Genomic DNA, 61,437 nt, shown 5'->3' on the forward strand with positions numbered 1-61,437 from the left:
ATCGAAGAGTGATGCACTCGCGATAAAGATACTGCTGGAAAAGCTCAGGCGAAGATGAAGACGAACAGAAGACCTTTTCGTCCACGAGACGTCCCTCCTGTCGGCCATTCGGAGCACGCCAATATCCACCGGCTTCCTAACCCACCAACTCCAGGATTGATGGGCCCTTCCGTGAGAACGCCTGGCGATTGCGGAACCTCCCCAGTTGCATCCAGTTCTTGCAATCAGGCTTCGGCTAGTGCAGCTGGAGATTGATGGCAGTCGCAGGCTCGAACCCCCCTACGGCTCCATCAGTGGACCGCCATGCGGCGATGATAGAAAAGCCTGGGATGAGGTGGGGAGATCATCGCCACATCAACGCTAGTTCACTTTGTGGAGCGCTTCAAGGGAGTGCTGACGGTGGGGGTCGGTCGGCGCGGTCTCGCGGGAGTTTTTCTTTTGATGACAATGGAGGACAAATTCCCCCTGATCTCTGAAGAAGTTCCACGGGACTCGACGGTGAAGCCTGGTGCCGCTGTACTCGTGGACGTTTCGAAGCCCGTGGTGCCTTCAATCGTCCAGAAGACCGGAGGCCCACCTTAAAGCATCACTCTCGACGCAAAACTATTTAGGTATGGATGGTATGCGACAGACTTTGAATAGATCAACGGAGATCTTTGATGACAACTGTAGAGTTTTAGTGGAGGTGGGGGATGAGGGGGAAGGAAAGGTAGCAAATTTTCAGTGGCAAGGTATCGCGTGAAGCTGGCGCAGCAGTCCTCAAACTTCCAGCGAAACCATAAGAGGTTCCTCCTGATGGAATTCGCCATTCATGGAAGCAAGGCTTGGACCCCGGGGGAGAGAGAGAGAGAGGTTTCGTGATCGTCTATCTATTGGTGGAAGGATGGAAGATCGAACGGGGCAAGGAGAGGGAGAGGCAAGCAAGGAATGGGTGATTGTGTGCGAGCAGCTCTGGCCTTGGCACTGGATTGTTGGCCTTTTAAAGGTAATCTGTTCTTGTCGCCTTGCGAAGAACGCAGGCTTCATGTGTTCTCCTTACGAAAGCAGATGGAGCGTGAACTTTAAAAAGAGTAACGCACGAATTATGGCCGGTACAAAAAAATAATTACTGATATTAGTTATACACGACAAAAGTTTGTTTATTTCGGATAGAGTTGAACATGCATTGGCAAATGGTTGTTAGAAGAGGCTCCACCCATCCATTTTACCTCCTTCAGCTGCAATGCTCATATAGCTGGGGCGAAAGAAATGTGATTTTGGGCATATCCAAAGATCGAACTTCCGTTTTTGCAGCGAATCGAAACAAAATCTGTTTATAAACGATCATGTTAATCCTCATGGAATTAATGTACGGTCATGTTAATCCTCAGGGAATTAATGTACGGTCATGTTAATCCATAGCCGTGCTATTATACAGGCCTCATCCGTTGCAGCACGTAATCAATAATAATGATTTTTTTTTTTTCTTTGAAAAACGGTAGGAAGAAGCAAAGTCTAAGATTAGATAAACGAAGCAGAAGGGAGGACGGTGAAAGATTATGATATATTTTATGAATTAACTGTGATCGTAAAAAAATTTTATTTTATGTTATTTAAATAATTTAATTTTTGATCAGTCACTTGATTTGAAGGCTAAAAATCTACAAATTCGATAATTTTTTTATTTAAATAATTTAGTAAATCATATTCAATGACTCAAATCATCGATGCAAAACTTCCACCATTTTACTTAGCCTAGACTACTAGACTAGATCTAATTAAATACACTATAGAGAGGGAGATAGAGTTAGCTACACTCCAGCAGATTCCTACTTTGATTTAGTATTATTCAAAAATATATAAATTTCATAATTTTTAATATTTAAATAATTTAAAAATAATAGATCACATCCAATGACTTGAATCATAAATATAAAATTTTTATCATTCAATTTAGATTAGATTGGATCTGAGTGGAGATCCATCTATCTAGGTGCAGCCAAATCTACTGAAGAGAAAGACTTAGCTGCACTCAAGTTGATCTTCACTTAGATCTAATTAGATCTTATTTATGATAGTTTTATATTGATAATCTAAATTATTAGATATAATTTATTATTTTTAAATTATTTATAAATAAAAAATTATATGATTTAGAGACGCTCGGTCTATATATCAAATAGTAAAAAAATCAAATAATTTAAATAATATTATATATATATTATTTGTTGTATAATTTAAAAATTTCGAAATCATATAATTTTTAATGTATAAAGACTTTAGAGATAATAAATTATGTCTAAAGACCTGAATCATTAATATAGGACTTTATTTTTTTAGTAAACATTGATATAGCATCTTTACCATTCAATATAGACTTTGTCGGATAAGGATGCAGCTGATGTAGAACCTATGTGATTTCTTCCTATCTTTTTTGAAGGAAAAAAAAAAAAAAAAAACAGTGATTATTGATTACACGCCGCAAGGCACGAGGGTTTTAAGATAGGACGATTATGCATTAACATGGTTGTACATAAATTCTATAAGAATTGCAATAACTGGTTTTGTCTTTTCCCACGGCCGTCCATAAACAAACTTTGTTTGGATTCGCTGCAGAAACGGAAGGTCAATTTTGGATACGCCAAAAACCAAATTTCTCTCGCCTCTTCCAAACAACCATTTGCCAATGCATCCCAAGTCTATCCGAACTTAGCAAAATTTTGTCGTTTATAACCAATATCAGTATTTTTTTTTTTTTTTTTTTTGTACCGGCAGTAATTCGTGCGTTACTCTTTTTAAAGTTCACGCGCCATCAGCGTTCGTGTGGAGAACACGTGAAGAGTGCGTTCTTCGCAAGGCGACAAGAACAGATTCCCTTTAAGAGGGCGACAATCCAGAGCCCAAAGTGCGCCATACCAACAACAAGAGCTTTTCGTACGCATTTACCCATTCCTTGCGTGCCTCTCCCTCTCCTTGCCCCGTTCAATCTTCCATCCTTCCACCGATAGATAGAAGATCACGAAACCTTTCTCTCTCTCCTGGGTCCAAGCCCCTGCTTCCATGAATTAATGGCGAACTCCATCATTAGGAACCTCTTATGGTCTCGCTGGAAGTTCGAGGACTGCTGCGCCAACTTCACGCGATACCTTGCCATTGAAAAGTTGCTACCTTTCCTTCCTCGTTCCCCACTTCCACTGAAACTCGATAGTTGCAATCAAAGATCTTCTTTCATGATATGTTCAAAGTCTGTCCCATACCATCCGTACCTAAATAGCCTGGTATCGAGAGTGATGCTTTACGGCTGGCTACTGACTTCTGGACGATTGAACGCATCTTGGCCTTCTAAATGTCCATGAATACAGTGATGCCAATCTCCACAGGCAACTCTCGCGGGACTCCTAAATGGATCCGGCGGAATGTTTCCTCCGTTTACATCACAAGGAAAACTCTCGCGTGAGTGCGTCGACCTATCCCCACTGCCAACACTCCCTTTAGAACTTCCACAATGTGAACTGGTGTTGTTGCGGCGATGAGCTCACCACTTCATCCACAACCGTTGTATCGTCGCCGCTCGGGTGGTCCGCTGATGGAGCCGTAGGGTGCTCGAGCCTGCAAATTGCCATGGATCTCCAAGTGCTCTAGCTGAAGCCTGATTGCAAGAGCTGGATGCAACCGGGGAGGTTCGGCAATCGCCTGGCGTTCTCGAGGAAGGGCCCATCAATCCTGGAGCTGTCGGATGAGGAAGCCGGAGGATTTAGGCGTGCTCCAGGTGGCCGACAGGAGGGATGTCTGGTGGACGAAGAGGTCTTCTGTTCATCTTCATGTTCTCCTGAGCTTTCCAGCAGTATCTCTATCGCGGGTGCATCACTCTTCGATGTCGGTTACCTAGCTAGAGGCAGTGCATTGGGTTCTATCATGTCATTGATAAATTTCTCGATGGGCGGTGCCGTGGGTTACTATGTCATTGATAAAATTTGTTGGTTGTAAATAGAGTTTTCACCCCAAATTTATGTACCATGTAACCTATTTTGGTTTAATATAATGATACGGGCTTGTTTTTCACATGATTACCCTTAGCTAGCTATATGGGTTGCGATAGCTTGTGTTCAACCAATTAACCGGATGGCATGATAGCAACCACGTTAAGGCCTGAGGTTATACTTGTGATATACTGCAGAGAGTCCATCATGCGAGTCCCTATGCTGTCAGGAAGGGCATGAAGCTGAGTTGTAATCTTGTTTGTTTCCCACCAATAGGAGTTCTAACCTTCAAACTGACCCGCAAATTCACAAATAATCCACTCTAAACAGCTTCAAATGTGGCATAAATGAATTTAGGTCATAAATAGATCTATTTATGTAGATTTTTTGTCAAATGGATCATATCTAAGTTAAATCATCGATCTGTCTAACCCATTTTGACCTATTTAATAATTCAATTGAGTTGTAACTTGATCCATTAAATCCACTTAAGATTTATTTAATCCATTTAAAATTTATCTAATCTGGCTTTATCTTATTTAATCTGTTTAATGAACAAATCAAGTTTAATCTGTTTAATATTCACTTGAGTTAATGTATGAATTTTTAATCTGTTAAATGAACAAGTCAAGTTTGGATCGGCAAATTTTTAATCCGGCTCATGTTCATTTGAACCTGCCCCAATTGTCACCCCTGATTTTTGTGCAGTTAACAATCAAGAGAAAAATCACATGACGGACCTTCTACTAAAGAAAGGATGTACTATCTTTTTTATTCCCCTTTCATGGTGCTGTGTCAAAATCTAGGACTCACTTGGCACTTCTTCAGTACTCTTTTAGCCAGAATATTTTGTTTGCTGTTAAAACTAATGCAGCATCCTTGGACCTCACCCAAATGATTTTGGGTTGTATCTCCTGCATTAAAGAATGATCGATCTTCTTTTGCAATTACAACCACCGGATCGTGCCAAGCAAAAATTGAAAAGCACAATCTAGACCTTTATTCCATCTTAAAATAGCTATTGCATGATCCAACAGTTGATGCCATAAAAAGAGATGAATCATTTTTTTGTGCAAAAGATACAGCACAAATCCCACCACTAGCTAGAGGTCTATTTGGAATTCTTAACCCCCCATGAGCACCTAAGATTTGCCTAATATGTAGCTGATGTGAAATTAAATACACACTTGCATGGCTCCTCAAAGGATGAAACTAGAAATGTGGGAGCATCACCGTCCTAGTCCTCCCGAGAAGACAGGAAATCATGAGGAATAGAGAAGATGGTGAATAGATATTAGTTGGACTTCATGAGGGTGGTCAAGATTATATTTTATATACATAGAGATGGATAATATGGTGCACGCATGAAAATCAAATGAGCAACGAGGAAGAGAAAGGAAAGCAAATTAGGCCAGTTAAAAGTAATCTACCTTAAGTAGTTGACTTTGGACCCACTTCTAGATAAGAAAGAGATGGAGGGGTATCGTAAAAGAAGAGATGGAGGGGTATCGTAAAAGAAGTTAAAAATATGATTCTAGTACCAACTCGGTCCGCCCTCATAGACCATGAAGTATTTAGAAGAAGTCTCTCAAGCGTCCAACTTAATTTGTTACTTGTCTTTCTTGATTGTTCTATTTCTGATCATTCAATTTCATAACATGTGTCTCTCGATTGTTCCACTCTTAAGAAATTCTATTTTATAATTTATATTTCTTCAGTATTTCTATAACATATTATAACTGAATTATAATAATGAGTATTGTAATTGAACTTATATATATTCTTTTCTGATTCGTATATTTTTCATTTATTCTATTAAAGAGTCAATCAATTTTATAACGTATATTTCTCAAATGTGCTTCCAACCCTATAAATTACTGAACATAAAATGAAATTACGTCAATTTAATTCAACTATCTCTTGATTGTTCCACTCTTAAGTCATTCAATTTTATAATTTATTTTTCTTGAGTATTTTATTTTGCTTTTTTAATATTTACAACTGAACTATACTAATGAGTATTATAATTGAACTTCTAAAATTTACATTTCTAGTTGTTCTATTAAAGAGTCAATTAATTTTATAACCTATATTTCTAAAGTGTGCCTATTATAATGTAATGTATTGTAAATGATGAAATTACATCAATTTAATTCGTCTCTATCTGGATTGTTCAACTCCTAAGTCATTCAATTTTATAATTTATATTTCTCAAATATTTTATTTTGATTCTTTAACTTATTATAACTGAACTATAATAACGAGTATTATGATTGAATTTATATTTTATATATTCTGGTTCTTATATTTCTTGATTATTCTATTGAAAAGTTAATCAATTTTATAACGTATATTTCTCAAGCAGGCTTCTAACCTTGTAACGTATTGCCAATAAAGCAAAATTATATCAATTTAATTCATCTATCTTTTGATTGTTCAATTCCTAAGTCAATCAATTTTGTAACTTACATTTCCTGGTTGTCCTCTTAAAGGGTCAATCACTTTTATAGCATATATTTCTCAAATATGCTTCTTACTCTATAACATATGGAAAATATAGTGAAATTACATCAATTTAATTTGCCTATCTCTTGATTGTTTGACTCCTAAGTCATTTAAATTTGTCACTTATATTTCTTGAGTATTCTATATTTTGATTATCTATGAACTATAATAATGAGTATCATAATTGAATTTATATTCTATTCTGATTCTTATATTTTCTGGTTATTCTATTAAAGACCAATCAATTTTATAACATACATTTATCAAGTGTGCTTCTAACCCTGCAATGTATTGTAAACAATTGGCTAATCCATTAGTTGCTTTCAGAGAATGAAGAAGAAGTGAAGAACCATAAGACAGGACTCATCTTCTTCCCCCGATCTTAAAAAATTATGCTAGTTTAATTCATTTATCTCCCGATTGTTCAAGTCAATTTTATAATTTATGCTTCTCAAGTATTCTATATATTCTGACTTTAACATATTATAATTGAAATATAATAATGAGTCATGTGACTAAACTAATATTTTATTTTGATTCTTACATTATAAGCGAACTTGTCTTTCTCAGTTGTTCTATTAAAGAATCAATCAATTTATTAACGTATATTTTTAAGTATACTTCTAATCCTATAATGCATTGTAGATGAAGTACTGAAAATTACATCAATTTAATTCATCTCTCTCTCAATTGTTCAATTCCTAAGTCATTCGATTTTATAACTTATATTTCTCAAGTATTCTATTGTAATTCTTTAACCTACTATAACTGAACTATAATAATGAATATTATGATTGAACATATATTCATTTTGATTTTTATATTTTTTGACATTTGGCATGTCTATCGGAAGGCGAATTCGGCGGCCGACTGGGTTGCGAGTTTTATCGCTGGTCAATATTCTAGAGGGTGCAGCTAGACTGATGTTTCTCTTTTGTCGATGTCATTTCGAGATATCCTTCTTTCTAACTCTTTGGATCATATTCATAATCATTATGTATGAATTTTCTATCTTATCAAAAAAAAATGAGTCAATTAATTTTATAACGCATATTTTTCAAGTATGCTACTAACCTATAATATATTGTAAAAAAATGAAATTACATCAATTTAATTCATCTATCTTTTATTTATTCAACTCCTAGGTCATTCAATTTTATAACTTATATTTCTTAAGTATTCTATTCTAATTCTTTAACATATTATTACTGAACAATAATAATGAGTATTAAAACTGAGCTTACATCCTATTCTGATTCTTACATTTCCTAATTGTACTATTAAAGAGTCAATCAATTTAATAACATATAATTTTAAATTGCACTTCTAATCATATAATGTATATTACATAAAATAAAATTACATCAATTTAACTCATCTATCTCTCAATTGTTCAACTCCTAAATCATTCAATTTTATAATTTATATTTCTTGAGTATTCTGTTCTAATTCTCTAACATATTATTGTTGAACTATGATAATGAGTATTATGATTGAAGTTATATTTTATTCCGATTCCAACATTTCTTGGTTGTTCTATTAAAGAGCCAACTAATTTTATAATGCATATACTTCAAGCATGCTTCTAACCCTATAATGTATTGTAAATAGAGTAAAATTACATCAGTTTATTTCATTTATCTCTTGATTGTTCGACTCCTAAGTTATTTAATTTTATAACTTATATTTCTTAAGTATTCAATTATGAGTTTTTAACATATTATCATTGAATTATAATAATAAGTATTATGATTGAATGATATTCTATTCTGATTCTTACATTTATCAGTTGTTCTATTAAAGAGTCAATCAATTTACAACATATACTTCTCGAGTGTGCTTCTAACCCTATAACATCTTGTAAATAAAATGAAATTATGTCAATTAAATTCATCTATCCACTGATTGTTGAACTCCTAAGTCATTCAATTTTACAATTTATATTTCTTAAGCATTATATTCTGATTTTTTTAATATATGATAACTGAACCATAATAATGAGTATTATAGCTGAACTTACATTTTTTTTTTATTCTTATATTTTTCATTTGATCAATTAAGAAATCAATCAATTTTATAATGTATATTTCTCAAGTACGCTTTTAACCCTATAACATATGGTAAATAAAGTGAAACTAACTTATAACCCTATGCCATGCACAGGATGAAAGTTTCTTTAAAAAAATATATTTTATTTTATTAATTTATTAATATCTATTCTATATATATTTTAAATATAATTAAAATAATAAAAAAATATATATTTTATGCATAGTGTGGATTATAAACTATTTATAAGCTATTTCATTTTTTTTTCTAAATTTAGGGTTCTCCATCCTTATTTTTTTTTCTAGACCTTCATTTTTTTGTAGATAACATGTGCTATTTTTAATTAAAATTTTTTAAAATATTTATATATATTATTATTGAAAAGTTAGAGAAATACTCAAACTGAACTAATTTGTGCTGGACTCATTCAGATTCACATCTATCTATTCTTACTTTTTTTTCGCTTATCTTTTTCTTTAAAAAAATATATCCATGATGGTCGATTTATTTACTTAGTCACTGCTTGTACATAATTTTTTTATATGAAATTTATCTAATTTTTTAAAAAAAGTTATTATTGATATTTCATGCAATATGATGTTCACCATATTAATGCATTAATCTTGTATTATTATTATTATAAAATATCATAATATATTTATCCATAGTTCTATCAAATTTGATAAGTTTAAAATCTTTTCTAGTTCAATGTTAACATTTTTAGCCTCCAATTTCTAACCTATTAATATTGGTTTTAAAAGAAAAAATAATAATATTTGATGTTAATAAGTAGTAACAAATGCTAAAAGCATATATATATATTCTCTTGAACTTTTCTCCATCCAAGAAAATTTCTATATACAATTAAATGCTATATGTATGATAGATGGAGAAACTTGGCCCACTTTCTTTCTAGAAAGTTTCAACAATGTCAGTGATTCATTGTAGCAAAAATAATATTTTTATAATTAAAAAATATATAATTTATAATTTCAAGCTTTTTAAGCTTTAGAAATAAAAATTAATTATGTATACATGTATATCAAGATTAAGTCTATATTAGAGTGCTAAATACTATCATTAAGAATGATGATCCTATAATTAAGCACAATAACTTTAAAAGGAAAGCAACAATTAATACTTTCAATTTATTAAAATTGACCAGATTAGAATCTTAATGGTCAATAATTACTAAAGAGTATGAGAATATGAGGATTAGGATAGATAGTTGGGCTAGCCAAACAAACAATGCATGAATGAAATAGGCATTAATAGAACAATATTTAAGCTATAATTAATCAAAATTATTTCTTGACATTCAAGATGGATCTATTTTTTAAATATGACATTAATGGAATAAGCATAATTAATATAATAATACTTAAGTTGATATTAATTAAAATTATTTTCATAATCAAAGCATAATAACTTTAAAAAGAAAGCAACAATTAATACTCTCAATTTATCAAGAATTAACTTGATTAGATTCTTAACAGTCAATAATTAATAACTGTTAGGAGTAATTTGGAATCGACCGATGATATATAAAGATTCAAACCCATTATGACTCATCGGCTCCATATTAGCACCTCTCAAGCGGCCTAATTGTTATAGTTTGCTCGATCTATGGTCGACAAATATCTGTTTCGATTTTTGATCGGAGGCTACTCTCTCCGACCCCTCGTCGGTATGTTCTTAATCTGACTTCTGATCTAAAAGAACTAGTCGGAGTGCACACCTTAAGCGATGTAGTTGCATGATTGATTATGACTCGTCCGACCTCTAGTTAGATGGTTCTTTATCCGAATCTTGGACGAAAAAGATTTGATCCGATCTTTGGTCAGAGAACTTGCTGGTTGATCTCCAGTCATATCTGATCCTTACTTGGTTTGCATATCAGAACAATCTCTAGTCAGCATAACAACTGCGAGTCGGCTAGTCTTCCGGATCAATCTATCTAACTGAGATTTGGTCAAAAAATTATCAGTCTCAACTCTTAGTCGGCACACCATACTCTTTGATCTCTCCTTGAAAGTAGATCGACCTGGCTCAGGTTCAAAAGGCAGGCATCAACTGACCACAACTGCTAATCCTATCTGGGTGTAACCATCTGATCCTGAGAATCTCACAGGTGTAACCTCTTGATCTTGAGAATCTTGTAGGTGCAACTGCTTGATCCTGAAAATTACAACCAAATAACAGCACCAAATTCGACCAGCTTATCTTCCAGGAATGGTTACACAGTCGTCTCTTCTATAAATTTACAAACCCCGAGGACTCAAATAAGTAGTCCATTTCATAGAGCTGAAAATTCTATTTCTCTATTTGCATGTTCTGACTTGAGTATCGGAGGATCTTAGTCGGAGCACAATCCTTCGGCTCGGACTTCTTTGCAAGTTGCTCCAGCACTGTGCCTCCTTGTCTTCTGGAGTCAACCAGAAACAAGCCACAATAGATAGAGGAAGGGACGAGTCTCAGATCCTATAAAAAGAAGCAGACAAGTTAGAAACTCTTGATGATGGCTCCATGCAGGACTTCCTCCTGGCAAACTAATGCCTCCGCCTCCCAGCAAGTGCGGAATGAAGTAAACCACCCTACTCCTGCACCTCCAGCGATGACAAAAGTTCCTGCGCTAGTACAGCAACCCACGACGGTGATCGTGGAGCAATTCAACCTGCTTTTTCAGCAGGTGTAACAACTCACGACTGTCGTTCAGGCAACGATCCAACCTCTGTCGGCACCACAGCTAGTGAATCATACCCAAATTCCTCCGGCCCAGCAACTGATGGTGGATCAGACTCAAGAACCAAGGAGACAATGGTCTCCGAGTCCACAGTCGGGGCATGATTCAACCTCCGACTGATGATCTCCTCCGTGCTTTGAAGCACATACCAACCAAGAAATGAAAGTCGAGCGAAGAATTTGAGAAAAAAATCGAAAGATCCAGCAGATTTGCAATAACTTGTCAGCACCATCCGAAGGATTCGATTCCGAACCACCTTTTGTCAGCACCAAGAACCTATCCTACCAAACTTCAAGGTTTCTCAGCTGGAAAGCTACGACGGGACCACAAACCCCGTCGATCATGTCAACAGCTTTTAAGCAATCTTGCTCCTTCAGAAAGTCTCTGATGCTATCCTGTGCCAAGCTTTTCCCTCCACTTTAAAGGGGACAATCCGATATTGGTATTTCAATCTGAAGCCAGCTTCTATTTATTCTTTTCGACAGCTAAGCCAAGCCTTTGCTATCCATTTCATCACCAGCTGACGACAACAGAAGCACTTGGACTACCTTCAGACCATCAAATAAAGGAGAGCGAGTCTATTCGATCTTATATAGCTTGATTAAATAGAGCTATGTTAGAAGTCCGTGACCTAGATCACTCAATCGCAATGTTTGCCCTGAAGGGCAGATTATTGATGGGCGACTTCAAAAAGTCACTGTTGAAGATCTTTTCCCAGAACTTTTTAGAAATACTGGCTCGGACAGAGAAATATGCCCGATTGAAAGATTCTCTGATGGAAGAAACCGTCTGAATAACCCCAACTGTGGAGAATCAAAAGCAGAGTGGGGCTCGCTCGCCCAAACAAAATGGTGAAAATCGCCATCGTTTAAGATTTTCGTCGAGGAGAAGGAATATTTCATCATGAAAGAATCGTTCACCTTCGAGACGATTCGGTGATCTCACTCTTTTGAATACTTTAAGGAGAGAGATTTTGATGGAGGTGCAAACAAAGCTGTCTCCACCTCCAAAGATATGGACAAACATGGGGCACCACGATCCAGATAAGTATTGCCTCTATCATCATGATCATAGTCGCGGTACCAAAGATTGTTACCAGCTCAAAGAAGAAATTGAGCATTTCATCCGAGAAGGGAGGCTGGATCGGTTCATCCGACGATAAAGTCCTCCATGCCGATATCCTCCAAGGATCGGACAGCAGCAATGGAGACATCCCGCACTTCAGTACCGTCAGTGCCAGTCCCCTTAGCCTCAACCTCAACTGGCTTTGGTGCAACCACAAGCGGAGAGGCAGGCAGTAGTAGAAGATCGATCCCTATGGAGTGAAATTCATATGATAATTGAGGGATTATCTGGATCGATGGAACCATATGCGGCAAAGAGGCCTCGACTTGAGGAGCTAATAATCTTCATCGAATAAGATGCTGAAGGTGCACAATCTTTGCATAATGATGTGGTGGTTATTACTGTTAATATTGCTGACTATAATATACATCATATTTTTATTGATAATAAAAATTCTGTCGATATTTTATACTTTGCTATTTTCACCGCAATGGAATTTGTTCCAAAATAGTTAAATGAATTCAGTATCCCGATCCAAAGTTTCTCCGAAGGTTCGATAATTTTAGAGGGAACCATCAGACTGTCCCTTACTGTGAGAACCAAACCCAGGCAGGTAACCATCCATGTTGATTTTCTTATGCTTAATCTACCATCAATCTATAATGCAATACTTGGCTGACCAAGTCGAGGGGTGCTGAAAGCAGTGGTGTCAAGCTACCACTTGATGATGAAGTTTCTGATGGAAGCTGAAGTGTGGTAAGTTCGAGGCAATCAAGCCATGGGCCGATAGTTTTTCGCTGCTAAGCTATGGGCGAAAGAGCAGTCGACGGCACTCCAATTTGAACTCCCAATAGGTTTGGATGTCTGCGATGATCTGACTGAGGAGCATGCTCGACCGTCTGAGTATCTAGTGGAGGTCCCTCTGAGGAAAAAAAATTCCCATCAAACTGTGAAAATCGGATCATCTATAGATTCAGTAACTAAAGCTCGGTTAACAGCTCTTTTGTAGGAAAATACGAACTTGTTCACTGGGACAGTGGTAGATATGTCTGGCATAAACCCAAAGATGATGACCCATCACTTGAGAGTAGATCCGACCTTCCACCCTATAAAGCAGAAGAAGAGAAATTTTGCCCCCAAATGCCAAAAAGCAATTGCTAAGGAATTGGACAAGCTAGTCAAGATCGGTTTCATCTGAGAAGCAATGTACCCTGACTGGCTCACCGACGTGGTGCTAGTCAAGAAAGCAAATAAAAAATGATGCATGTGCATCGACTTCACTGACTTGAATAAAGTCTGTCCCAAAGACAACTATCCTCTCCCTCGAATAGATCAATTGATGGATGCCACTTCTGGGCACGAGCTCCTCACTTTCATGGATGCATTCTTTGGTTATAACTAAATCCGGATAGTACCTGAGGATGAGAAGAAAATGATCTTTATTGCTGACTCTGGGCTTTACTATTTAAGGATGATGCCCTTTGGGCTAAAGAATACTGGAGCAACATACCAGCGACTAGTGAATAAGATATTCAAAGATCAAATTGATCGTAACATGGAGGTCTATGTGGATGATATGTTGGTAAAGAACCGAACTACCCTAGATCACATAGCTGATCTTTAAGAAATCTTCAGTACCCTGCATCGATTTCAGATGCGGTTGAATCTCACAAAATGTGCCTTCGGAGTTAGTTCTAAAAAATTTGTCAAATTTATGATCTTTCGATGAGAAATTGAGATAAATCCAGAGAAGATTAAGGCGATTCTAGAGATGTCCCCACCAAGAAATGTAAAAAAATTTCATTGCCTCACTGGAAGGATCGCCTCACTCAATCGTTTCATCTTCAGATCGACTGAGAGATGTTTGTCTTTCTTTCAAACCTTCAAGCAGTTGAGGGACTTTCAATGGATGATTGAGTGTCAAAAAGCATTTGAGGAGTTGAAGCGGTACTTTAGCTTGACACTCTTGCTTACAAAGTCCCAATTTGAAGAAGAATTGCTACTCTACCTTACCGTATCTCCGACAGTAATTAGTTCGATTCTTATTCAAGAAGAATGATGAATCTAAAAACCAATGTATTACTCAAGTAAGGTCCTTCAAGATGTAGAAACCAAATACACAAAGTTGAAAAAATTAATATTCACTTTGATCGTCACGACAAAGAAGCTCCGACCTTATTTTCAAGCTCATAGAATAGTATTGCTCATGGATTAGCCGATTAAAGCAGTCCTCCACCATCCAGATACATCGAGATGGGTTGCAAAATAGGCCTTACAGCTCTCCGAGTTCAACATTAAGTTCTATCCAAGGCCTTCAATTAAAGCTCAGGTTTTGGCGGACTTCATCCTTGAGTGCACCATCCCTGACGAGGAGAGCTTGGAGGTTGCTGAGGGTGGCTCAATGGTGCTAAAGGAGTAAATAAATATGAACCCTAATTTTGAAGACCAATGGATTCTTCATGTGGATGGATCTTTCAATTCATCGGGATCAAAAGCTGGGATCATCTTAACCGAGCTGGAAGGTAATGTGGTAGAGTACGCTCTGTAGTTTGAATTTTCAACCACCAACAAAAAAGTAGAGTATGAGGCTTTAATTGCAGGCTCAGACTTGTAAAGAATGTGAGAGCCAAATACTTGAAGGTCTTCAGTGACTCTCAACTGATGATAAGATAAGTCAAAGACGAATATGAAGTTCGAGAGGAAAACATGAAGAGGTACCTCGAAAAGGTGAAAGAACTGACTACATCTTTTCTAAGCTTTTATATCCAACAGGTACCTCGGATATAAAATATACAGACGGATGCGCTGTCAAAGCTAGCGACTTCTCTATCATCCGAATTTCAAAAAGAAACTTATATCGAGATATTAAGAACCTCAAGCCTGAAATAACCTTTTGCTGTCCAGTAGATTGATGAAGAGCCTTGCTGGATCGATCCCTTACTAAAGTACCTCATGTCAATATGAATTTCTAAAATAGACCATGCGTTAAGCCTTCATTAGTTCAAAACTGATCGACAGTCTCCATATTTAACGTGTCTTAGCAGAAAAAATAGCGTCTACACATATTTTAAAAATTTTATCATTAATTTGATAATTTTTTTCATCTAAAAAACTGCACCCAAATATTTAGTTTAAAAAGAGCTTTTTACATCTCCAATCATTCAGAATGCCAAAATAAATACTTCCATAGTCCGACCAGAGCTCGAACTAGAGAGTAGGAGGATATTTGTTAGGAGTAATTTGAAATGGACTGATGATGTATGAAGATTCAAGTCCATTATGATCCATTGGATCCATATTAACACCTCTCAAGTGGCCTAATTATTGTGGTTTGTCTGATCCATGGTCGGCAAAAATCTGTCTCGACTCTTGGTCGGAGGCTATTCTCTCTGACCCTTCATCGGCATGTTCTTAATCCAACTTCTGATCTAAAAAAGCTAGTCGGAGTGCACACATTAAGCGATGCAGTCGCATGATTGATTATAACTTGTCCAACCCTTAGTCGGATGGTTCTTTGTCTGAATCATGGACGAAAAAGATTTGGTCCGACTCTTGGTTGGAGAATTTGCTGGTCGATCTTCAGTCGTATTCGATCCCTACTCAGCTTGCATATCAAAATAATTTCTGGTTAGCATAACAACTACGAGTCGGCTAGTCTTCCAGATCAATCTATCTAACCGAGTCTTGATCGAAAAACTATCAATCCCAACTTTTAGTCGGCACACCACACTCTTTGATCTCTTCTCGAAAGCAGATCAACCAAGCTCAAGTTCAAAAGGCAGGCACCAACTGACCACAGCTGCCAATCCTATCTGGGTGTAACCACTTGATCCTGAGAATCTCGCAGGTGTAATCTCCTGATCTTGAGAATCTTGTAGGTGCAATTGCTTGATTCTGAGAATCACAATTAAATAATTGCACCAGATTCAGCCAGCCTGTCTTCCAGAAACGATTACATAGCTGTCTCCTTTATAAATACACAAACTCCGGGGATCCAAATAAGTAGTCCATTTCATAGAGCTGAAAACTCTGTTTCTCTGTTTGTGTATTTTGACTTGAGCGTCGAAGGATCCTTGTCGGAGCACAATCTTCTGACCCGGACTTCTTTGCAGGTTGCTCCAGTACTGTGCCTCCTTATCTTCCGGCGTCAACCAGAAACAAGTCGCAACAATTAATAAAGGGCCTGAGAATATGAGGATTAGGAGAGATGGTTAGGGGAGCTAAACATACAATGAATAGAATAAACATTAATAAAATAGTATTTAAGTTATCATTAGTCAAAATTATTTTTTAGCATTTAAGATGGATCTATTTTTGAAAGATGACATTAACAGAATATTGTAGTTGATATTAATTAAAATTATTTTTTATAATCCAAGCACAATAACTTTAAAAGAAAAGCGATAATTAATACTCTCAATTTATCAAGAATCGATTTGATTAGAATCTTAACAATCAATAATTAATAAAAGGCCTGAGAATATAAGGATTAGAGGAGATGATTGGGCTAGCCAAACAAATAATGCATGAATGGAATAGGTATTAATAGAATAATATTTAAACTATCATTAATCAAAATTATTTTTTATTATTTTGGATGGATCTATTTTTGAAAAATAACATTAATGAAATAAATATTAATGAAATAATATTTATGTTTATATTAACTAAAATTATTTTTTAGTATTTAAAATAATAATAAATAAATATAAAATTTTTAAAAATATTTTTAAAAACAAAAGGTCAAATGCAATCTTCGTTTCAATCAAAAAAAATAAAAAAATAAAAATCAGTTCTAAAATATTCCATGGGCGTACTCTCAGGCATTTCCATTCCGACATGATCCTTTTCAAAACTGATGCAATTATAAAAGTACTTTCGAGGGTCACAGCACCAGGCGTTCTCCCTCGAGTCAATGAGGGGCACTCCATCCAATCATGGGAAGAAGACCTGGAGCACCTTGAAGGTATACATTCAGAACTCGTCCGTGCCATTCGTTATTGATATCGAGAGGGCGATGTGCATAGGGTATTTCTTCTCACCAGATTTCATCATTTTTTTTTTTTTTTTCCTCCAGAGGAGCAATTATCAGCGGATGTGCTGTCGAAGCCCATGATCATATTTTTCTTGTTTTGGGACATGACAGACGGAGGCTCTACTAATAGATGCCTCTATTATACATACATACATAAATATGTATGTATTAGATTAGTCATTTTAATTGTATAAAATATATTTTAACAGAGTTTTAACCTTGGTTCCAATTCAAAATTTACTTATTTGTCAACTGAGTTGAGTATATGTTGGGCAATAGTTGAGAGAGCCCACGCGCTTGACTATGCCTCTTAATTAGGCACTCATTATTATAAGCTGTTATGACTGAGATAAGGATGAGATTGGTTAAATACCAACCTTAATGTGTGGTTTGATTAAAGTGGCCCAACTAGCCGGGGAGCTCCAGCTAGTCTGACTTTGTGGAACAAAAATCATATGGGGTGGGCACCGTAGAAAAATTATGGAGCAGACTTCATGATTTGCCATATTTCTATTAATATCAATATGGAAGAAGAAAACTTAAAAATCCACGGGTCCCGTGCCAACAAAATGGTTAGTTTTGTAATTAAAAACAAAAAAATAATATTTTTTTATTTATTTTTAAAATATATATTTTTAATCAATATATGATCAAATAATATATATTAAGCAATTAATCATGAAGCAAACCAATACTTGATTAAAAATAAATCAACTTAATTTTCAAAATATGAAGTCCTATAGCACCGGCCCCATATAATTTTTGTGGACTATTTTTGGATTGCTTACTCTCTCCCTTGGTTTAGATTTTGAGAAATTCTTTGTGCACCACCTACCGCGGGCGGTGTAGAACGCACACACCACCTACGGTGATTGGCTCACCCGTAGGGCTTGGGCACGGCATGCGATTTTTTTTTTTTTCTTTCAACCCTGCACGTGAGCCAATCACTGCGGGCGATGTTTGTGGTTTTGCATCGCCCGCAGTGCACAAAGAATTTCACTTAGATTTTTTTTCCTATTACTCTCTATTGGATTTTTGATCTAGTTGGGCCGCTTATGATAGATTAGCCTGATCAAAATCTAAATTCAAATATTAGAGGGATTAGTTAGGAGAGAAAAAAACTATCAAATAGTTTCTTCGTCTCCATCCCTTATCTGATTTCTTCTCTGAAAGTATTAGATAGTAAAAAAAAAAAATTTCAAAAAAGATGACTCTCTATTTGTTAGTATTTTCAGAGCCGTCCCAAACTGTACCGGTAGAGAACCAGGATGGTTTCGGCATGAAAAATGGTACATGCCGGTACCGAAAAAGAAAAGAGAAAAAGAGAGGAAGAGAAGGATAGAGGTAGAAAAAGAGGAAGGGGGCCTCTGTTTCACGCCGCGAAGCCGTCGGGCGGTGCAAACGATGGCCCGCTGGTGGCCCCTCCGGTGAACCTCCCTCTCTTTTTTTCTTTCTTCCTTCCTCTCTCTCTATTTCTCTCTCTTTCTCTCTTTTCTTCTCCGGTTCAGCTCCGTTTTTCTTCATCGATTCGTCTCGATTCGGAATGAAACGGAGGCGTGTCGAACCATATCACCGACCGGCCGATACGACCACCGGTATCGATTTTTTAAACTCTACTATTTGTTTTCATCTCATTCTTGCATTAAAATATTTGAACGATAGATTTGTATACGAGCTTTCCACTGTAATTGTACATACGGCCTGTAGAATTTTTTAGAAGCGAGAAACGTATGGTTCAACTTACAGATCCTAAATCTTTTAATTTCATGGATGTTAAAAAATAATTTTTCAAAATCCGGATTTACATTGAATTTAATTTAACACTCTCTATTTCCCTCCACTCTTTTTTTTTTTTTCTGTTCGCAGGCACGGGTAGGCGGTAGCACCACAATTTACAAAATTTTTGGTCAGTACAAATACCTTGATAGAAACCTAATAACAACAACCTAATAACAAGACACTGCTTAATCGGCCTTTAAGGATATAGAAGACTAGCAAAGGGCTGATCTGAATCCAAGTATCTCCGTGTTCATCTGAATAACACAGCCCAACGTACATAAGTAATCGCAAGTACATCTTCTTAACTCCCCGCTCTAATTGAAAATTTTAGCTGTAATATAGGTAAAAGATTGCATTAAGAAAAAGGTACATCTAAGATTGACAATCAAGAGATTCATACACTGTCCACAGCATTCCATGACCCAAACAAACATTCTACTAGCAGAAAGTCATCCACCAGCCAGCCATGCCAGCATTAGTCATTCCACCCTTCTGTCTTGAATTGGGAGGAGAGACCGTCCATCTTGATGAAGTTTCGGAGGAAGTAATTTGTGCCACTCATGTCTTGTATAGTTTGAGCATGAATAATATTCGGCAACTAGTCATCGTTCATTTGTGACATACATCATTTAGTTATAGATGGTATGGGACAATATATAAAACCCGAGGCTACCGCATGCAATATAGTTGGATGGATAATATGAGGCTGTTGCATGGAATGGCTTTGAGAATATAAGTATCCACCTTCATGGTTGAGGTCAAGGATGCCGGACACTTTCTATCCCTAGAAATACCTAATCTTATCTTTCGGTTCGAAGGGCGCTGCTCTTGACGGGAAGGAAGTTTTCTCCCCAGTAATATTGTTATTCAAATTACTTCTTAAAAATATGATTTTAACATATTTGATTAACGTTCGAAATCTAATTTATTATAAAATATTTTATATTTAATTGAACATCAATTTTTTAAAAAAATTATATAAAATATCTATTATATTTTTAATAGATATAAGATCATATATTTTTATTTTCAAATTTTATATAAATATTATATTATATTAATATTAATATAATATTAATATAATATAATAATTATTAAATTATAATAATTTATTATATTAATATAATATTAATATGAGTTGTACTACATATTTTTTTAATATATTTTATAGAAGATGAAAATACATCCAGGCTATTGATTAGGTAAGGCTAATTAAGATATTTTGATCCCGACAGGTTACCAATTGGTAACCCATAGGGTTTTTTTTTAGCACCAACCCCCTTCCCCGTTCCTTCGGTGCCCCATCTCTTTTGGCCACCCCCCTCCCCACCCACAGCGTTCCCTATCGGTGGCCTTCCCATGGCGGCAGCCTCCCTACGTCGACAGTATTGCCGCCCCCCGTCGCGTTCAAGCATCTCCAACCCCTGGGACTTCACTGGCTGCATTCTCATACCTACGGCCTCTCTACGACGGCAACATCACCGCACACTCCTCTCGCCGGCCGCCCTCTCCTGATGCAGGCAGGCATTCCTCCTTCACCCCCTCCTCTCACCAGCTGTCCCCTCCTAACGTGGGCAGGCATTGCCCATTCGGCCCCTCCTTCCAATGCCACCCCCTCCGCCCCCTCTTCTCGCCGACCGCCTCCCCTCCCTCGACGAAAACAGACGTGGCCCCTCTCATTCGGCACCCCCCTCCCTTTGCCTCCCTCCTCTCGCCTGGTGCGTTCGGGCGTCTTCTTCCTCGCGCTGGCCGATGTTGCAGCAGTTCTCTTTTTAGATTCTTCCACCCCCTTTAGCAGGAAAACTATCTGGTAAGCTAGATTAATGATTAATCATAGTGAACTCAGTAATTTGAAAGTTAATGATGCAAGATTGTTGTTTCTTTAATTGATGCAGGTGCTGTTCAAATCTTTGCCATCGAAGGTCTTTAAGGTTTTTGTATTGCTCTTGGGATGTGACGATAGCTATTTTAATTGAGAGGCTGCCCAGGTATACTTGCCAATTTGATTTATGATTTATGATTTTAATTGAGATGGCTCACCGTGAGGAGGATAGGGAGGGAGTTAGGGCACGCATGGAGATGACAAAAGGGCACCTGGATGCAGCGGATGAGAGGACAGGTGCGACGACACCGCCAATGCGAGTGATGGAGATAGGGACGCTGAGAATGCCGCTACTTGGAAGGCACGGGTATGTACTTATCAAGTGGAGAGGGGCGGCAAGGAGGTTAGGGCATGCATGGAGAAGGGAGGGAAGCGCTTGGAGGGGGTTAGGGCATGCATGAAATCTTCATAAAGGCATGGGCTGAAAATTGTGGCGGCCACCTTAGGCGGCCCAATTTTTTCCATTTAATTTCAAGCTGAAAATGGCCCAATTATGATTTGGGTTCAACTCATTTTAAGTTCAATAGAGATAAAAATAGCTCAATCATGATTTAATTATAATTTGATTTGGATGACCTGCATGTCGGCTCGATCGCACCCTAACATCGATGATGCTTATCCACTTGATCGGATTGCTAAACCCATCATGCGAATCCAGATGAAGCTTGATCCCACTCCAGCACCGATGATGCCTGTCTACTTGATCGGATCGCTCAACCCATAATACGAATCTAAATCAAGCTCGATCCCACCCCTACACTAATCGTGACTATTCATTTGATCAGGACCACTAAATCCATCATATGAACCTAAGTCAAGATCGATGTCGGCCCGATCACACTCTAGCACCGATGATGCCTATCCACTTTGATCGAACCGCTAAACCTATCATGCAAACCCAGATGAAGCTCGATCCCACCCCGACACTAATTGTGACTATTCATTTGATCGAATCGCTAAACCCATCATGTGAATCCAAGTCAAGATTGATGTCGATCCGATCGCACCCCGGCATCGATTATGCCTATCCACTTGATCGGATCACTAAATCGATCATGGGAACATAGATCAAGCTCGATCCCAAATCTAGATCGATGTCGGTGCGATCCTACTATTAATGATTGAACCATTAAATCCATGCTTCGAATGCAAGTCAAGCTCGATGTCTGCACCGATGATACCTATGCATTTGATTGAACCGCTAAACCCATGATATTAGCCTAATCTCAATCCGATCCTACCCTCTCTACGTCGATGTCGGTCCGATCCTACTCGGACACCGATGATACCTATCCACTTGATTGGATCGCGAAACCCATGCTTGAACCTAAGTCTAAGTCTATCTCAATCCAATCACACCTTCGAATCAATGATACATATACAATTGCAAGAACCACTAAACACATGCTCCGAGCCCTATTCTTCTCTAGCTCATTTCAAATTGGATGGAGATGAAAATGGCTCGATCATGATGTCGGTCAAGCTTGATGTCGGGGTGATCCCAAGTCGGTATCATAATACGTACCCTCTCGAGCCAACACAATGATACCGATAAGCCTCATGTAAGTCTGATCTCACGTGGACGCCAATGATACATATCCAATTGATTGAACCAGTAAACTCATTCTTCGAACCAAAGTCAAGCTCGATGTCAGCATCGGTGATACCTATGCACTTGATTGGATTGCACCCAATGCTAGAACCCAAGTCTAGATCGATATAAGTCCAATCCTACTCGAGCACTCGAGTCAATCACTATTTCCTTCCAATCTCCAGCCGACACCATGTTACCGACGATGTCGGCCCAATCTCAATCCGATCCTATGATACATACCCACTTGATCCGATCATTAAACCATTGCATGAAAATCGAGCCAACCATGACATCAACCCGGTCTGAAGCCAGTACCATAATACGGACCCACTAGTATCGTCCATTAAACCCATGAAGACTTTAAACATATGTCAATGATGCCAATCCCCTCGGCCCGATCTGTCCGTTAAACCATGATAGCCTGGGAAAGTATATTTATAGAGCTGGTTTCATAGTGTCAAAACAGACTAACAGAGCAACTGTCTTATATTTTGGCTTTTGAAAAAGGAGAATTTTAAATTTTGTTCTGAGGTTGTTAAAATTCAAATATCTTCTCTCCCAATCTCTCACTCTCTTCACAGCAAGGGCAAACATACACGTATAACCAACTGATAGAATTCTGCTCCATCCCAACATTGAAATCAGCAAGAGACTTGGCATCCATTACAGAGTTAAACAGAATATGCAGATTTATATAAGATGTGATAAAGGAACAGCCAAAAGTTGGCACAAATGTGAATGAATCTGCAAAATTATCGCATGCGAAAATTATCACACCTCTAAATCAGACACCTGAAAATTATCACACCTATAAATCATACACCTGTAAATCACAAAATATACAGATCCGTATAAATTTGCTAGATTTGTACATGTCTGCGCAAATTTCTATTATTATTCAAAAACTGGTTTCGGAAGTGCAACTGTTATCATTGTTGAACAAAAGAAGCACATTGTTTTGACCTTATCTTGTTTGTTGAACTCTGATAAAATCAATTCAACTAATATATGGGTTCGAAGATATAGAATGTCATCCTATCATCAACAGTATCGACAAATATTAAAATATCAGTACATCAAGGTATCGACAAGCGTCAATAGTATCGGTGCTTGTTTTTTTTTGGTAATAAGGGAAATTTTATTCATAGCAAAGTAAGACTTATAACATAGAGACAAAAACAGGTTGGTATCTGTACAAAAAACCAACCTGTGAACAAAAGATACATCATCTGTATTGCAACGTACAAAAGAAGAGTAACTGAATACAATTCCCAACACAGAAAAGTTATACAGCAAATCACCTTCAACCTATTAACCAAAACAGCCAACTTTCCAAAATAGGATCCACCAGCAGAAATGAAAATGATAGATGTAGATGAAAACCACCCTCTAGACATAAAATTCTTTAAGCATCTGAAGTAGTTAAAAGCAGTTCCCAGTGTTAGTAAAAGATATTGCAATATATTGTGGAAAATAAACAATAAATGCTGCTGAATTATACATGTTGATGGTGAGCACATATATTTGCTGTCTTGATAACTGTAGCATCCATGTACCAACAATATCAAATATTGTATCCCCGGGCCAATTCAACATCTGAAGGCGAAGCGGAGGAATGAACAGTGGTCAGCGGAGGAACCTTATGCCACTGCATCCTGGCAAAGATAGGGCTGTTTCAGAGTTCGAGGCTATGAAACGGCCGACCCCAAGAATTAAGCTAAGGGGAAAGCATAGCAATACCGGTGTTGAGAATAGTGTTGATATCCCCTCACAGCTCCAAGAGCTCTGATTCCTGCGGGGAGGCTGCATGTACACCTCCTCATGAAGATCACCATGATTGAAGGCATATTTTGAACATCTAACTGATAGAGTGGCCAACCGCTGCGAGCAACAACCGGAGAAAATAAGTCGTCTTCTCAATCGGACCCCGCACCGGATATGGACCGAACTGTCTCACGAAGTTCGGAACCCAGCTCACGTACTGCTTTAATGGGTGAACAACCCAATCCTTGGAACATGCTATAGCCCTAAGTGGCGAAGAGCCGACATCGAAGTGCCAAACCTTCCCGTCCACAGCCAAACCTGAAACATAGTAAGTAATTACGGGAATATGTAAGATAATAGGGAGCCCCTGATTGGCCCAGTTGAGAAGCCCAACACAGAACTAAAGAACAGAAGGATAAAACATCAAACATAAATAACAGATGGAGCCACCCGGGAACTATAGTTGACTCAAGTAAATTGACACTTAAAATGAGACTTAAATTGATGAATACTCCACCAAGCATCCACAGTTGCAGCAAAAAGGAACACCAACGTTGGTTTAAGCAAGAAGATGGCAACCTGTTATTTATCCACTGCAGGCAACAATACACAAAAACAAAATATCGTATTTCGATGCAGGAGGTAATACCACCTTCCCAGAATCCACCACATCCTATCCACTTGATTGGTTTGTGCTTGTGACTTAATATTTCCTCTCCTTTATCACTTAATCCTACTATGCAATGCAAAACCCAGTGTACCACCACATCATATGCACTATTTAATTACAATGGCCAATCATCTCGAAGAGCACCTTAAATCTGTCGTTAAATCAATATCTTGCATTGAGCTTGCACCTTGCATGAAACTCATTTCCTACATAGTTCATAAATAAAGATTAATTTAGATGTACCGCACGGTATATATGATGATAATGCAATCAAGAAGCTGTATATATGATGATGTATATGAATTGAAAGTTAAAATTAATCATACATGTAGACTATAAGAAAAAAACACAATAGACTACAGTGCAATGGTTTGATGTGCCCTGCCGGATGGTTGTGAATATTGGATACAAGTTGTGCTCATCCTACATGTTAGTAAAAGAGAAAACTGAGATAAAAAATGATCACAGAAAATTATTGGATAGCATTTTTTTCAGTACTTGAGTATATTATGACAATAATAAAGAAAGTGCCATATTACTAGCCATGGTTTCAGACGCATGAGATGGAAGAGATGCTTGCAAGGTAGCTCCTATAGTTTGTCATCTATAACAAAGTTCTACTGGCGAGCAGCGCAATGTGTTTCTGTGCCCAAACTAGCAATGACTTCCTCAGTCACATTAATAATTGGCAGATTAGCAACAACTTCTTTTGAGGCAGGTGGTGGTCGCTGCAGCCCAGCACCAATTTCCTAAAAACATGAGGGATGTATATGTTAATAGTCACCTTAAGAAATGAAATTAAATTAGGCACATCGACTGCTGCTAAAACCTACATTTTTTCTCCTGATTTTAACATATTTGCCTGGCTGATTCTGTGAACACATAAGAGACATAGACTGATGAGCCTTTTTTCAGAATATGAATTCCCCAACTGATCCCTAGAATTTTCTTCTCTTGAAAGACCTAGAAACTAAATTGTAACCGTCCAAAGAGGATACTTTTATTGGTACACTGTAAGCATTCTATACCCTAATCTTAGTCTTATAAGAAATTATGTATAACTAAAAGAATCATGTGGTGTTACAATGACATTTTTGGTCTGATGCTTGGTCTGCTAACTTGCATGGGTGCTTTGAGGATGTTTTTTGGGTTAAAACTAGGAATGGAATGTAATGGTGAAATGTTTCAAGTTATGGTTGTTTATGATGGGATGTCCGTTGGTATTGTAGATGCTTTACTGCTGCTGTATTTTTTTTTTTTGACCCCGCCACCATGGTTAAACAGTTGATCAAAAAATTAATTGTTTGGTTTGCCGCTTGTTGGCTTGTTATTTATGCTGTACAATGGATCAATATCTTGATAAGAAATGCTGCCTAATTGGTAGATTAAAAATGCTGTCTAATTGTTAGTAGCTATCTAATTGGTAGATAATGTAACTTAAGTGTACGACAGACATGGGGATGTTGTTGCTATCTAATTGGTAGATTGTGATCATGGCATAATCATGGCATAAAGCAAATTTAACTGATGGTAGTTCCAGTTTTCATTCAGTGTGATGAATTAGGGTTTCATTCGGTGTGATGAAAGGTAGCTAACCACAAGCAGAGTACCGTAGCACAACCCAAAAATATTAATTAAAAAATATTTTAATTCAAATGACTATGTTTGGCCATGCATTGACATTAAAACAATTTCATACCAGACAACTTACCATTTGATGGAAGAACTCGGGGGAAATGATGGTTGAAGACTGGTTTGGAATTTCATCAAATAGGTGGTCCATGAAAATCAGTAGAGGGTATTTTTTGCATTATCGGTCAATCGAAACAGTGATCTAATGGGGAAAAAGATAACCTCCGGAGGAGAAGAGCAATACGTCAACGAACGCATTAACCCAAGACCCACCGCACACCGCCGATGAACACCAAAGAGACGATAACACATCCTCCACGCCTCTCGGACGAGCGACGATGACACATCCTCCACGCCTATCGGACGAGCACCAATATTCAGTCGCCATGATCTAGCGCATGCTTCTCGGCAATAGGGGATGGATATCGGGAACGAAAAATTATCGTGTGAACCATTCAAATTCTAAAATCCCGGATTTGAGAAAAATTACACACATCAGCCACGGTCGTAACCATTGATTCTTAATCTAACAGTCGGGATTTTTTGTAAAAAGAAATGACAATATAAAGCTTTAGAACATCGTAGCAAAATCCTACTAACATACATGCATTAATATAATATTAATATAAATATTTTACTATATTAATAAAAATAATTTTAATCATTCATTGATATTTTGTAGAATTTTAATCATAAATTTAAAAAAATATTTAAAAAAATTATTAATTTTCATTCCATAAAAAATCTCAAAATCTAGCTCCTCATAAATTTTTATTTTTCATAAAATATAAAAAATATATTTTTATGAGAAGAATTTTTTTTATTTTTTATTTAAAACTGTAAAGAACTCTTCTCCAGCACCTAAAAATTACTTTTTTTTTTTTTTTTTTTCCTTTCAATTCTCGCAAACGAAACCGAGTCCCAAGTTTCCAATCCAGTCACGACAGACTTCATATGCGGTGACTGCACCCCCTGCAAGGTATGAAGCCACATATTCTTTTTACCTCGTGGTAGAGAGCCCCGCGTTCACCTAGCCTCAAGAAAAGGGTAGCTCGGCTGTCGCGAGGAAAGCAATATTATGACCATCTCGAGGAGAGTCACAACGGTCCCACACATCTGCAGGAGGATATACATAATCCCTTTCCTCTTGCTAAAATGCCAAATAAGTGTAACGATATGGTAGCAAGATATTAAATATGAATTAGACGTAGAAGAATACATATTGTTTCACATAAATTAAGACCATCCTATGGTTTAATGGGATCATAGGCATCCATCAAATATTCTCTCCATGTTAATCAATCTCAAATGCATGGTTTAATTGTCTGAAAATTAACTACTACAAATGTCTAAAATACTGATATCCTGTAGTGGCGGACCCCCTAGAAATCACAGTTCATCTTTGACAATGGTACTTATTCTTAACAAAAACAGAGATAGTGGTGCCTACATGATGTTCTGCGTTATAAAATAAGGGATAACAACAAGAAATTACAGCATATAGGAGTTGGAAAAAGTTGCAGCTTCCAAACTGGTTGTAACTACGAGTATACTATGAAAAATACAAGAAACTAGTGAATTGCCTTGAAATTGCTTTTGTTTCCCTAATTAGGATAAACCCGATGGCTTAAAATAACAGCATTGCTATAGAAAACCAGAAAAGAATCATATTCATGCCCAATCAGATGGAATGTTAACAAGCTGAGATATCAGTTGTCCCGATGGATGGCCAAGATCTAGATGATCCAGCATCTCCGTTTACCTCTGCCAAGATATAAAGGGAGGAACTTCTGGGCAGGATTGAGAGCTTTCGGTACTTGGCCATAAATTAGAATCCAAATATTGAAATATTAACCAGCATGGTCAAATCAAGATGAAAAACTATTTTAAAGCATTTACTTTAAGACTAATTAATTAAAAATATTTAAAATTTATTGAAGAATATTTGTACACCATAGAGATGAGTGCCGATGCTAATACAAAATCAAACTCAGCTGAGATAAAAACCTGGATCATCAGGGAGTATTGATAAAACTCCCTGATGGTGTTGACAATCCATACCCAAGCTTTCACTGACTTAACCAGGGCAGAGGTATAATTTGACTGCTTTTTTCCAGCAAATTTTATTACGGTGACGTATAAATGTATTCTATCTATTTGGTAGGTTGGAGCAATAAAATTAAAAAAATAAATTCAAAAAAATAATATAAGATACGAAGGAACTCGATGATGGGCTCCCAGACCAACCTAACCCCCAATCGGGTCCACACCAACCCACATCATCATATGCTTTCAGTGGTTGAGATTGGTCGTCTTGTAAAGGATCGTTCGCTGTCTAGAGTATGATGATGGTTACATTAATTCAAAGAACCGGTAATAACAAGAGATGACAATCATGATGAAGCACATGCAACATCCGTTAGTTAATAGAAAATTCGAGTAAAAGATATATCATCGGCCATGCCATGGACGGAGCGTCTGCATTCGTCCCGTTAGTGTGTACTAATCGACAACTTTCTTGCACGCATAGCGATTTTCCCTAAAGCTGCTTACAGATTCCCGGACGCCTTGTAGCATTTTTTGAACAGAGACTATGAGAGGCGGTTAATGTAGGAGAAATTCATGACCGTTGATGAAGGGTGAAATCTACAGGAGCAGCAATGACCAATGAGACAAGGCAGAAAAGAGCCGTACAACCCAACATATATCATACCGTCAGCACCGTGCTATGCCATACCAATATCAAATTGATATATTAGTATAATATTGGTACGGAATCCGGTACTAAAATGACGAACCTTCGTGCAACCATTAACAATTCAAGACCATACTACACACTTCAGGTGGCATATTTGAGGTGAAAACCCTCAGTCAAAGAGAAAAGATCTAACACCCTGTGCTACCCTCAACAGAACTTACAGCATACCATATACAGAATGTGCACCATAGATGGTCAACCTTTTGATCCACTTGGGCAGATCAAACTGAGCTGATTGTCCCGCTTGCATTAGCTTTCTCAGGAGGATCATCCAAACTATTGCTGGTCTCAGAAGTTTCAGCAGAGTTCTCCACCTCATAACCTCCATACTGCAAATAACAAATAGTGTATGCGTTCATATTAGATGAATCCTAATTTGGAAATAAATTTTCAGACACTCAGGACCTTTTTGGATGATTGGATCCAAAAGTCTATAGGATTCATGAGCTAGGCCAACACAACCAGTAGATCATTTTTTTTTTTCCTTATGGAATTCGGGCTGGTCCAGTCCAATAATTCTCTAGGTTCTTACAGATACAGGCCTAATCCAGTCCAACTTGGTTGTCTTAACCCAAACCACAAATGCTATAGGATTTTGGGCCCAAACATCCAAACAAGCCCTCAATGAAAATAAATAACAACTTTCATCTTACAAATCAAACAAGTTATACAATAAAATGAATCATTATGTAATAGCACTTGAACAGGGTAGGTCAATACAACAGAAGATTTAAAGGCCCAGGTATCGGAAAAATCTGCATAGATCACCAAATGAAGTGCACAAGTGGGTACCTCAAGCTGCTCCAGCACATAGATTGTCTGATTCAGATCACCCTGATTTGCATTGAACAATTCAGCAAGTGATTCTATAGAAATATCAGGAAACATTGATGAGAGCAACTCTACTATCAGAGTGGAATCCTCCACCGCACTTTGCTTCTCACTTCTTGGAATCACATCTTGGAAAGTGTCATCAGAATTCCAGGGGTCACCAATCTTTGAGGATGGCTCATCAGAAACTTCAAGTTTCTCTAAGCCTTGGATGTCATAATCCACAGAAACAGAGTCTGGTAGCTGGTAGTCTGCAGACTTCTCAATGATTTCATTGTTTTCAGAATCACACAGAGTGGCCCTATTCTCTCTTTCAGAACTCACTCCAGGCACAATCTTTGAGAGAGGCACATAGGGAGTGGCATATGGATTCAAAAGAGACTTCCTTTGCATCATTATAGCAGTTGGAGCAGATCTGTCGAAATCACAATAGAATACATCTTCAGGGATCATTATACAAAACAAACATCTAAAATATAAAAGAACAAATAGGATGATGCCACCAATAAGTTATGGAAAACTGAGGAACGTAAGCACTATGTTGTCATCTAGGTAGTGAGCATATTTAATTCAGATTTACCTGAGTCGAGAATAATGTAACGAAACATCTGATTTGAATGATACACCTTGGAAGAACAAAGACTTTTGCTACTGCTTAATAGAAAACAGAATTCCCTCATAACACATTTGATTATCATTACTGAATGGCATGACACTAATTTCAGCTCAATGACATCATTGGATCAACAGTTTCACTATAGTACACACAGCATATAACGTACTACACTTTTTAAGGCTTACTTTCAAGAGGTGCTGGTTCTTTTATTATTTATGCTACTGAAGCAGATGTTTACAATTCAAACCTAGAAAAGAAATTGAAACTAACTTGTTATCTTTCACTCAACATGCAGCTATCTGCAAAAGTCAATAATAGAATCAGCCACGTTGAATGCTATGGGAGACCAGATGAATTTGCATAAAGAGAACAAAATCAAAGACATGTTATTCATGTTAACAAAGGGAAAATCAAGGCAAAGAGAGGAGTAGAGGCCAGACAGAACGATTATGACCAGAAGCAAGGCTTGCATCCTATGCTTATGCTAGGATCATTGGATGTGACCAGTGTAAAGAACTCGAGAGGTCTAAAGGGAAACCACCTGATAAAGAATCCCAAAATAATGAACCACATAATCCTTATGTTTTGTTCTAATAATGGAAAAATCCTTAGACAACACATTAAAGGTAGTTTTAGATGGACTAAATATGTGTATATTAATAATTTCATATATCAATTAAAAAAAGCATCCCAATGCACAACACTCTTACCACTATGGGGCCTAAGGGTCAAATGTACGAAGCCTTACCCCTACATGCAAAGAGTCTATTTATATTTTCGAAAGGTCACAAAAGAGTAACCTTGCCATTGCGCAAGGCCTGCCCTCTAACTTCATGATACTAATTACACTATAATTTTTGATATTAAGAATTAAATACTAAATACACACTCTTTGCTAGATGTCATTGTTATCAATATTGCATTATTTATTAAAATTATTACTATTATTGTCTATCAATAACAGATTTCGGATCTAATCAATATTGATATACCGAGTATCTTATCTGTTGATACGAAGTATTCCGGCGATCCCCACGATCCGAGTCCGAGTTGTTGAAATTGGAATAGGTTCGGCAGCGGATCACGAAATCTTGGCGATCTTCTCTATCTGTAGGCTACTGGAGCGAAAGCGAACGAGACAGGTACGAATGAGCCTTGCTGTTATGGCATAGCGGTTTCGATCTACGTTTTGTGGATATGAGAAGAAGAGGTGCGAAGCGTTGCAAGATCTGCTCCGTAATATGCTCCCGTCGCATATTGTCAAAATAGGATTTAGTAAAATTATAGAAAAAACTACTGCGGCGGTTACGGAATTCCTAACTAAAATAGATATGTACAATGAACCGATAGATGAGATTTTTCTGTCCCTAAAAAAGAAAGAAAAAGATGACCCCTTCTTCCTGAGCATTTCCGATAAGATAAATTTTTATTCTTTTTTTTTTATACGATATTTGTTTTTATATATCTTAAAACTATAGACTGCCTATATGCCCTTATATGTGGTCCACATCATGCATATGAGCTATGTGGTCAATGTGCATATCACAGCCACCTTAAAACACTGCTCTTATGTTCTAATGAAAGATTCTGGATAGAAAGCTAAAGTGAAATGATCATACCAAATAGAAGCTCAACAAATTTGATCTTTTAAATTTAGTGCAAGATGAATCAAAGAGTACCTATGGTTATCGTATCTCAGTTCCGCTTTCTGATGCTCAAATCTATGAATTTATGGTCATTTAAATTCTCACAAGACAACAAGAGCATTATATTTCTTTCTGGACTGCATACAGATTATCTGATGATAGACTTTGAGGACCAAAACACTTCTGACGATCACAGGAACCATCTACAGGAAGTACTCATTCTATGGAAAAGTATAAATTGACAATGAGTTGGTCAAGGGAAACATCAGACTGACCCCAAGAATCAGGAGATAGAAGTGGAAGTCGGAATGAAGCATCACTCAATGCCAATTTGAAAATGCAAAATAATGAATCATAATCAGCCAACAATCCAGTTTGGTAACTCATTTCAGCTAGTCAAATTGGCAGGAAGCTTAATTAAGTTATATCGTATATCCAAATTTCACGATGCTGTGCAGTCTATGGACACGCATCATAATTTTTTTACCAAATATGCAAAGAATAGGAGCTAACAAATGGTTAACCCATAAACTCCAACATAGACATCTCCAAAACATTTGGATTTTTAATAAACTAAATCATATGATCCTATCGATCATAGTATCCTTGAGTAAGATATAGGCCATGTAACAAGTAGCTGATAGTCAGCTACAACGTAGATGGTTAATTCACATATACAGACATAAAGAAAGAGAAATGTCACCACTTCTGTTTGAAAGAATCTTTCATATAAGAGGTTCAGATAATTGGTAGAATGAACCACAGGTCAACCAAGATGATAACAGTTAAAACGATAAAAGACAATAATAACCTATTCTGTAAGTTGAAAGGAGACAAGCCAGCTATGAAGTTCATCCAGGTTTATAGGGGGAAAAATTAATTACCACTGGTTAAGGATGGCTAAAGATGGCTATGTAATAGTTAGTGTAACAAACAAGTGCTTCCATTACTGAACCTTCAACAATAATAAGATCATGTCAGGTCAGGTTTACTTAGTGTCTGAGACATCAGTGGGATTCTGATAACAGATGGATCCTCCTATCCATCCTAGCAATTTTACCAACTATTCTTGAAAAAAGTATCAGATCTTCTGGAGTTCCAATCATCCATCACTATGCATTTTTTCTGAAGCAGAACTAGAAAAGCTTCATCCACCATTATCATGCTGCTAAAAAAAGGCATTGCCTTTACCATCATAATGATGGTATCGGTCAGTCAACATCATCAACAAAGTGTTTACTTGTCTGGTATCTTGTCTCCATCATCACCTTTTCAAGATGTGAATTAGAAGATAAAGGAACTAAACAAAGTCTTGAATTATAAAAAGAAAAAAAAATGGAACTAAAGAAAGAATCGTTCATCTACATCATGACATTAGGAAATTCAAGGTGTGCGATTAAAAGATAAAGGACTTAAACATAGATTACTCCTATGACCTACAGTTATAGTGGAACGAGTTTCACAGTAACTGCAATCCACATGAACACTAAATGTTAATGAATTAGTGGGCCATCAATGACTACCCTTCAGTGATTTTCTTTGCATCAAAAAATAGTAAACACAAAATAGCATAATCAATACTGACTTTATGATTTCTTTTTTATATCGACTTAAATTATTTCTGATATCCAAAGGACACATCTGCAAGATTAAGTTTCTATCCAGAGTCACGTTGGGAGCCTCAAGAATGCAAAGTCTTCTTCAAGAATAGTCACAACACAGAGTAAAATATCGTGAATTCATTGAGCTCGGAAGAAAAATATTGCTCCATGCATTGTGCGCATAAGAATCTTTAAGTCAACAAAGGTTTAAGAGAAACTAAGAATAATTTAAGTTAATATCAAGATATGTGATTATATCATTCTTGATTAATTTATCAACAAATTTATATCACACAACAGACAAAAGGATCAATAATGTAATTCATCAACACAATGTAATAAACTGTGAACTGCAAAATTACAGCAAACTAAATCAAAAAATAAAACAAGCGCCTGAAGCCATTATCAGCACATAAGAAACTCTAAACATGGCTTCTATTAAATCTAATTGATCAAGATCCAGAAACACCATAAGAACATTAAAAACTTACTAAGAGAATCCTATATAGTTGTTCAAGAAAGCCTTCCAGGACTCTAAACGCAACGCCATCATATCAGACTTACAGAAGAAACCCCTCTTGACATCAGTTGCAATAGTAAATATGAAATGCACGACAAGTTCTAAGATCAAAATAAATGAAAAAATGAACATATATCAATGGAATCATCTTGAACCACAATAAAGAAGAAATTCATAAATATAATTAAAGAACAGCAAAATCTTTCCCTAAGCAACAACTAAAACATTCGAGAAAATACAAAAATCTTCTGAAATAAAGAGGAGGAAATTCTTTAACATATATGTCCGCCAACCTTTCAAGAACAAGAAAAATCCAGAAGAACTGCTACTTTTTCCTAGTAAGCTCGGGAAAACATTACAACGCAAAGAAATTAAAGAAAACCAGAATCCGACACCGACATCAATATCTTGTAGCGAAAATTTAAAAAAGAGTCCCCAATCTTTACCTCTCCACGAATTCCGAAAACCTATCCCTTCCACCACAGAACACAACGAAGAGATCAAACACACGTATATGAACCACGAACCGCAACCAGAATACAGTAAATCAAACCGGAAAATAAAGAGGGAAAGAAAAGAAAGATCCGATTGCAAGAAAATTGGATTTTAAAGCAAAAAAAAAAAAAAAATCCGAAAAGGACGGCAGATAGAGATCCTAAAGAAAAGATCGCAAGAAATAAAGCTAGAGAAACGAAAAAGGAAGATGTTCCGATCGAGATTCACCTCGGAGAACCGAATCGGAGAGCGATAGAAACCCTAGCTCCAGACCTCCTGGCGGGTTTCTCGTCCTCGGCCGGGATCGTGCGAGCAAATAACGGCACGGAAAAGAATTAAGGAAGTGAATTAGAGGGCGAAAATTTTGATCCTGGGTCGCTGGGAAAGGTCTTATTTATAGTGGGGAAAAGGTTGGATGTGTTCGGGTGGAGGGAAAGTTATGGTGTGTCCCACGCGCTCGTTCAATAGTATGTTGCCCCTGACATTGGACGGTTTGCAACTGCTGTAATCTGGCAGCCGTTCCGTTATGGTGGCCTTTACGTAACGGCTGATCAAAATAAATAAACTCAATTTCTATATTCTATTTTTTGGTAAACAATTTCTATATTCTAATCAAAGAATTATTTTTTCCATTATCATAGGTAATAATGGCTTGGTCATCCCAATCCAGAGAAACAAAATTGTCCAGCCAAAGTAGCCATTATTTTGGGATAATGGAGTCAAAAATTGAGGTTTAGGGGCTATAGTCTGTCTTCATGCTCCAAGAACAATAATTCTACCAAACCAAAATAACAAGTTAAAGTCAGATGTCAACATGTCAAATTAAAAAAAAGAAAATGAATTGAGTGAAGTTAAAAATATATGTTTGATAGTTGATTTTTTTTTAGAGTCAATATATGTGCAAAAAGTGGAAAATCTAATTGTTGTGTTGAGAGTGTGCACTTGTTTTTCACAATCTACTAATGGTTATGATAATTCATTAGATTTAATCATTTTGGAGTACAAAAGTATGCAAGAAGCGGGATCAGAAAAATCCAGCAAGCAATGCCGACCATAAATAAAATCTAAATCCAATTTTGCACTGCACATAAATACATCCCAGTATCTCTCCCGACCCATCTAGGAGCACTACTAAACCCTGGAAACAGATACCTTCCATTTTCTCATTAGTAGTCAAAGAAAGATGACAATACCCAGTTTGGCATTTCACCGGGTTTCTAATAAATTTATGGTGCAAGGGAAAATTTAAGGGTCTGTTCGGTTAAAAATAATCTGATATGAAAAAATAATTTTCATATCAGATTATCACGTTAGATATGAAAAGTGAAAGAGATAGATAGTAAAAAATTTAATAGGCTCTATATTTATTTTTCGAAGAAAGAAGGTAAAATAAATATCATAAGATGTGTTACCCAGCTATGCAACCCAAGAGGGGAGGATGAATTGAGTTTTTAAAAATTTAAAAATTAACTTACAATTATGAGGATTATTTAACAATGACCAGGATAAATGTGGAGAGTAAAATTTATGCAAGGTTTAGAAGTTAGATGCAAGAATGCAAGAAGATAAGAAAATTTAAAAGGAGAGCAAGTAAGCACAACACAAACAAGAAGATTTATAGTGGTTCGGTGCCAACTTTGCACCTACGTCCACTCTCCAAACTCCTACTTGGGAATTCAAATCTACTAAACCGTATTCAACCCGAATACAACGTCGGAACCTCCGACTCTAGCTATTCCAAGCTAGAACACTTGTTTCCCAGGTACAAGCCAACCCAATACAATCCGATTCAAGGTTCAGATCAATCTTTCCACGTTTTGGAATCCTTCCAAAACAAAATATCAACTCAAAATAGAGTATAGCAGTTAATCACACAGAAATACAGATGTAGCTCCTTTAATGAGTAAATAAAGCTTTAAATACACTTTACACAATAAGAACGAAGCTCTTCTGATTTTTCTCAAGGTGGTTGAAGACTTGAATGAGCTCTTGAGAGGTTGGTGAACTTGAAATAAAAGCTTCTTGAACTTTTAAGAGGGCTCTTGCTTAGGGTTGAAATGAATGCTTGAAGAACTTTTTCAAAACCTTGTTGATTCCCTCCTTTAAGTGCCTTTTATAACTTCAAATAATGGTGGAGAGTAATCTGGGCTGAAATAGAGCCGTTGGAGCACATTAAATGGGCATTAAATGCAGCCAAAACGAGCTGAAAACTAGCCGTTGCGGAATTTTTCGTCACAGGGGTCGACTCATAGGGTCGACTCATGCTCATGAGTCGACTCATGGGGTCGACTTCTGTGGCATAGAACAGAAAATGACTGTTCTATAATTTTGACCTACACAGCAGCAGAGATCGACTCATAGGGTCGACTCATGCTCAGGGGTCGACTAACAGAGTGTGCCAGCTAAACAATTCAACGTGCCGTTCAGCCCCTTTTGCCATGAGTCGACTTATGGGGTCGACTCAAATATATAAACATGATTTTTTTTAAAATATATATTCAAAAATATTAAAATTATCTCCAATAGATTACAAATCTTATGTTCTTGCTCTTGAGGCTTCCGAATCAGAACTTGATAAAATTATGATTTTGCCCCTGAAATACAATAAATCTTTTTTCAAGCCAAAATCATTAGTAACCCCCTCAAATGCTTTATAATCATCAAAATCAATTCAAGAAGCAACAATCTCTCCCTTTTCGATGATGACAAAATACTTGAGCAAAAGCATATATATAAAGCATTGAATATGAATTTCAAATTTATGAAGATGCATTACTTCAATATCATAGCCAAGTATTTGAATGAAATGCATCATAAGCAGTTTGAAGATCAATTTGAAATTTACTTATAAGCTCATTTGCTTTGAAAATTAGATAAAAAAGGAGCTGACGATTTTGGTTCTTTGACACATTTGCTTAACAATTTTGCTTATTACTAATTTTTTTATTGTTTATTGCTCATTTCTTTATTGCTTATTGCTCAAATTCAATTTTGATTCTCTACTCCTCTTTTTTGGCAGCATCAATTAAGATTCTCTACTCTTCCTTTTAAGAGATCTTGAAAGGATAAATTTTCTTTGCTCCCCCTTTTTGATAGCATCAATTAAGATCTTAAGAGATTTTAAGGATAGAGAAAAGAAAAGAAAGATGACAAAAAGGACATATTTTTTTTACTCCCCTTTTTTTATACCATATTTTACTTCTTTAGCCCGCTTCTTTGATTGCTTATTTCTCTACTCCCCCTCAATATAGCAAACATAAAGGATATATCAATTTGCTCATCTAGAAGATATTGCAATTCATAGTATTTTTCAGCACTAATATGAGTTATTTTTCATATCTCATAATTAAAATAATTCAATTTGATCACATTCATAGACATTCATTGAAAGTCAAAGAGCGCGCCCGCGCACACACACACATATATATATATATATATTCAAAAGTGACTGAATACAAAAGGTGTCCCAATACACATGAGTCAACTCAAAATACAAAAATCATGGATAGAAACTATCTAAGAGTTAATTAGCCAACAAATACAAGGCCTGTAAGATAGATCCTAGACATAAAAGACTAACTAATCTAGATCTAATAGAGGTCATGGCTAGAGGGATCAGAGTCTGAAGAATCAGAGATAGGGTGAGGAGATGTATGATCAAGTCCACGAGCACGATCTCGACCACATCTGCCTCAACCACGGGTAGAGGTACCAGCACGAGTAGAGGGGTGAGAGAATCCTGAAGCCTGAGAAGCTACGGACTATGCAATAAGAAAAAGTCTGATGGTGTCCAAAAGATCCAAGGCTCTCAATACAGACTGTATCAGGGCACTGAACTGAGTAGAAGCATTCTCACTGGAGCTCCTGATCTCTCTCCTCAAGAAGTCAAAGCCACTCTCTAAAACTCCTCGAAGTCTAGCCGCCTCTGCAGATAGGTCTGAGACCTCTGTGATGTCCTCATGCGGCTGGAAATGGGCTAAAGCTAATACTTGCCCCTGCAAGTCTACTACTCTACCTGTCAATCTCAAAATACATCCCTCAAGCTGCTCAATGCGTACCGACTGATCAGTAAGCATCTGAAAAATAGAAGAAATGTGAGGGATCAGAGTCTGGTCTGAGTCACCCTGGGATATCGATCTCTGAGCAAAGACTGAAATGGCAAACTGCTGATATAGAATGGAGGCAACACGCTGGAACATCATCTCAATCTGATCATCTGTTAGTTTGAACTCTAAAGGATGTGCCCTGCTCTTTGACTGTGGAACTGAAGCATGCCTCCTCACAGACTCTGAAGGACCAGCCTTGTGATCAGATATGAACTGAATATCTGGGGATGATCTGTGATCACGAAGAGGTGAAGATGGTCCATCCTCCTCTGCTCTATCCTCTGTTCTCTCCACAACACCCTTTATCCAACCACCATCAGTCTTAGAGAAATCCATGCGATGCAGTGTGTGGCGGTTGATGGCGTCGGAATGAGATAGTCTAGCAACTACCTCCCCCTCAAAACTGATTTCGAACCTTCTAAAAACTAAAGTGAGTGCCATACCAAAAGGCAAGTAAGCCTTAGACCTATTCAGGATTTTCTTCATGGCCTCAAACATCAATGCTGGAAGGTTCAAGGGGGTTTGGGTAATCACATGGTACATAATGCAAATGTCCCTACCAGATAGAAGGTCGTGTCTACCACTCCTAGGGACAAACAGTTTGGTTACCAAGTGATGTAACAGCCTCATCTCAACAGAAAGAATTTTTGCTTCCAATTTATTTAGACTTCCAGTATAGGTTCTTCCTAAGATAACATTAATTCCTTCTTCTTTAATAGGGAGCTCCATATTGGTATAGCCTTCTCAAGGCAAATGCAGTATCTGTCCAAAATGTACTGGATCAAGAATAACATCAATACCTTTTACTGTAGATTTCACTATTCCATTGCTATAGCTCAAATTTAAGTAAAATTTTCTGACTAGATCGACATAAGTATTTTCCTTTAAAGAGCAGTAAAATTTTCATCCTTGATACTTAATCTTTGATCCAATAGTGAACCCTTCTTTTTCAAAAAAATTGAAATTAATATTTTTTTCGAGTTTCACTTTTCGATCAGAGAGAGGTACCTTGCTTGGGCTGATTGGAGACTGAGTGGAAGCTGAAGCAGGACCTGGAGCAGGAATTGGAGCAGGAGAGGACTCGGTTTCTAATCTCTTTCTACGCACACTCTCTTCCAACCTGCGAACAGATTTTCTCCTCTGCGGTAGCTTCGTTTTGGAAGCTATTAGGTCAAGAGAGACTTGAAAGGAGCTTAGGAGACTAAATGTGAGGCAGAGAGGAAAGAATTTTGGAAGGAAAAAGACAAGGATTTGAGGAGTTAAATCACCGATTTAGAGAAGAGGGGATGATTCTAGGGCAGGCTCAAATCCCCCCAAATGAGGAAGGGAGAGGAGAGGAAGTTGGTTCCTTCACGGGTGATTTGAGGAGTGAAAATCGATGGGAGATAATATTTGAGAGAAATCTTTGGTTTGAGGGAGAAGAAATGGAGAGCTTTTGGTTCGGTGGGAAGAAGAAGACGAAGGGCTGAGTCGGCTCAAGAAAAAATTTTCAATAAGAAGAGAGCGCCCGAAGGGTTTTGATAAAATTGCAAGTTTACCCTAGGATCGATCCTGGGGGTCGACTCATGGCACAGAAAAATTCAAAAGAATGATGGGACAATTTCGAAAAAATTTGAAACTCTGAGAGAAGGATGTTTACCCAAATATTGATCATGTGAATGATAGTTTTGAGCTTTTGAGCTCTTAAGAAAAATGAGAATTGAGCTCAATAAATTTGGTTCAATGAATTTTTGGCATTAAGAATTTGGAATCAGAGAGATACTTAAGCTGATGGATCAAGGATTCCTAGTTCTCTCCTAATTTCATAAAATCTATCTTCACTTAAGACCTTGATAAAGATGTCAGCCAATTATTTTTCAGTACAAACATAATCAAGAATTATATCTTTATTTTGGATATGTTCTCTTATGAAATGATGCCTAATTTCAATATGTTTTGATCTACAATGCTGAATTGGATTTTTAGTTAGATTTATAGCACTGGTGTTATCACATCTTATGGGAGTTTCATTGAGTTTGATACCAAAGTCTTCAAGTTGTTACTTAATCTACAAGATTTGAGCACAACAACTTCCGACTGCAATGTATTCGGCTTCGGTCGTAGACAGTGCTACCGAGTTTTGCTTCTTGCTAAACTAAGAGATTAAGTTAACTCCAAGAAATTGGCAAGTTCCACTAGTACTTTTTCTATCTAATCTACATCCAGCAAAATCGGTATTTGAATATCCTATCAAGTTAATTGATGAGTCCTTAGAATACCATAGTCCTAGAGTTTGTGTACCATTTAAATATCTAAGGATTCTTTTAACTGCATTCAAGTGAGATTCTTTCGGATTTGATTGAAAGCGAGCACAAAGACAAACACTAAACATAATATCTGGTCTACCAGCAGTTAAATACAATAGAGAATCAATCATACCTTTATAAAATTTTAAGTCTACATTTTTACCTCCTTCATCCTTGTCAAGCTTACATGATGGGCTCATGGGTGTACTAATTGCTTTGGAGTTCTCCATTTCAAATTTTTTGAGTAGTTCTCTTGTGTACTTGCTTTGGATGATGGATATTCCTTCCTTTGTTTGTTTGATTTGAAGTCCGAGGAAGAATGTAAGTTCTCCCATCATGCTCATCTCGAACTCCCCCTACATGAGCTTAGCAAAATCTTGACAAAGAGTTTCATTAGTAGATCCAAAAATAATGTCATTAACATATATTTGTATAACTAATATATCTTTTTGATTTTTTTTAATAAAAAGGGTTGTGTCTACATTTTCTCTTGAAAAATCATTATTAAGCAGAAATTTGCTTAGCCTTTCATACCAAGCCCTAGGTGCTTATTTCAAACCATATAATGCTTTATTTAATTTAAAAATATGATTAGAAAAAGTATGATTTTTAAAATCTGAAGATTGTTCTACATAAACTTCTTCAGCAATATATCCATTTAGAAAAGTACTTTTGACATCTATTTGGAATAACTTAAAATTCATAAAGCAAGCATATGCAAGTAAAAGTCTAATTGCTTCTAATCTAGCAACAGGTGCAAAGGTCTCATCAAAATCAATTCTTTCTTCTTGATTATAACCTTTTACAACTAATCTCGCTTTATTTCTTATCACATTTTCATGTTCATCCAATTTATTCCTATATACCCATTTTGTGTCAATTATTGAATAATTTTTAGATCTTGAAACTAAAGTTCATATATTATTTTTTTCAAATTGATTAAGTTCTTCTTGCATTGCATTTATCCAATTATAATCTTTTTCAGCTTCATCTATGGTTTTAGGTTCAAGATGAGAGACAAAAGCAAAATGATTGAATGCATCTCTAAGTGAAGAGCGAGTTCTTACACCATGTGTAGGATCACCAATGATTAGTTTCTTGGGGTGATTGTGATCATACCTCCATTCTTTGGGTAGATCATTTGTATCTAGAGATTGTTTTTATTGTTCTTCACCTTCCTCATCCTATTTATCTTCATATTCTTCATCATCTTGAATGGTTGAATCTTTTAGAGTGATCTCCTTCATCCCTTCTATAAGAGGATCTGCATCATCAATACCTTCATTCTTCCTTGAAGGAAGATCGTTAGTTTCATCAAAAACAACATGTATTGACTCCTGTACTATTAAAGTTCTTTTGTTGAAAACTCTAAAAGCTTTGCTAGAAGAGGAGTAACCAAGAAAAATTGCTTCATCGAATTTTGCATCAAATTTTTTTAGTCTTTCTTTACCATTGTTCAAAATAAAATATCGACAACCAAAAATATGAAAATATGCAATGTTTGATTTTTTTTCCAAAGCTCATAAGGAGTTTTTTTTTAAAATTGGTCTAATTAAAGCACGGTTTAATATGTAACATGCTGTGTTAATTGCTTCCTTCCAAAAATATCTTGGAAGGTTGCTTTCACATAATATGGTACGGACTATTTTTTCAAGAGTTCTATTTTTTTTTTTTATTATTTTATTTTGTTGGGATATCCTAGGTGCTGAAAAGTTGTGGTTAATATCTTTTTCATCACAAAACTTTTCAAAATCTTGATTTTCAAATTCGGTTCCATGATCACTTTGAATATTTTGAATTGAAAATTTTTTTTTATATGTGACTTTTCGATAAAATTTTGAGAAAATATGAAAAGTTTCATCCTTATGTGCTAAGAAGAAGACCCATATAAAATGAGAGAAATCATCAATAATCACAAAATCATATCATTTTTCACCTAGATTAGTAGTTCTAGTGGGTCCAAATAAATCCATATGCAATAGTTCTAATGGCCTAGAAGTTGAAATAATATTTTTAGATTTGAATGAGACTCGTGTTTGTTTACCCATTTGTCATGCATCATAAATTTTATCCTTTTCAAAATTCAATTTGGGTAAGCCGATAATCAATTTCTTTTTAATAAGTTTTGAGAGTGAATGCATGCTAATATGTGTAAGCCTACGATGCCAAAGCCAACTAGTCTCATTAATCTTGACATTCAAGGCTACTAGGCATTGCATGTTTATTTTGAAAAGATCATTCAAATCTACCATATAAACATTACCATGTCTATGCCCAACAAATTTAATGCCTTCATTAATAGGATTAGTTACAATGCAAACTGAAAATTCAAAAATGACTTTGTATCCTTTATCACAAAATTGACTGATGCTTAATAAATTATGTTTTAAACTATCTACTAATAAAATATTTTCAATATACTTGGAGGGAGTGATACCAATGTTACCTATACCGATGATCTTTCCTTTGTCATTGTTGCCAAAGGTGACCATCTCTCTATTTTTAGCATCAAGTGTGATGAATTGGGATTCATCACCAGTCATGTATCTTGAGTACCTGCTATCAAGATACCATCTCCGGTTTGCTCCTTGGGATGCAAGACACACTCATTTTCATGTGCCATAAGGCACAAGTTGGCTTGTTCATTTGAGTCTTCTTCTTCAGAATTTGACTCATCACTTTCGCTCCATGTAGCCATCATGGCCTTCTTCTTGTACTTCTTAGGACCCTTCTTCAGTTGTGGGCATTTAGACTTAAAGTGTCCCGATTTTTTGCATTCATAACAAATAAAAGGTTGCTCCTTATCCTTCTCTTTGCTATGTTCCCCTTTTGTAGGTGGCCTCTTCCTTATTCCTTGTTTTATTTTCTTCAAAAACTTTTTAAACCTTCTAATAATGAGGGCCATTTCTTCATCCTGCTCTTTATTTTCTGTATCATTGGATTCTTCATCAGGTTGAGCAGTGGATTTGAGGATGATTATCCTCTTCTTTTTAACATCTTCTTCTTGATGTTGTTTCATGCTTAGCTCATGTGTCATCAGCGATCCTAGAAGCTCCTCCAAAGGTAGGATATTCAGATCTTTGGCTTCTTGGATTGCAGTCGCTTTGGTCTTCCAAGTCCTTGGTAAAGACCTAAGAATCTTTCTCACGAGATCACTATTAGAATAAGACTTACCAAGACTTTTTAGACCATTAATAATATCAGTAAAATGAGTAAATATTTCAGTTATTGATTCATCATACTTCATTTTAAAAAGTTCATATTTATGCACAAGCATGTTGATTTTTGATTCCTTCACTTGATTAGTTCCTTCATGAGTTACTTCTAATCTATCCCATATTTCCTTAGCTGACATGCATGTTGAAATACGATTAAATTTATTAGCATCTAGAGCACAATACAAAACATTCATGGCTTTAGCATTTAGTTGAGCCATCTTCTTATCAACCTCATCTCATTCTTTTTCGGGTTTGGTTGATTCCACACCATCAATTATTTTAGTGGATGTGTGTGGTCTATTTACTATGATACTCCATATATCATAGTCAAGTGCTTGAATAAAAATTTTCATCCGAGCTTTTCAATAGGTATAATTTGACCCATTGAAAAGTGGAGGTCGGTTTGTGAACTGCCCCTCGGCTAGTGAAGTGCCAACTTGAGTTGCCATAGATTTTTAGCTCTTTGATAGTTAAATCAAAGTAGGGCTAGAGCACTGAGCTCTGATACTACTTGTTGCCCAGCTATGCAACCCAAGAGGGGGGTGAATTAGATTTTTAAAAATTTAAAAATTAACTTACAACTATGAAGATTATTTAACAATGAGCAGAATAAATATGGAGAGTAAAATTTATGCAAGGTGTAGAAGTTGGATGCAAGAATGCAAGAAGATAAGAAAATTTAAAAGGAGAGCAAGTAAGCACAACACAAACAAGAAGATTTATAGTGATTCGGTGCCAACCTTGCACCTACGTCCACTCTCCAAGCTCCTACTTGAGAATTCAAATCCACTAAACCGTATTCAACCCGAATACAACGTCGGAACCTCTGACTCTAGCTATTCCAAGTTAGAACACTTATTTTTCGAATACAAGCCAACCCAATATAATTCGATTTAAGATTCGAATCAACTTTTCCACGTTTTAGAACCCTTCCAAAATAAAATATCAACTCAAAATAGAGTATAGCAGTTAATCACACAGAAATACAGATGTAGCTCCTTTAATGAGCAAATAAAGCTTTAAATACACTTTACACAATAAGAACGAAGCTCTTCTAATTTTTCTCAAGATGGTTGAAGACTTGAATGAGCTCTTGAGGGGTTGGTGAACTTGAAATAAAAGCTTCTTGAACTTTTAAGAGGGCTCTTGCTTAGGGTTGAAATGAATGCTTGAAGAACCTTTTCAAAACTTTGTTGATTCCCTCCTTTAAGTGCCTTTTATAACTTCAAATAATAGTGGATAGTAATCTGGGCTGAAATAGAGCCGTTGGAGTACATTAAATAGGCATTAAATGCAGCCAAAATGAGCTGAAAACTAGCCGTTGCAGAATTTTCCTGTCACAGGGGTCAACTTATAAGGTCGACTCATGCTCATGAGTCGACTCATGGGGTCGACTTCTGTGGCACAGAACAGAAAATGACTGTTCTATAATTTTGACCTACACAACAGCAGAGGTCGACTCATAGGGTCGACTCATGCTCAGGGGTCGACTCATGAGGTCGACTCACAGAGTGTGCCAACCAAAGAATTCAGCGTGCCATTCAGCCCCTTTTGCCATGAGTCGATCCCATGCGACTCAAATATATAAACATAATTTTTTTTCAAAATACATATTCAAAAATATTAAAATTACCTCCAATAGATTACAAATATTGTGTTTTTGCTCTTGAGGCTTCCGAATCAGAACTTGGTAAAATTACGATTTTGCCCCTGAAATACAATCAATCTTTTTTCAAGCCAAAATCATTAGTAACCCCCTCAAATATTTTGTAATCCCTTGAAATACAATAAATTTTTTTTCAAGTCAAAATCATTAGTAACCCCCTTAAATGCTTTGTAATCATCAAAATCAATTCAAGGAGCAACAAGATGATTGGTATTTGATAAATTTTTGAGTAATGATAATCCATACTTGATAAAAATATCTCCGATAAAACTGCATATATAATCATTGAATTTAGAAAAAATTATAGGAATACCCCCTTAATTTTAGCTTAATTCATTTACATCCCTATATTTAAAAAATTATCAAACAAATATTTTTATTTATCGATATGTTCCAATATAGTCCAGCCATTCATTTTACTAATAAACGGTATTAGCTTTCCCTCTCCATGGACGAAAATATCTCTCGCTCATGGTAGGCTCGGTGGAGAAAGATGATGAAGAGTAGATAAGGAGGAAGGGAGAAAGAAAGAGGGCCGAATGGGTTGGAGGAGAATGAAAGTAAGAGAAGAGAATAAAGAGAAAAGGGAAAGAGAAGATGAGCTGCCGGCGAAAAGAGATGGAGGTGAAGGGACCACCATGAAAGGAGTGGTTTATGGGTGGCTTAAAGGAAAAAGATGAGGAAGAAAACAATGATAATAAGGAGGGAAAGGAGGTGAAGGGATGGATGGAGGTGGGGGGAGGCTCCATGGAGGAGAGATATGGGTGAGGAGAAAGAAGAGGGGGAAGGATGGGTTGTTGATGAAAAGGGATAAATGTAGAGAGGATCCTTGTAGAGGGGTGGGGTCATGGGTGGATTTGAAGGAAGAAGAGAATGACGAGAAGGAAGAGAAATGGATTAAAAGGAAGGAGAAGGGAGAGGGGTTGCCAGCCGTAAGAAATGAGTTGGAGGAAGACAAGGAGAAGAAGATAAGGATGGACAGAAAGAAAAGGAGAAAGATAGAGGAAGCCATCGTGGAGAAGAAGAAATGGATGAGGAGAAATAGGAGAAGAAAGAAGAGGAAGAAAAAGGATGCCGGCGATAAAGGAGAAGGAGATCAATCAGAAAGGAAGAAGAAAGGAGAAAGAAGATGAAGATAAAGATATTGTTATCATTTTATAAAATTCTATTAAAGAAGATAGACAGTTGAACAACATTCAAACATATCAATAAATAGAAGGATTTGTTTGACACTTTTTAAAGTATAAGGATATAAATAAAATTGAGATAAGGTTAAAAGGATGTTCCTGTAATTTTTTCTTGAATTTATTTTGATGTCTTTCTAAATTCATTCAATAAAGAGCTTTTGCAAAGAAATTAAAATAGAGATAACATTATTAAAAAATTATTTTATATTTAAGAATATATTTATAAATTTGATAATATTCCTATATAGATTTACTTCCAACCAAACATAGTAATTTTTTTTCTAGTATCATTTTTTCTGAAATAATTTTTTCACCAACCAAATATAATAAAAATTATTTTTTTTCATAATTATTTTTTTAGATAAATAATTTTTAAAAATTACAAATTATCTTATAATCTGATATATCCCAATCAAATGAACCCTTAGAGTAAAATAACATCCCTATTTGATCTCACACATCACATTTCTATTATTGTTACACTTGTTAAGATAAAATGGCAGAGAAAACACAGCAAGAATATCCACTACTAAAAGTTAAATCATCATTATTTTTCCTACCAGATTTCTGGATGATGTATTTGGTAGCAAAGAACTATTTAACAACAGCGAAGACAGTAACGATGGAACTTTGATAATGCCCGCACACATTTCCCTGAGGGCTCATTTAGTTCGCAGAAAAAGGAGGAAAGTAATAAATGGAAAAGTAAAAAAAAAAAAAATCTTATATTTGATCAAAAATATCAAAGAACAGATATTAAAAAGTAGCATTTTATGGGAATAAGTCTCTTATATTTTATGAGAAAAAAAAACTATGTGGAATATAAAAAAACTACTTTCTCACAAGCAGAAAATTATAATAATTTTTTTGCAAAAATGTCTTTAAACCATAATGATCTTCTTAATAATTATTTTTTATAGTAAATCTTAAGTTATTAAATTTACTGATAAAAATTCCTATAATATAAAAAAATTATGATAATTTTAATATAAAAATATATTAATTATTAAAAATTAGCATAATATAAAGAAGTTTTCTGACTAATAAAATTTGTTAGAACTCAAAAATTTTCAACCCAATAAATATTTTTATATCTATTTTTAAAAATTTTAAAATATTTTTAACTTTTAAAATAGCTATCAAAAATTATGCATGTGATGCTTTATACGTATCATAAATTTTTTTTAAAAAAATTAGATGCCCAACCAAATATAAATCACTTTATAAAATATGCTTCCTATGTCATATTTTCATGATCAACGAAACATACAAAACCACTTTCCCAAATATCATATATCCAAACATTAGCTTCCTCAAAAAAAAAAACATTCCAACAATGCAAAATTCTTCCTACAATCAAACGCGCCGGAAAAATAATGGCAAGAATGGTCTAACCTCCCAACAGTAAAGACTTCCTGCGGTTTGAGCACAGAAGCCTATCTGAGAAACTTTTAGCTGCCTTAAGTATACACCTACATACACGATAGAGGCTCCTAAAATCAAAGTTTCTAATACATAAAACCTCCCCTCTTACCAGATAGACTGTTATAGTGTAGCAAATTAGCAACTGCATCATAAATGCCCTTGGTCCAAATATTTGCATGACTTCTCAAGCACAGTTTCAATGTTTTTTGTGGACATTAGCATTAGACAACCAGTTCGAAAGTTCTTGCGGACCCAAACAGAAAAATATTATTCATCACATGGACAAACTATGTCACAAAAGCCTTCTAGCATAAACGTCATTAACATACTACACATAATCCATCTACACAAAGGCCAAAATTATCATCAGCAAATGGCAGATCATGCAAAGAAAAATTGTCATGAAAAAAATGGTTTTTTCATATTATGTGTGAAATATCAGGATATACCCATTCTTCTAATGTTTTTAATATGTTATGCCTTACAACATCAGTAAAGAACCGACTGCAAGATACTAGCAATTTGAAGAATGATCTGAAAGCAGATCAGCATACAATCCCATAAGACACGGAACTGTTACTGAAAAAGAGCTCCCTAGATCTGATTCTAAGGATATCATGGCTGCTTTTACAAAAGCATTATCTTGCCGCAACTGGTAAGAAAATCTACCCTGACCAGCCTCAATATCTAAAAGAATTGCCCTTGTCATGTCACCTCGATCATTGTTAACAACCAACATATGAAACCCCAACAACAAAATGAGGAAAGTAAAAATTTGCTATTAGTCGGGGGCACAGGGAGAAAAACATGCCCCCACCGTGTGAGCATAATACTCCCCCAAATTTGGTTATGAATCCCAAGTCTCAGCACTACTACTTGCACGAACTCAGCCCTGACTTCCATTCATCTAAATACCTCTTCATCAACTGCCCAAACCTCTTTGCTTGAGATCCAGGCTTCACAATGTTGACATTGCTCCATTGGGAACATGGATCTATCCACCATCTATTCCTGCCAGTGCACCAAGCTCCAGGAACAGATCGATGGTGCCAACGTTTGAGTATTTTGTCATCTATCTCATCAAGCACAGGGTCATCCATGCTGAACTTCCTCGCAAAAGGCAGTCCACTCTTTACCATCTTATCATAGTCTGTCTTGTTAAGAAGGTGGGGCTCCATCTGGGGAGGATTATCCCACAGCATATACCTTAGGTCGTTGTTCACTGTTGTATTTTGATAATCAGGAGAGTTGCATATGACAGAATGGAAATAGCCTTCTTGGGGTAACATCACATTTGTAAAATACAAGAGAAGAGTTCGAGGTAGATTGTCCCAACCCAGAATACAGTATTCTATAAAGCGACGGCTGAGAATGAGCCATGGAGAACCTATCCAGACCAAGGTGAGTTTGAAAAAAGGGTCATCAGATGCAGCTATTAAAAAAAGAGAAAACTAAGTACCAGGAACAAGATGGTGGAACAAGAATAACTTCACCTGTGAAAAATTTGAAAGCATCAGGAGTTGGTCGCTTCTCTGAAGCTTCAAAGAAACTGTTCCTTCGTGACAAGTAGATGCCAGCATCAACTATAATTGGCTGAACCCTCTGATATCTGAAATTTAAAAAAATTCAGAAAAGAAGGTGGAGGCAATTCACTAGAAAATGGAAGCATATATATCATGTGCCTACTCTTTCCATCCAAGGTCACTGGTGTGATCTATGAAGTTAAGGTCCCTCGGCACAGAGGAGAAGACATGAATCAAGTCTGCAGCAACAAGAAGATAACAAACAGCATCTTTTCTCAGCATAAGTTCGAACTGAAAACCAAGAAGACCTTCAAACTCTATATTGTTAGAAGATACAACATGAGCAGAGATTATTCAGAAATGTCATCTACATGCAGTCCACCGAATAGAAAAAATCAATTCCATAATATATATATATATATATATATATATATATATATATATATATTATAGAATGGAACTGAAAGGTTTTATTCAGAAAGTATGTATAGTACGTACGCACGCACGCGCGCACCCCACAGCCTGGGTGCTTTTTGTAGTAAAGAAAACCAAGGGAACCAGTTTACTACCTTTATATATAAAGTAATAAAAAGGAACTGAGTGATTTGAAGGTTTTATCAGAAAGTATGTACAGAAGCCCACTACAATGAGTATGTATAGAAGCTAACAACATAAGGTAGTAAACTGGTTAGCTTCATTTTCTTTACTACAAGAAGCACCCAGGCTGTGGTACTCCAAGTCTTCCAGCGATCTTAGAAGTTTGCAATCCATGCATGTAGAATCTCCACACCATTGTTATCTTGAAATTTACATCCTGCTTTTTTAATCAAGCAACCAGAGCAAACAAATGACTATAAAAAATATGTCAAGCCTTGTAAGGAAAGCTCATATTATACATGATTGAATTACTCATGTACATCACGGAACAACAAAGGAATAACATCATTAAGTTCCCAGTGAAAACCTAATTAGGTGTGCAAAAGAAATGCAGCGATCAAAATCCTATCATAACTTCAACTACATAAAGGAAAAATTGAGGGTATCAACCGGTGCCATTAGTGAGTCTTGGGGGTCAGTACTGAGGACCTAGGTTCAAGTCCCACCATCACCTCAATTTTTCTTGGATTTCTTCCATCGTAGTTGTCAAAAAATGAAAGAGAGAGAAAAGGAAACCAAAGTTCATTTGCAATTTCACCATAGTGGCTCCAATATTTCACAGAACTTCTGAATTCTGATATACATTAAGAAAGAGTTACTTAGTCAATGGGTGGGGTTTATTCATTGCCTAAATCAAAGTTGGCATACTTAAGCTAAATATTAATGGTACCTAAATTAATGATCCACATGCACCAGCAGACTTGCAATCAGACACAGCCACATTCATAGTTGCAATCTGATAAAGACTTCATATCATCATGTTCTCAATGTTGTCACCCAGTTATTTAAAGAAGCAGATCTTGCCATTGTTTAAAGTGATTTCACAACAATGTTGATCCTACATTGAAATTCTTCAGGTATAAACCAAAAAAAGGGATTTTACTTCAGCTAATGCATTCATGAGTTGATATAATTGAGAATTTACAAATGAGTCTTAGGAGCTTCTTAGTAGGATGTGTTCCAGCTGTTCAATGAGAGGAACATCTGGAGAAAGACATTCCAAAAGCACAGGAAAAGGTGAGTTGCACAGATCAAATAGGTGCTTTCTCAATCCTATTGCCCTGTCTGAATTTCATAACTCGCATAGAGAATAGATTTACAAAATTATTTTCAAAGGCTTCTACATGATGTCTATGGTGTAAACTTGAAGGTATTTTATATATGTCTAGCTTATACATACAATGGTCAAAAAAGAAGCATTAGACTATTTCAACTATGCATAATAATTAAAAAATATTAATGATGTTTATGCCCCAAGAAGCTGGTATGCTAAAAAAAGAGCTTACGCTTAATTGTTCATCATGGTGCTATGGATGTCAGATCCCTCCCTGGCCACCTTAGGATGTAAACTTCCAAGGATTTGAATCAGATCAGGTTGATTCAAGTTAGTCCAACAGCTTAAAACTCCTGTATGAACCAATATGATAATCCCAAGAATAGGCTAAATAGTAATCCAAATCTGGATCTTTCCTATCCTACCTACCATTAAACATGATATAAAGGGACCAGTTTTGAATAAAAGCTATTCATCTCTCAGGCTTACCTTTTCGCAAAATAAAAAAGGGAATTGTTTATGTATTATTAAACAACACTTATTTATCATATAATATATCAACGAATTCTACTCAAGCCTCCATGAGATCAGATAAAGGCTCACTCTGCTAGTACCAGATACCATATCGGTATGGTATGATATGCTTGGGATCGTACTATATGGTACCCCACACCACCACAAGGTCCAAAGATCCTTTTTCTCACATTTAGCCATATTACTGTCCAAAACCAAACAGTACAGACCAATACAATGTGAAACCGAGTGAAATCAATGGATTCAAACATGGTATAGACCTGTACGACCTCTAATCTGTACCAAATCTCGGCACTATATAGGTACCTTACCGACATGGTCTGCCATGCCACCCCATACCATATTAGGTGAGAACAAATAGGAAACCCAATTATAGATCTAAACAAGCCCCAATCATCCCATATCAAGGTGTACCAAGATAAAAAGTGAGAAAAATGGTTAGAGGACAATTTTTGGTATAAGGTGCATACCATACCGAACTGGTAAGATATAAGTACAGTACCCGTACTGAGATTACAGACCTCTCTTATTGTTATGGAATAGTATAAGCTAGTATACCAAACCATCGATCATATCAACCTTGACTTTGTCCATTCTATTTACTTATCAAGTAGATGAATTCAAATCAAGATCAGGTTATTGGATCAAAAATAAAATACCAATCTGGCTAGGGATGCAAATGGGCCAGGTCAGGGTCAAGGTTTTGCAAAATTTTTAATTGGTCTAGCCCAATGACCTCACCTGAATAGTGTAAAAGTTGGTCTGAGGGCTGGCCCATTTGCATTCCTAGATCTGGCAAATCAAATCAAATCAGATTCCACCTCCACCACTTCTGTTCTAAATTAACAATAATCTTAAAATATGGAATACTGTAAACTGCACTTGCCCATTTTGCAATAGTCAATCCTCTTCTTGGTTCATATTAACAACATCAAAGCATAGGTTCTAACCGCATAAAATCTCAATAATCTTAAGATATTGAATACTGTCAACTGCACTTGCCCATTTTTCAATGGACAACCCTCTTCTTGGTTCATATTAACAATATCAAAGCATAGGTTTTAACGGTATAAAATCTCACCTGTCTTGGGTGAATACAAATGTTATTTCACCAAAAAGTCAAAAAAAGGCAATATAAAATAACAACCTTAAGAATGAGACACTAGAATAACAAATTTAAGTACAAAAACGCTGCACAATCTATATATGAAAAATCCAAATGCACAATACCAACCAACCACCTCATTCAATATAATTTTTGATAATTCAACTTTTCCAGTTTACTGCTCAATATGCAACTCCGTTGCCTCTATAACCAGCTGGTTTGAAAATGCTCAATATTTGGAGGCATCTCTCCATAACTCAACTTGTATCTTCTGCTACTGAACTATATCACAATTCACAGTATCACATCTTGCAAATACATCTAAAATTTCAGCTTCATGAAGTATTCTTTTCCTACGACATCCACTATTCTACACTTGATACTTCTTATATTTACCATCAAGTGCAGACTACAAACCAAATTACCAACCACACTCTCTAGAAATCCTTTAGTTTATTTTCAGAATAATAGTTTCTGGATCGCTAAAATGGCCTTGTTCAGATGCATACCCAGAATAGGCTGTATTAGGTGTCTTCATGTTGTAAGAAGAGCTCAAAAGAGATGGAATGCTGTCCAATTTCTAAAAGACTTCATGGAGTTTATAAAAATCAGGATTGCCAATGTAAGCCTTGTCTTCGTTTGTTGAGAAGGATCCTACATCAATGCCTCCTATATTCTAGATATGGGGACCTTATAGGTCCTACATCAATGCCTCCTATATTCTAGATATGGGGACCTTATAGGTCCTATTTAGACCTAAATTGTCTCTAAGTTGCAAGGGAAAAAAAAGTGTGACCAAAACAACCAGAGAAATAAAATGCATCTTGAAAGTAAGCACCAAATTTATTTTGTACTAGCATAACAGCGCAATGCCTCTTACCATTTTCTCAACATTTGGCCAAACATTCAACAACAATTAGGTGCTATCAAAAATCATAGAATCTCTAAACGGAAGTTCTCCATGACTCCATCCCCATACACCGAAAGGGTGATTTTTGAAGAAGCAGGCCCTTGGGCATCATTTGGAGCAATTGGAAGTAAAATAACCACTACAGTCTTCAAAAGTAGAAGAATTCTTACTGGCTTATTATAGATGGCATTTCATGAAATAAAAATGGAATTATTTGTAAGTTTATGGTAAGAAAGAAGCTCAATAGCTTAATGGGTCGTATAATATATTTCCCAAAAAATAGAGTAAATATGTCATTGGCTCTTGCATTTTGGTCTTCAACCATGGCATATAAACTATGAGCAATAGGGTCTTTATCTAAATGCAACATGAGGAATTTGGGAAAGAAGATTGTTTCTGGAATGTGGTTTGGAATCCAGTTTAAACTTTTTCCATACTATTTTTCACCATGGTTACCTTACTTAAAGCTTTATGATTGTTCCTGCAGATTTGGACTGAAGTTTCTGTTCGTTTATGCCATTTCCTTTCTTTCTCCCTTTCTAGTTCAGTAAATAAGTTCAAGACAACTCATTTTCTATGTATTGAACATTTAATGATAAAATGACTTCATGGTGTATCAGTATTCCATGAAAAGAATCCTTCTAAGTTCTCATCCAGTTAGGTCATCCCAATTAAATCCTAGATTAATTCAACATTAATAAACATCTACCTGGTACCATCATCAGTGATGTTTAATGAATCAAAATATTCAGCCAAAAACCTGAATGGAGGAATATATGGGCAACACCAAGTTTAATCCCTGTTCTAGCACAGTTTTTCCAACCTTAGAAACATAAAGATAACCAGCACAAATTCATACAGGTTCAATGGAGATAGCAAAACAATGAAAGGAATGGAAACAAGATAGAAAGCAAAAGCATAATCTGACAATGAGTTCAATGGAGCAAATGATGGGCAGAAGGAACAGAAGCAAGAGAGTGCTTTTGGAACAGGTTCACAATGACTAAGTGACTCAGTCTCCAAAATTAGATTGCATCAGATAATGTAATTAAAGCAAAGTGGTGGTCCGAGGCATAAACGGAAGCCACCTTGACTGCCCAAGAAGACAGCCTCCATGACTATGAAGTCACCATAAGCCCCAAAAGTCCCCATAGTTCAATAACACAAAATAGAAATTAATAGTTGCATATAAGCATATACTACCAGTTCGTATAAAAACTATTGAGTTATTTTTTGTATGCATATAACGCAAAACTACAGATACCTAGTACAACATGGCTACCACTTGAATTCAAGATCAATATATTCTTCACCACATGGTTTAAATTGCATTATCAAAAGATAATTATCATAAGTTCTTCCAGTGACTATCAAAAATATATAATAAAATTTGATCGCTTAGCAATTTAACTTGTATTGCTCATATAACTTAAGCTGATACGACTCATGACACATTTGTATGTCAAGTATAGAATTAAAAATTTAGAATAAAATACATCATATAAATATTTTTGTTTTCTACATTAGGGGCTGGAATTCCTATAACTCATGAAAATCCATCACAAAGTCACTTTAAAACATGTGTCTTAGTTGTCCTATTCAAGATATGACAAAGAAGCAATCACTTCCCATACTCCTAACGTCAATCTCATAGTAGGCAAATAGCCCAGATGACCTCAGGCAATAGACCAAATGTATAGCCCAGGCAGTTGTCTAGGCACCTGGGATATTGCCCATGGACAGACTTGTACCAAGTTATTTATTCTTTGATTCAACTATTTCATCTACGTCACCAAGTTTTTGTCCCAATTTAATAATTTACAATTTCTGCATACCATAGCTTTTTAGCTAAAATTACAGAAAAAATCAAGTTTTTTAACCAACAACTTGATAAAGGCTCAAGCTTCTGGCTAGGATCAGATGAATGCTTATAGGCAGAACGTTATGAGTTCTTATATCGCCACAACTCAAATTACATGCCACATAAGCAAATTATTAAGTGATTGGGCCCACAAAAGCGGTCAGCTATATATATCTATATATATATATATATAAGAGAGAGAACAACAGCTCAAAAGGGCCATCTTCCCCCTCTCTTCATAGATGGGCTTCTTACTTCTTAGTCCCCTCCATACTCATGTCCAATCTCCTCCCTCTCTTTTCATTTGGCTGTCTCCAACCACTTAAAAGGGGAACTTGGACTCTTTTTCCAAGGTTTTTTAGGGTTTACCACTGAAAGAGAATTTTATCCTATCACATGCATTACAATTGAAGACTGGTAAAGGTTCTTAACTTTTTCTTCTTCTCCAAGTCATGTATGGCCCCCTTTTCTCTCTTCTTACCCTTAAAATCTTCACATATTTTCTTTTCCTCTTGTTTCCTGTCTTCTACCATATAACTTATCTGAATTTATCTATCTTTAGCGGATCTTTTTGCAGCAGTACATGACTGAAAACAAATTCAGATCTAATTCAAAAATTATTTCAGCAATAAAACCTAATGACAGCCTACATGTACAGAGGCTGCATCAGGATGAGTCAGACCATAAATTGGATGAACTTAAAGTTAATGGTTTTGCCCAGATAGTTGGAATTGTTTTGACATGTTCAAACATAGTTTACAGGAATTTGAGTGTTGCCATCCTACAAACAAATTGTTAAATTGTCATGCAATGGTATAGCTAAATCATCTAGTAGCATTTTTATAAATCGAACCTTTTTTTTGTGTCAAGACATGTCAATAAGGTAGTTGCCAGTGAAGGTCCAAAAGGAAACGATTCAAAACTTTGATTTGAAAATATGGTGAAAGAAAATCTAGAGAAACCATTTCCAGTAGAGTAAGATCTCCGAACAATCATTAAAAAAAAAAAAAAGAACACACACACACATCAAAAAGGAAGCAATAGGTTTCACAAACAAAATTGCAACTCAACCCATTTTCTCACACACACACACACACACAGAGGGAGGGATCAAAAGCATTTCAACATGATATGGGATATATAAATAACTGAGGCAAAAAAATCGAAAAGTACTGCATGGAAAAAGCAGGGAGGGATGGAATTAATTTTCTGAAAACATCCTTTGAGCTTATCAAAAGCTTGATATAACCTCTAACTAGAACTTATGATGACAAAGAAATGACAGTTTCCATAGCAAGCTAAACCCAGAAGATAAGAAACAAGAAAAATGCAACCATAGAACCAAACAAGTATATTTAGAAAGATATCAGTTGCTACTGCCCTCCTAGAAAGCCAGGACCGGCAAGTTTGGAATTTTCAAACTAGAATTCCAAAAATCAAACCTTGTTTCAATCGCTTTTAAGGCCAATTTCCAGATATCTTGGTGAATAATTGATACTTAGATGAACTGAGATCATTATTCATACTTAGATGAACTGAGATCATAATGATCTCAGACAAAATGGAAGGCTGGAGAAATTTCCACAGAGATAACCAAATATTTCAGCGGATATAAATCAAAGTATCAGCTGATTCAGTTGATACAGAAGCCATATCATTTCAGGTGTTTGCTTTTATATTCAAATATTAAAATAACCACTATAAGATAAGGAAATAATGCAAAAAGAATTTCCTCCAGGACATGGGTAACATATTGGGGTATTGCAAGAGATATCAAAGGCTGAGTTATCAGCAAATGCCTGATATCAATAGGAACCAGCATCTCTGCTAAGATGTGACCATGGTTTAAATTAGACTTTGACTTCAAATCAAGAATCAAGCTACTCCGTCTAATAGTAAAAGATGTATCGAGGCTGACTAAAACATCCACAGGTGAAAGCTGGGAAGTAAGCATGCTAATTTCAACTGCACTTGAAAAGAAATAAAATAAATAAGCTTGCAGGATAATACGGGCCGAGCTTTAGAGACCGAAGACAGCAAGATATACATGACACGAGAAATAATCGAGTCGAGCAAGAACGAAAACCATCAACTCTGTTTAAACCTATACATCCCCAATATAATATCAGGAAAGTCCATATCTGAAACATAAAAATTAAAGCGAAATTAGGAAAAAAAAATTCTCCAATTAATGTTAGGGAATTATACTGAAAAATAACTATAGACTAAAATCAAATCATAAAAAAATATAGCAGATAAAAAGGTCTTATATCGATTTAGTTCGTTAAAAGAGAAAGAGGCAAAAAAAAAACGATCCTGATAAATTCAATTATATTTACGTTACTCCTGCCCACTTTTGACTATTAAACTTTCTAAATATGAAAATTGCACAAAAAAAGGCATCTTGAACTCAAAAAAGGAATCAACTTGCCGCTAAATCACGTACCATCCTGCGTGACAAGCGGATAATCCGAGGAGCTGAGCGTCACGAACCAATCCCAGACGCTGTCCATCCGAAGGAGCACCGCGGCGGCATGAAGCGTCGCAGCGAGCACGGAGGACCCCATGTAGGTCATGGCGTCGGGCTTCCCGACTACGTGCACGTTGCCGAAGGCTCGGATGGCCGGGATCGAGAGCCGGACGGAGGTGGCCAGATCAGCGCGCTCCCAGGCGGGGGCGTCGGCGGACAGGTGGAGGAGGTAGCTGTTCCGTGGGTGATAGACGGCAAGGAGGAGGCGGAGCATGCGGCGAGCATCGCCGCGGCCGCCAGAGATAAAATAGGCGAAGGCTGGGGGGTGGGCGGCGCCGCGACGGACATAGAAGGGCGACGGCTGGGTGTCAAAGAAGGCGGAGGAGGCGGTAAAGCCGGAGATGGCAGAGAGAAAGAGGAGGAGGGAGACAAAAGAGACGGAGAAAAGGGGGAAGAGCCATTTCTCGGCCGCCATGCTCCGGGAGCATGGGATGATCAACGTTGGCGCTAGAATCGCGATCGGGGGCGACGGAGCTGATCGCAGGGGCATCGAACTGGGGCTAGGGTTCACTCGGATCCCAGAAGAGACATCGGATTGTGGTGAAGGTTAGGGTTAGGGTAACGGTCTGAAGAGTCCTCGTTTCGGGGATCATCTCGTCCTCAGTTGATCTCCAGGCAGCAACGAAGGTTTCATCGAGAAGGAGGAGAAGGAGAAGAAGAGAGAAAGAAAGAGACAGGGAGAATGGGGGAAACGAACTGGGAAACGTTGAGAAGCGTTCTCCTGGTTCCAAGGAAATCCTTTCAGCATGATGTAGAGTGAGGACAGGGACGGACGGTGACCGGACCCGCCCAAGATAAAGGCAGGCTTCAACTCGGTTGCCGTTAGGAAAAGAAAACCGTTTCTTTAGAAAATTATTGCGCTTTACTATTCATTCGGATCTTGCCAGCCAAGTTTTTCTTTTTTTCTTTTTAATGTTTTTCCCGGAAACTGAAAAAGAGTCTGTTTTGAATTTTATTTGACCGTTAGAGCTCTAAATGCAAACAAATGACAGTGTCATTGCAGAAGTGGCAGTGTTATTATCAGGCTTGTAAAAAAATAAGAGTATAATGGTTAACGTTCGTTTTTCTGAAGAAATAGAAGCATTCTGTTAGAAGTAGGATCATTTTGCAATTTTTTTTTTTCTTGGTTACATGATCACAAACCTTATTTCTTTCAATAATTTTAAGATTTTCTCCGAACAATAAATGTACTTCCTACTCGTGGGTTTGATGAGTGTCATCTAGGCCAACCGTTTTATCTACCATCTATATTTTATTTCCATCGTATAAAGATTTCTAACCATACCAATCACATTTCTATTTCTTATGTCGCTGCATGGAGTGGTTATAGGTTGGATTAAATCTATTGATCAAACGGTGGATCAATCCAATCATGAAGCAACATACACAACGACCCACAAAAAGAATATGAATACGATGACATACACATTTGTAATGAACTTCCCTCTAGAATAATTTCATATGAAACCAAACAGCTCCGCATTGCAATCCTAAAATTTCATAGGAAAACATCTAACAAAATTTTGTGCACAAGAACATGCAACAGCTGGGACAGACGTCCTCCCTCCATCAAGAAAACCATGGTACCATTTGTTTAACCATGCTCAATAGAGTACAGAATGACAACAGGGATCGGAATCAAGAAACATAGAGCTATCCATGTTTAATAATCATCTTGTCAACATAAGTAATAAAAGGTAATAGAATGTTCACCTTTTCAAATGCTATTCCGGCAACTCCACAGATGGGGGTCATCGGTGAGCTGACACGCTTCTCGGCTTCCGATCCACCCACGCATTTCGCGAGGCCAACCTCCTAACAAACTAGCTAGCCGAGTTGTAGCCACCTCCATTTTTTGGCAGGACTATTTCCCCGATGCCTCACAGAACCCAGCGTGGCCTAATGTTGTGGCTGTCCTGTTTAAACAGCGTGACGCCCTTCGCCAACCAAAATGAAAGGTGGTAGCGTTACTCTGAAAGTCAAAAAGTTTGAGTGCATTGGGAAAAGCTTTCTGCGCACCTAATCCTTCCTGTCTACTGTTTTTTTTTTTTTGCTTTCTTCCCGGTAAGATTGCGGTGCTACGTAATAATGATACTTTATTCTAATTTGCCAGAAAACATGGCAATGAAACAAGAGGAGCTCAAAAACCAAAAAAGAAACAAGAGGAGCTCCATTCGCTGGCTACTGAAAATAAGTTTGGACTAGCTATCAAAGCCATCCACTTAAGAATGC

At 36.6% G+C, this 61,437-nt stretch overlaps 2 protein-coding genes and 1 long non-coding RNA gene across 5 annotated transcripts; all 3 read right to left on the minus strand.

The window, feature by feature from the left end:
* Nucleotides 1–23,823: 23,823 nt before the first annotated feature.
* LOC140856117 (uncharacterized) lies at nt 23,824–27,167 on the minus strand. The gene is made up of 3 exons (XR_012139497.1): nt 26,757–27,167; nt 24,352–25,251; nt 23,824–24,266 (listed from the first exon to the last, which is right to left on the minus strand). It is a non-coding gene; the product is annotated as an uncharacterized lncRNA (long non-coding RNA).
* A 2,120-nt stretch (nt 27,168–29,287) lies between these two features.
* Nucleotides 29,288–35,531, minus strand: LOC105041177 (uncharacterized). Of its 3 annotated transcripts, none has more exons than XM_010918035.4 (4): nt 35,373–35,531; nt 34,621–34,750; nt 30,228–30,681; nt 29,288–29,764 (listed from the first exon to the last, which is right to left on the minus strand). In XM_010918035.4, the coding sequence occupies exons 3-4, from the start codon at nt 30,660–30,662 to the stop codon at nt 29,657–29,659; spliced, it is 543 nt and encodes a 180-aa protein (XP_010916337.1). In that variant the 5' UTR covers nt 30,663–30,681; nt 34,621–34,750; nt 35,373–35,531; the 3' UTR covers nt 29,288–29,656. The 3 variants fall into 3 exon arrangements, with proteins under 3 accessions (XP_010916337.1, XP_073110346.1, XP_010916336.1); XM_073254245.1 differs by having other exon boundaries at nt 34,621–34,688; nt 35,373–35,518; XM_010918034.3 differs by lacking the exon at nt 34,621–34,750 and having other exon boundaries at nt 35,373–35,530.
* Nucleotides 35,532–49,427: 13,896 nt separating this feature from the next.
* LOC105041176 (beta-glucuronosyltransferase GlcAT14A) lies at nt 49,428–59,987 on the minus strand. The gene is made up of 4 exons (XM_010918033.4): nt 59,122–59,987; nt 50,718–50,793; nt 50,525–50,640; nt 49,428–50,418 (listed from the first exon to the last, which is right to left on the minus strand). Exons 1-4 carry the CDS (start codon nt 59,693–59,695, stop codon nt 49,904–49,906), a joined length of 1,281 nt encoding a protein of 426 aa, XP_010916335.1. The 5' UTR covers nt 59,696–59,987; the 3' UTR covers nt 49,428–49,903.
* Between the last annotated feature and the right edge of the window lie 1,450 nt (nt 59,988–61,437).

The sequence above is a fragment of the Elaeis guineensis genome, chromosome 3, assembly GCF_000442705.2.
Source record: "Elaeis guineensis isolate ETL-2024a chromosome 3, EG11, whole genome shotgun sequence".
Lineage (NCBI taxonomy): Eukaryota > Viridiplantae > Streptophyta > Magnoliopsida > Arecales > Arecaceae > Elaeis > Elaeis guineensis.

What these genes read in the sequence shown, in the direction of transcription:
- LOC105041176 (XM_010918033.4), bottom strand. Translation starts at nt 59,695, where the DNA reads ATGCCCCTGCGATCAGCTCCGTCGCCCCCGATCGCGATTCTAGCGCCA. An exon ending in AGTGACCTTGGATGGAAAGA is followed by an intron (nt 50,641 to 50,717) that starts GTAGGCACATGA and finishes TTTAAATTTCAG; the next exon opens with ATATCAGAGGGTTCAGCCAA. An exon ending in TGCTTTCAAATTTTTCACAG is followed by an intron (nt 50,419 to 50,524) that starts GTGAAGTTATTC and finishes TGGTCTGGATAG; the next exon opens with GTTCTCCATGGCTCATTCTC.
- LOC105041177 (XM_010918035.4), bottom strand. Translation starts at nt 30,662, where the DNA reads ATGATGCAAAGGAAGTCTCTTTTGAATCCATATGCCACTCCCTATGTG. An exon ending in ATGTGCTGGAGCAGCTTGAG is followed by an intron (nt 29,765 to 30,227) that starts GTACCCACTTGT and finishes TGTTATTTGCAG; the next exon opens with TATGGAGGTTATGAGGTGGA.